At 40.7% G+C, this 72089-nt stretch overlaps 1 pseudogene; it reads right to left on the bottom strand.

Annotated features, from left to right (window-relative positions):
• Positions 1-46655: 46655 nt before the first annotated feature.
• LOC133779835 (uncharacterized) lies at positions 46656-53066 on the bottom strand (annotated as a pseudogene).
• Between the last annotated feature and the right edge of the window lie 19023 nt (positions 53067-72089).

Raw genomic sequence — 72089 nt, 5'->3', positions numbered from 1 at the left:
CTCTTAACTTTTGGAACTTCAGAATTCTAAGAGAAAAATATAGTGTTTTTATCCACCACAATTTTATTCATCCGAGAGCTTGTGAAACTCGTGAACCCTAGTTCATTGATTATAGTTCTTGGGATTTTATATCAATAAGAACACTATGTGGACGTAGATCATTACCATTTGATTGGGGTCGAACCACTATAAATATTTTGTGTCCTTTATCTTTTCGTCTTGATTTCATCTCATTTTCAATCGTTTTACTTGACTCCGTGCCGTTGACCGATTCGAGGGTCAACATTTTGGTGCTTTCGTTGAGAGTTGAACTTAAGACCTCCAAAGAGATTAAATGGTGAAAACATCTAGAATTACTGGACAAACCTCCGGTACTGCACCAACCCAGCCTCCTCCGCATAATGTGGCTGAGGATGAGCCACAAATAGATTTCGAAGAGGATGGAATTGATTCTGAGACCTTGAGGACAACACTGATTGTGTTGTAGGAAGAGTTAGCCAATTTGAGGGCTAATTAGGAAAATGTGGCTGAAACGATGGTGTTGTAGCAGAGAGAAATTGATAGGCAACGCCAAGAACTGAATGAGAGGCAAGCCGACATGGATCGCTGACAGAGGGATGCCACTGCCGCCCTGGAGGCAGCTATTCAGTTGGCTTGAGGACAGCCCACGCCAGCTTCTCAACCGGATCAGCCACCCAGTGTACTGCCACAACAAGATCCACATTTAAATTGTCCACAACATCACCACACTCCACCTCCACCTGCAAGCCCTCAGAGGCCAGAGCAGCAGAGGATATTCTGTTTCAACATCCTGAGCAGCAACCTCTTTCTCGCGGTGGTCAAGATAATCCCCAGCAGCAAAGGCAGAATAGGGCCGAGTAGCCTCCCCTAAGCCCTAGATGCCAGACTGCTGAAGAGCCAAATCCACCGAGCAGGGGACAACGTCCTTCTGCTGGCAGGAGACAAGTCGAGTCAGGCTCTGTGGTCAGGGGCCCCCCACGACATAATAATTCCTGGGGACCCACCGACCAATGCAGGCCCCCACCTGACAAACGAGACATGCCAGCGAGGGGAGGGGGAAATAACACGATAAGTAGGTGAAACCATAGTCGGTCACGTTTTAAGGATGGCCATGACTCTAATGAGGCAGATTCTGGTAGAGGAAATGCTGGTCAAGGGCAAGGAGATAGGGGTGGGGAACGTAATCCCCCACCAAGAGAGAATCGACCAACGAGCCAGAATGCTAGGGGGCAGCCTAGGCAACCTAACGTCTTTGACCGACTGGGCGCTAATGAGCAAATGCGTAGGGATGATGATTTGAGGGACGTACTCAATGACAAGCGGGAAAGGCACGATGAGTGTGCCCCTCCAGCACCGGTCGCCCCAATAGTACCAGATGTTGTACAGGCCCAACTTGATGCGCTGAATCAGGCCGTCCAAGAGTTGGTGGTGGGCCGAACATCCCACATTAAGTATGATCGAAGAAGAGGCACTCCGTTCATACAAAGAATAACAATGGCCGAATTTAAGATGCAGGTCTTACCCAACTTCAATGGATTTGGAGACCTAGTATCTCATGTGAATAAATTCGATATACAAATGGGCATCGAGAAGGTGTCGGATGACGCTCGATGCACAATCTTTCTGACCACCTTATCCGATACTGCTCAGGTGTGGTTTTTTAAATTCCCTCTTGCTAGCATAGGGTCTTGGGCAATGTTCGTGAAAGAGTTTTACGAGCAGTTTTATGCTAGTCAAGTACATCCGACCGAAGCCAACCAACTATACGCCAGAAGAAGGGTGAATCCTTGAAGGAGTATATGCAGCGTTTTATGCGAGCCGCTACTGGGGCTAAGACAGTTGGTGATGAGGGGGAGATGGTGGCACTTACTGCTGGAGTACGGCGCCATTCCTCCCTCTGGAACAGTCTAAGGAAGAATAGGGTAAAGAGCACCCAAGAGTTTCTAAACCGAGTGGATTGGTACATCAAACTCGAAGAGGCCATCGCCAATGAAGGGAAAATGCCTGCAGACGACCAGGGTCTAAAAGAAGATCCCACCAAACCTGCCAATGGGTCTGGGAAACCCAATGGAAACGGGAAAAATGGAGGGAAAAGGGCGAACCACAAGCCATAAACGTCTAAGAGAAAGTGCCCTAAAAGTAACAGATATGAGCCAAGGTTCACCAGCTCCAGTTGTGGGTACATTACTGACCATCTGTGGCGGCCCACACCTGGCAGGGGATAGTGGGAAGGCAAGGGAGCGATACGCCTGAACCTTACATCACGACCAGGACATTGAAATGTTGAACGTAGCGGAGAGAACTTCCAAAAAAGCTTGAACAAATAGGGTGTTGCCCAAAGTGAGGATAGAGATTTAGATCCTCGCTTTGGGGATTTTGAAGAAGACGTAGGACCAGTTGTGGACCTCGAGGAGGTCCAACTTGATGAGGCAGATCCGACCAGGGTTATGAAAGTCGATAAAAATTTAGAGACAACAATAAAGAAAAAACTGGTGGAATTTTTAAAGGAGAACCATGAGGTGTTTGCCTGGTCGCATAAGGATATGGTTGGGATTGACCCAGCAGTTATCAACCATGTCTTAAACATAGATAAAAGTTTTCCACCAGTACAACAAAAAAGGAGGCTGCTCGACAAGGATAGATCAAAAGCGTTAAAAGAAGAGGTTGAGAAGCTAAAGGAGAACGGATTCATAAGGATAGCATTTTATCCATCTTGGGTCTCTAATCCCGTGCTGGTTCCCAAGCCGAGTGGCAAGTGGAGGACGTGCGTGGATTTCACAAACCTTAATAAAACATGCCCAAAGGATTGTTTCCCACTCCCAAGGATCGATCAGCTGGTCGATGCCACTTTAGGGCATGGGATCCTATTATTCATGGATGCATACTCTGGATACAATCAAATCAATATGCACCCACCTGATGAGGATCACACTAGCTTTCGAACTGATATAGGGCTTTACTGTTACAATGTAATGCCCTTCGATTTGAAAAACTCTGGTGCGACTAGTCAATCACATGTTCAAAGAGCTGATCGGTGTTAATATGGAGGTAAATGTTGATGACGTGCTGGTTAAGTCAAAGAAGGCAGAAGAACACATTGGGGACATGCAAGAGTGCTTCAACGTCTTGAACAAATATCAGATGAAGTCACTACTACAAAAAGGGTCATTAATGACATTTTTTGTTGGTGATGAAATATTTTTAATGTCCCTACAATGTTAGTCATTATAGAAGGAGACATTAAATGTGCATTTTTAATGACCAACAAAATTGGACATGATAAATTAAGGAGAAAATGCGTTTTTTACTTTTTTTTTTCTTTTCAATTTGATGACGCCCTTTGGGCAACCTTAAATGTGTACCCCTTTTATTTTATCAGTTTTAACTATTATTATTATTTAAATAAAACTTAATGTCACCCACCAAGTGACCTTATATACATCCATTATTATTGTCTTTTTATTCTATATATATATTGAAACCAGGTTTTTTTTTGGTTATATATTCAAATCAGGTTTTTTTTAAACAAATATACTCAAATCATATTATATTAGAAACGTGCTTATATATTATTTATATATTTCATAATAATAATTAATTTTTTATTAATAAATAATATATATTTAATAATTACTTAAATTAAAATATTTCATTAAATAGAAAATATTTTTTAGCTAAATATTAATAGAAAAAATAGTAATTGCAAATATTTTCACATAATCAAAATAACAAATATTGCACTCTATGGCTAGATGTTGACACCTATAATAACAAAAAGAAAAAGTCTACAATTTTTTTCTTTTTTTTAAAAAAAAAAAAAGGTTGAAACTATAGTCTTCCACATATTCAATAAAATGGGAAAGCTGATCTATTCAACAACAAAAAAAAGCCTAAGGGCCTAAATTTGATGATTTTGGATGAACGGTGGCATATCTTTGGCCCATTCTTCTCGCATCTCATCAATTTTTGATTGTGAATATGGTCTTTTGTTATTGAGCTGCAAAAAAATAATAATATATATATATATTAATTAAAGTGACAAAATGTGTAAGTTTAATATTAATAATATTTGATACATAGTTTACATACCTTTTCATTCAAATAGGTAGACTGATTGTTAGATTGAACCAAGTCCTTCATCATTCTCATTATGTAATATCCACATTCCTTGTTACTTGGTTGTTGTGGACACTAATAATTAAAAATTTAAGTAATTATACTAATAACTTGATAAAATTTGAATATTCAAAGTATAAACTAAAATTAAAATTTGTAAAAACATACCAATGGATTTCAGTAATTCACTTCACTTGGGATTGATTGTTTGTTAGCCTTGAAGTATTTGGCATAAGCATCAAGGATTGTTTCTCCAATTTGTGGGAGATTGGACATTGGTGCGTTAACCGAATCCAAAAAACGAATGTGATATGCATCAAGAGCCAATAGTACCAACATCCAATGGTCGCTTCATACGAAACATAAGATCAGTTGTTTGAGTGGCCACGGCATTAGGATTGACAAATAGAAACATATGCTGCTTATGATGGTCTAAGAGCCATTTGTAGAGTGTCCTAACAAAAGTATATGGAAACATAATTAGCTAGACTTATTAGTCAAATAAATAAAGTTAAATAAACTAAATTTGTAAAATGATACCTAATGTAGGAGACTATAATAGTTTGGCCAATTTTTTCACCTCTGACGAACTCAAGTATGTCGCTCTTCAATATATACAAGCCTGACATATCCGTAGCAAATACATCATAGTCAATGCATGCATTTACACACTCACCGTCAGGCCACTTTGATACTATATTATAAATCTCTCTCAAGTAAGGTGGTAACTGAAGCTCTTGTTGAACCTCTTGTGTTAAAGGTTCTTGTGGATGTCTTAAACGTTCTCTTCATTGTTGGGCTTCAGTTACTAATGGTTGCTTTGATTTTCCTTTGGCTCTTAAAACATCTTGTAAACATATAAATAATCAATTAATGAACATATAAATAGTAAAATAAAAAATTGATTAATATAATATAAGCACAATATTACCTGTTCATCCCAATCAGAAAACATAACTAAATGTCTAGGCCACGCTATTGGGACATTAACAGCTTGAAAAACTGTAAAAATCTCAATGTCAGGAATGGGGTTTACATAGAGTGTACATGAGTTTCCTTTTTCATTTCACGTAGCCTAAAGTAAAGGACTTAAACATACATACATACATATACATATACATATATATATATATATATATTCTCTTTTAAAACACTTTATTTGATAATCCATACCAAGGTGAGAGTGAGAGTGAGTGCAGTGTCTTACCTTCAAACCACCAAATTGGCTGGGGTATGTGGTAGTGACGACTGATGAAGGAAAGGCAATGTTGGGAAGAAGGGATATTTTGGTGACGTTCAGAGGAACAATGAATTCGGCTAAGGGCCTTACTGATGTAGATTGCCTTCTTTTCCCTGCTGATAAAGTGTTAGATTATAGTCATTGTTTATTTTATTTCAACTGTCGTTGAAAATTTAAGCTAATTTACACAACCATTAAACATAAAAAGGAATAAATAGAAAGGGTGAACACACATGATTCAACTCCTAATAATTGCATGCAAAAAATAATTGGGTCAAATTATAAAATTTTCTATACTTTTTCTTATCATTGCAAATCTTTTACGGTACATATAACACAGTCATGTGGGCTATATTAGAAGCCTCTATAAAATATGTTTATGCAATAGAAAAGAATCACGTGGGCTATATCTTTTACGGTACAAACACTTTATAAGCCAGGTTTTGCCAATTAGAATGCCTACATTGAAGGACCATGGCATTTTATAAAGAGCCTTTTTGTATATAGACTCATCACTATAAGAAAAGGCAAAGTAAACTTTCCCTTCAACAGATAGAACTAGTTTTTGAACTAGTTTTGAGATCCAAAAATACAATTATTATTATTATTTGTTAATTAATATATAAATATATAGATGCATTGTATTAAACAAAAGAATATGGTCGATAGCGCTTTCACTGAGCAGAGACCGAAACAGATGTTTTTGCAACTAAAATTATTAGTTTGAGCAAAAAACACAAAAAAGAAACTCATGATGAAAATGATGATGTTATATGGATATGACTAAACCATTCAAGTTGTTGCATCATATGCACTAAAAATCATCAGTTTGCAACTAAAATCATCAGTTTGTTTTAGCAAAAAAAAAAACACAAAAGGAACTCATGATGAAAATGACGAGTTAAATAACCATTCAAGTTGCATCATATGCACATATTAATAGATATCAAATAGCTTGTTCATTCAAAATTCTCGAACCTTTATCAGCCACTAAATCATCAAATCAATAAATATGTAAAATATAAATTTAACATACATATATGTATATATGAATATGCAAATAGGGATTGAGCCATAACTAAAAGGTACGTGCATAAAGGCTTACCTAACAAAACAAATAATTTAAAATCAAGTTAACAAGTTTTTTGGAAGTTTCAGACCCAAAAATCAAAGCTTTATTATGCTTCATCTTCTCTAACTAGTCCACTCCACACTCCATCCACGTGGGCTACCACTGAGCTTCCCATAAAAACTATTATTTTATTTTCTTACATATTATTATAATTATATATATAAATAAAGAAGAGGGGTCGATTCGATCCAAAAAAAAACTGTGTGTCTGTGTCTGGTCACTTTTTCTTTCTTTTGGGTTGAAAGAAAGTTGAGAAGAAATGGAGAAGTATGAGGTGGTGAAGGACTTGGGAGCTGGGAACTTCAGAGTGGCTCGGCTGCTGAGGCACAAGGAGACTAAGGAACTGGTGGCCATGAAATACATCACTATAGGATCATGGCCCAGTTTTTGAACTAGTTTTGAGGAAACTACTGTTGTACTTTTTCCAGGATAGAACTCTCCCAACAATATTAAACTTGCTTAGATTAACAACCGCTTCATCATCAACTTCCTACATGTCATCTTCCACCATCGATGGATTATTTGTTTTGCATATAATATCATCAATATTTAAAGCAGTATTACCATTCAAGGCCATTATACACAGCACTAAGAGATCAGCAAAGGAAACAGTCAAAGGACAGATAAAAAGGGGTAACTCTACCAACTCAGAGAAAGGGACACTCGCACTCGCTCTCGCTCACACAAGGACCAACCTTTTTTACATGATTATATTGACTTGTACATTGACTGCTTTAAAATGAACATGGTTCCTAATTTACAAGTTGTTTAATAGTTTTTTATCACTCTTATATCAACAAATTTTTATTGTATTGTCTCAGTGGGTATTCACAATCTCTTTTATTTATTTTTTAAAACTTTTATGTCTTTGTTTGGTGGTTTGAAAATCCAAGTCAAACTCTGTTGTTTTCTTTTGTTTTTGTTTAGAAGTTTTAGTAGTTTCAACCTCCGTGTGATGCTATAAGCCCCTTATAATGTCTACAAAATATATATATAGCTTCATTATTAACTTGTTTATGCATCTGTGTTTTCTCCCTGATTAACACTCCGTTCCTTTGTTGCCAAATTCAATATTTTGCATAGAAAAGAAATGTTGATCAATATCACCAAAAATAGGAAAAGCTAGAATGAAAAAAATATATATATTATAAGTTTAATGGGCTATAAATTATTTCCCTCTGGTTGTTTTAAGAACCGTGATATGTAGTACTGTCTAAATTTTTCTTTTACATTGCTAGAAACAATGAAAACCCAAAAGAAAAGCAAGGTGAGAGTGAGAGTAAGAGTGAGTGCAGTGGCTTACCTTTAAACCAAGACAGAGAGAAAGAGCAATAGTGTGGCGTGGGGCTCGGGTTCGGGTTCAGTTGGGTAACGATCTAGCCCTGGCATGGGTAGATCTTTGCTAGGAATGCCTACCAGAATTTTGCTTCCGATGAAGGAAAGTTGTGCTCCGCGTGGGGAGACGAAGATGCCGTTGAATACGAAAACTGGAGGTCTTCGAATGGTGATCGTGGGGACTTCTATTGTAGAGGCGAAGAGGGTACAAAGATGAGGACAGGCAGAGGTATCTATGGAGATTTCAAAGCCAGAAAAAAAAAAAGGCTCTTTGCCATTTCAAAGATAGAGAGAAAGAGCAATATGGTGTAGCGGGAAAGAAGAACAAAAATTTCAGAAAATGGTAGGGGAAAGGGCGTGCGGGCACATGGATTATTTCATGTTGCTCCTTGGCCTTTTTTGTTTTTTTTTTAAAAAAAAAAGTACATAGAAATGTAAAATATAAAATATAAAATTTAAAAATTATATATAATGACCCACATTACATTATATCTCTTGTAAAGGGGGACATAATATATAATATTTCATGACCCTCATTAACGGACATGAAATATGCTCTACAAATTTTCATGACCTTCACCATAAGTGTAGGTCATTAAAAAGAGTCATTAAATAGTTAGATTGTTGTAGTGAGTTGAATCCCCTTAAGTGTTCCTTCAGAGTTGGATTAGGGAAAATTTTGGGATTCATAGTGAACTTGCGAGGTATCGAAGCTAATCCCGAAAAGATCAAGGACTTGATCAAGATGAAGTCACAAGCTAAAATTAAAGATGTTCAAAGTCTAACCAGGAGGATAGCCGCTTTGAGTAGATTCATTTCCAAATCAATGGACAAATGCGTTCCACTTTTTAATCTGCTTAGGGGCACTAAGAAATTCGAGTGGACGAAAGAGTGCGAGCTGGCTTTCCAGGCTCTACAGTCTCATATGTCGCAACCACCAATTTTTTCCAAACCGGTCAAGAGGGAAACTTTGTTCATCTATTTGGCGGTCACCGAGTATGCTACTAGCGCTGTCCTGATCAGAGAGGAGGAACATGTTCAAAAAGTTGTGTATTATATAAGCAAGAGGCTAATAGGAGCAGAACTGCAATATCCGCCCATTGAGAAATTAGCCTATTGCTTGATTTTAGCCTCCAGAAAGTTGCGACCATAATTTTAAGCTCACCCCATCGTAGTACTCACCGACCAGCCACTATGCCAAGTCCTGTAGAAACCAGAAGCCGCCAATCGATTGTTGAAATGGACAGTTTAACTTGGACAGTTTGATATTTCTTACTCGCCACGAGCAGTTGTGAAGGGACAGGCTCTAGCAGATTTCATCGCAGAATTTACTGGGCTCCAAGATACCGAGCCGATAGAAGAGCCTGAACTCCAAAGCCAAACTCTATCCTGGAAGTTGTTTGTAGATGGCTCTTCCAACGAGCACAATGCTGGAGCAAGTTTGATCTTAGTCACGCCCGAAGGACATCGATTCCACTGTGCACTCAGATTCGACTTCACAGCGTCCAATAACGAAGCCGAACATGAAGCTCTACTCGCAGGATTGAGATTAGCCAAGGACATGGATATAAAGTCATTTGAAATCTACAGTGACTCCCAATTGGTGGTTAACAAATTATGGGAGAATATCAAACCCGGGGTCTGAAGATGGTTGCTTATTTGAACAAAGCAAAGGACTTATTGTCACAATTCAAAAAATATACTCTCCAGCAAGTACCTCGCGACCAGAACTCAAATGCTGATGCTTTGGCTAAGTTAGCAAGTGCGAAGGATGCTGACACCTTGAATATAGTACCTGTTGAACATTTGCCCACACCGAGCATTCAAGCATAAGAGTATTCCCTGGTAATCCAAGAAACATACACATGGATGACGCCCTTCATTGAATTCTTAGAGCATGGAGTGCTGCCGGTGGACAAAAACAAAGCAAGAACCCTCCAAAGACAGTCGGCTCGATTCATTCGAGTCGATGGAGTTTTGTATAGGAGAGGGTACTCAATGCCACTTCTAAGGTGTGTTTCAAAGGAAAAGGCCAAAGAGTTAATGAGAGAAGTCCATGAAGGTTTCTGCGGAGATCATGCTGGGGGGCAGAGTTTATCAAAAAAGATCCTAAGGCAAGGATACTTCTGGCCAACAATGAATGAGGACTCTGTGGATTTTGTTCGGAAGTGTGACAAGTGCGAAAGGTTCTCCAAGATACGATGAGCAGCCCCTAATGAGCTAAAGCAGATGCAAAGCTCGTGGCCATTCCCAGTGTGGGGAATAGATTTGATTGGGTCTTTACCCACAGGAAAAGGCAACATCAAGTATGTTGTAGTTGCTGCTGACTAGTTTACAAAGTGGACCGAAGCTGAGCCATTTGCAACAATAACGACCAAGAAAGTGCTAGACTTTGTGGTCAAAAATATCGTGTGTCACTATGGGTTGCCAAGAAAGATTTTCTCAGATAATGGCACGCAATTTGACAGCGATTTGTTCACAGATTTTTGCGAAAGGCCCAGGATTATCAAGATTTTTTCTTCAGTAGCTCATCCGCAGGCAAACAGACAGGTTGAAGCTACCAACAAGACACTGAAGGATACCCTGAAGAAAAGGCTTGAAGAAGCGAAGGGGGCATGGCTAGAATAGTAACCTGAAGTCCTTTGCTCGTATAGAATGTGTAACGCCCTACTTCCTTAGAGCCATTACTAAGTGAGTTTAAAAACGTGCTTTTGTCTCGCTAATCAAGGTTTTAGATCAAACAGTGTATCTAAGCTATAAACAGAGGAAAAACCTTAGAAATATTAATTTTCCATAGAAAATCATAAAAGGTTTACACTTGGGATCCCAAAATACAGTTTAGAAATGTTTACAACATATTAGTTAAACCAAGTCGACTAGACGACAAAATCAAAGTTTATTTACAAGCATCTCCCAAATTCCTCTAGCCGTGGTGGCCAGGCTGGCCAAACATGTACACGCCGCCTCACGCCTACTGTACTCATGGTTGGTTGATCACCTCTGTACCCTTTACCTGCACCACAGAGCATCTGTGAGCCGAAGCCCAGCAAGAGAACCCACAAGCAGATAACATATGCAACACATAAATCAAACATATAGTCATGCCACCAATGGCTAAACACATATGGCCTAGCCGTCCCAGGCATTTACTAAGCCCTGGGTTCGCGGACCATGCCGTGAGGATATCCCAGGTATCCTTCTGGGGACTCGCCCTGGCAACTAGCACTCCACGTGCTCAGCGCTGCTCCCGGCCCCTTTGCCATTCTCAGCCTTGCACTCAACGTGCCTGACGCCGTTCCCGGCCCTTCGCCGTCCTCGGTCTACACCGTTCCCGGCTCTTGCCGACCACTCACATATTATCATACATGATATAACAGCAAGTACAGAATTATAGCATAAACAGATAAAGGGCTACGCCCCGCAATTCTAACATATTGGGCTCGGCCCTGCATACTAATCCATTTAATCACACTGGGCTCAGCCCTGCATATCAGTTCATTCAAACACATTGGGCTCAGCCCTGCACACAAGCTCTATGGAAACAAGGGTTCTCTTACCTGAGTTCCGAGCTTCCTGAGCACCGATGCCCCGAGCACAGTCCGCTAACGTGAGCCTCGCCGAAATCCTAGTCACAACACATAACAATATCTGACCATCAAATTCTAACCCAACAAATAACCTCAAACCATAACCTTAACCTCCGGGACCTTGAATTCTATCAATCAGAATGATAAAATCCATCCTGAGCCTTACCCTTTAAGTTCCCAAGTCGAAAATATCATTAAAATCCTTACTGACACTAAGGGCCGCGGCCCCACCCTCTAGAGCCGCGGCTAGCCTCAAAACAGAGGCTAGCTCTTCACTGACCCCCACACGGGCCGCGATGCGCTTGAATTTTCTAAGCCTCCCATGGCTGCGCGCGCACGCGGGCCGCGGCGCTCCTCACCGAACCCAGAATTCTTCATCAATTTCCCATCTTTTCTTCAAGCCAATCCTCACCAAAACTCACCTATCTAACCCAGGTATTAAACACATATATTCCAGCTGAATAATAACTCAATAACAACATCAAAATCCATCAAAGTCTACTACAAAAATCCAATTAGAACCCTAAGAACAAGTCAAACTTAACTAGCATGCAACTCTTTAAAACCAGCAGAAAACTAAAGTATAATCCTGTAATTAAAACTTACCCTCTTTCTAAACTCAATCCTTGAAGTTGATCTTCATTTCCCCAAGTCCTCAGCCCAAATCCTTGCTTAAACTAGCTTACACTAATTTCCCTTGAGTTGTTTCTTAGAGAGTGAAAGAGAGAGATGAAAATGGTAAGTGATGCTATCCTTAGCTGAAAATAGAGTTTTGAGTCGGTTTCCACAAGGTTCTGATTAATTCCCCTATTTTGTTTTATTTGACTTAAGTCTAAAGGGTTACCTCAAGGCTCGGGGTACCAAAACGTCCCCGAGGGCAAAATGGTAAATTTTCCCAATATTCCTGCCTAGACATTCTATCCTCAAATATATCTCCAAATATTTATTTTCATGCCCCATTAATCCCATAACACACCTAATACCCAAATTACCCCCCGACTCGCCCCGAGTCGGAATCTCAACCCCGTTGTGACCCTCTGGCTAACCGCTCCCCAGGACTGTCTCGGATCGTGCTGCACAGACATTTCACATATATACAACATATATCACATTCATGCCCCTAATATATAAACGGGCCCACATGCACATTTAACTCACTAAACATGCATCACTATCATATATCCACATTAATCCACCCATAACACATTAAAGCATAATAAATCACTTATTGCCCTCCAGGCACACTAATCAAGGCTTTAAGCCCGATTAGCAAATTCGGGTCGTTACAGAATGCCTCATCGAACAGCAACAGGCCATACTCCATTTTCCTTGGCCTATGGATATGAAGCTATGTTGCCTATTTAATTGGATCCACCATCGCATAAAAGGTTGGCGTACGATCAGAGTGTGAATAGTCAGTTATTAATGGAATCTTTGGAATTGGTCAATGAAAGGTGCGAGCAAGCTCAACTCCGAGTAGCAACTTACCAACAAAAGTTTGCTTGGTATTTCAACTCTAAAGTATGCGAAAGAAAATTTAATGTGGGAGATTTGGTACTTAGAAGAGTTTTTCTTAACACCCGCAATCAAGCTGCTAGAGTGCTTGGACCTAACTGGGAAAGTCCATTCAAATTGAAGAAGTCCTCCAACCAGGCACCTATAATCTTGCTCACTTAAATGGAGATCTCATTCCTCACTATGGGAATGGAGAACACCTGCGCAAGTATTATTAATAAATAGTTCTTTTTAAAGAATTGGCTTGTATTAATTTCACTTTTTACAAGTTTATAAACAAGAGTTAGTCAGTCATATGACTAATCGCTTATAAGTGTAAGATCAATTTTTTCATCACTCGTACAGACATGATTGTCCATTTATTACGAGAAATAAAAGGAATTATGCGCAACCAGCTATTCTTGCCAATTATTGTATTTATTACAAGTATTTGCGCATTACGTGTGTTGTTTTGCTATATAATTACTTTTTTATAAGTATTTTTATGAGCACTAATGTTCGAACAGGTCTTGGTCTTGGCAAGTGACCGAGGACCTTAAGCTCCTCAATCACTTGGGGGGCATATACGGTAATAAGAAAGCAATGCATATCAACAAGTATATGTAAACACACGAGCAAAATAAGGGAAAGCATACTACGGTACTTAGAGTATTTTTCAAAATTTGGTTTAAATTTTGTTAAATCAAAATAAAGCGCTATGCTAAGTTCGGTCATGCGAACAGATGTTATAATAAATTGCAAATATTATAATATCAAAGTAAAATGTTTTACACCGCGAGCAGTTGCTGCTCGGATGTAATTGCTAATAAAATTAAAAGATGCCTACGCAGCACAAAATTGTCTTGACATCACGAACCGTGATTCATGTATCCTAGTTACAAATTAAAATAAAATAGATAAAATTATGGAGCAGCTGGAGGATCTTGTTGGGGCTGCTGGTCGATGGAGGTCCCAGCATTCTCGCCGATGCTATAATACCCGTCGCCAAAGAGATCTCGGGAGATGCCTGAACTTTCTCCTCCTCTTCAAGGCAAGCAACGCATTTTGCCAGCTTAGCCTACTTCATACACCCTAGTAAATAATCAAAGTTTGCCTCGTGGTTGTTTTTTCTAGAACATATGAAAGCAGTTGAAGGTTGCTCCCTTGAACCGCTCCAGATCACTAGCGTTGGTTTCTTCGAGCAATTTAACTCACTCTTCTAGTTCAGCAGTTTCTTTCTTGCTGATCGCCAGTTCATCTTGATGTTTGGAGGCCTCTTTAAAATTAATCATTGAAGACTCCTTATACCTCTCTTTGGACTCTGTGACTTTGGCCAGGGCATCCTTAAATTGCTTCAACTCCTCCCCCAACTTGGTAATTTTCTCCTTAGCAGCTCTTAGTTGTGGGACATTTTTCTCCTCGGCCACCTTGAGCTGCTTGACGTGTTTGGCCTCGGCCACTTTAAGCTGCTCGCCAAGTCTCTCCTCAACAACCTTAGTCTCTTTAGCATATTCGGCAGCCATCGCCTCCGAGCGGCACCAACCAGTACTCAGGGTTAGAACTCCCTGCGATCAAAGAAAAGATAAAGCTATTAGTGGAAATAAAAGGACAAGGCAAACAATTAAAGCACAACAAAAATGGCAACTTACACTGAGTACTTCGTTTAGCCCGCAGCTGAAAATTTGGTCGACCTTCATGGAGCTAGTGTTGCAGATGGCTTCTCGGCTGCGCCGATTCCTTGATAGCTTCTTCAGCTTGTCGTGGCTGAGTTGAAGGCTATGTTCATGATAGCCTTTCCTTAAGTATTTCCTGACTGATCAGGAGGAGTCGGGTCGACGGGAGCTGGTGGAAGAGTTTGGTCGATGGGAGCTGGTGGAGGAGTAGTTTCTTTGGAAGGAACGACTGCAGGAGGGTCCTCAGTCCTGGCCGTTTTCTTTGAGGGATCGCTACTGCTTTCCCCAGGATGCCGCCTGCTTTCCTTCTTCCTGCTCGCAGGAGCAGTGGCTTTGGTAGGCTATACAGATCAAATGCGTTGTCGGAAGGCATGACTGCAGGATAGAAACAAATGACCAGGCAATATAAATTGAGATACTAAAGCAATGAAATAAGAGTAAGAAAAATTCTAAGTAATATACCCGAGCTATTATTACGGGTCAATACATTATTTATGGTACTACTGCTACACTCACTCTCTGATTCGAAGAAGTCTGAGTTTAAACTACTGATCGTATATTTAAAGTTGTCGTCCCCGTCGAATAAATGACAGGGAATGGGCAAAATGTCTAAGAGTGAGAAGTTAGTACCGTTCTCATCAGGCAACTCGAGTATGTGCTCAGGGTGTTCTGGAAGTTTCTACTTGCCCTTCCCTTGTTGAGTCGGAACAACAGCAGCTCGTTGACTATTGGAAGGTTCCCCGATGGTCACTCCCGTTGAATGCCTCCTTGGGGGTTGTGACACATCCTGGTGCTGCTCGGGGATCTCTCCTCCAGTAGCACTCCCTACTGTGGACTCCCTCACATCCTGGTGAGGTGCTAGAAGGCCGACCAACCTTAAGTTGCTCTCCGTGACCAGCTCTTTGACACTCTTTTCAATGTTCATCATGCTGGCTAAGGCTTGTCCCCTTATCTCTATCTCTGGAGTAGGGACTGGTCGGTACCATGGACCTAAACAACACCAAAGTTCTAAAGAATGTATAGGGAAGATAGAAGAAATTAAACGACCAGTAAGTAAAAGATTTACCTCCTCGGGTGAAGGCCAGGTTATCAGCGACCAGGTCTATTGTAAGAAAGTACTCCAGGAAGTACTTCCCTACATTGGACTTGTGAGTGATGTCGCTTAGGAAGATGCGAGTAGACTCCTGGTGGTAGAAGTGGAAGAACCTCGTGTTGTTATGGTTGGGGTTGGACTTAAGTTCAAACAGGTAGTTGATCTCATGTGGTGTTGGTATAGGCCACTTCTTATGGTTATAAAGGATATAGAGTGTAGATAGTACTCTATATCCATTGGGGGTAATTTGAAAGGGGGCGACCTCAAAATAATTGGCCACCCCTTGAAAGAATTCGTGTAGAGGCAAGATTGCCCCTGCCTCAATATGGTACCTCGACCAGGCGTTGAAGGCATCCCCAAGCACATTTTCCCGCTGGTCGGGTGAAGGTTTGATGAGGGATATCCCAGGAAGACCGTACTTCTTGAGATAGTTAGTTACCATCCTAGCTGAAATGATGCTAGGAAGCGCAATGTACCATTCGACCTCTCGCCTAAGGCCGTCGCGAGGTAGGGCTTTAGTTCGCATTTCAGGTGGTACAGTGTTTACAGGTTGGGGATTTATTAAAGGCTCTTCGGTGCGAGGGGCAGGCTGGTTAGAAGGAGGGTTGGTTGTTTACTTCCTTCTGGGAGAAGTATACTTCGCGCGACCCATGTTTAGTTGACTAGTCGGAGGTCTAGTCGCTGGGTTGTGTTGAGAAAAAGTAACTTCTGAAAATAGCAGTGACGACTGTTCTTGATCCTCGAAAAGTAGTGCGAGCAAGTCGTCATCAATCGACCTCTCACCTCCCCCAAGGATCGTGCATGAAAACCTGGGAACAGAAAAGGGGAGATGAGAATCTACGACCAAAAGATAGGAGAAGTGGAAACGTTGGGATAATGTTGCTCGTGTATAAAAGATAAGCTTTTATACGACCAGTAGCATTCTAATGTAAACCCTAAAAACATGCAAACAGTTTGGAAAAACAAATTAAAAAGTAGAAGTGAAATTTTTTTTCAGGGAAACTTTTCGACTTCGAAAACAGGCAGAAAAAACCCAGATTTTTCCGAGTGCATAAAAATTTAATTTTTATTTCAATTTTGCGTCCTAAATCAGTAATCCTACTTCCCAAGCCAATTCCTAAGCCTCATTTTGTGTTTTTTCAAATTTAAATTCCTGTCCTATCATGCTACTATCTACGAGCCCGATTACCCCAAAATAATTTTTTCTCAAGAACATTCAAAAACTCAAAGCACCGAATATGAAAAAACCAGAGAAGTGAACGTTACATGATATAGCAGAGATAAATTGATCAAGAGACTTACTTGGATGGAAGATAGAAGTGAAATCATGAGCATTGATGCGTGAGCTGAATGGACACACCTCGGATTAGCAAGTTTTTCTGAGTTTGTCTTGCTTTGATCTTCAGAGTTCTTGAGGAAGAGAAGAGTGGTCAAAAGTGAAAAGAATGGGTTATTTATATTGATCAAGGCACGGATAAAAAGGTAATGATGGGGGGTAAGTTTTTGAAACGTGGGGAAATGTGTTAGCCGTCAAAAGGCTTTTAGGAAACTACAACGACATGATTAGTTTTTTTTTTTTTAGAAAGGTGCTGACAAACGTGACAGGTCAGATGGAAGGTCGGTCGGTTAAGTTTACTTTTTGCTGGTCGCAGTAAAATAAACTTGGGGGGCAAATGTTTACCCAAAAAGGGACTACCTGATGACGTGGCTGGATTGGCATACACGTGGCAGTTTAAGTAAGTATGGTTTGTTCGACCATCGACCAGAAGAGAATTGGCTCATCAGGCAATATAATTACCGGTGACCAGTCTGGTCGCATATTTTCATTTATTTCCTTAAGATATGTAAACTTACAATTACGCATTAATTCTAATTTCCATTATTACTTAGATACGCCTGCATTAAATGTAATTATGCCTCATTGGCCCATGTAGAATTCCTTGAGTTTATAAATAAGAATCAAAGGGCTCAAGAGGGGGGACTTTTTGACTCTTAACTTTTGGAACTTCAGAATTCTAAGAGAAAAATATAGCGTTTTTATCCACCACAATTTTATTCATCTGAGAGCTTGTGAAACTCGTGAACCCTAGTTCATTGATTATAGTTCTTGGGATTTTATATCAATAAGAACACTAAGTGGACGTAGGTCATTACCATATGATTGGGGCCGAACCACTATAAATATTTTGTGTCGTTTATCTTTTCATCTTGATTTCATCTCATTTTCTATCATTTTACTTGACTCCGTGTCATTTACCAATTCGAGAGTCAACAAATCTAATTAAATAATCTTTATTTAATTAAAATATGGAATTATATGCTTATATGATATATTTGAGTATGATTATGTGAGTTATATGATAATATAACTAGTTATGCATGTTTAGGAGTATTAAATATGCATGTGGGCCTGTTTCTTATTAGAAGGAAAATTCTTGTAATTTGGCATGTTATGGGCATAATTGTATATATGTGCATATATGTGATATATGTGAGAGACCACATTATTATTTGGTTTTATTTGGGTTACTCATCACGAGACGATCCTAGGGAGCAAGTTAGTGGGAAAGTCACAATGGGACACAATACCCGACTCGGGGTGAGTCAAGGGGTATTTTAGGTATATAGCACAGTATCGAGTTATTCGGAAATGGAAATGAATAATTGAGGATATATTTGGAGTAAATGAGATTAAGAGGGAATACTGGAGATTTTGACCATTTTGCCCTCGGGGACGTTTTTGGTACTCCGAGCCTCGGGATTAGCTTAAGTAAGTTTAAGCCTTAAGAAAAAAACAAAACACTCCATCACCCAACCGACTCTCTCTCTCTCTCTCTCATTCTCTTTTAGCTTTTCTAAGTATGTTCTTGAGAAATTAAGGAGATTTTGGCTGAAAACTTTGGAATTGAAGGCTCGGGTTAGGATTCAAGATTGATTGTGGCTAGGAGAGCATCATTCATAGCAGAGGTAATAATTTGATTCCTGTTCCAGTTAAATTTCTGCCATGTTTTTCTTGAGTTTTGAGGTGTTCTTGATCTTGTGGCTCAAGTAAGAGATTTTGAATTTTGGAGGGTTTTTAATCAAGTTTTTGGGCGAGTTTTGCGGCTAATATTAAGTTGAATCTGTTCTGAGGATTGAATTATTGTTCTAGGATTGGTTTGGGTAAATTTGTGGTGGGCTTTTGGCTGGAGAAAATAGAGGAGTTCTGGGTTCATAGGGTCAGGTCGCGGCCCTATTCTGGGGGTGCCGCGACCCAACCGAACCCAGGGCCCTTGGGGGGCTTCTGTCTAGGAGGCGTGTCGCGACCCTCAAGGGTAGGTCGCGGCCCGTGTCCCATTTCCAGGAGGAAGGCCTTTGACTTGAGGGGTACGCCGCGACCCTTAAGGGCAGGTCGCGGCCCGCCTAGGTTGTTTTTGCCAATGTGAGTTTTTAGTGACGGGAATTTATTCCTAGGGGCTCGAGAACGATTCTACTACTCGATTTAGTAGAATTAGAGGTCTCTGAGGCTAGGACACAGTTCGGAAGCCTTTATTTGCTCATTGTTATAAATTCCCTATGTTTGAGGGATTTGATGTAATTTGTTATTCAATCCCACATTTTATGGGATATTACCGTGTACGTAGTAATTAATGCATTTAATGGCATTATATTATTTGATTTATAGAATATCTTTCCGAAATACGTGGGAAGAAATTCAGAAAACCCCTCTATAGATAGAGTAAGATAATTCATTTGTAAAGGATGAAAGTATTGAGATTTGGAGAGAAAACTCTAGGCAATTGCTTATTGAAAGCTCCAGGGAATTCCAAAAGAGTCAATAATATAGACTCGAGGACTAGGCAGATTTTAACTGCTGAACCATGTAAAAAGACCCTGTCTACATTCTTTTTATTTACTTCCTCTGATATATTTTTGTTTAATTGCTCTTCTTTCTTAAGTTGACAAAAAACGACGTCAACAATTTGGTGCTTTCATTGAGAGCTATTAAACAAGACATGAGCCTGTTTAGTTAGGGAGCCTCTCGGATCATCAATGGCCATTGCAAGCAATCCCAATATACTTGAGGAGGAAATTCCTCGTGATGAGGATTACCCACGGCAGCCTAGAAAGCAACCTATGGAGGATCCCGATCCTGAAGAAACGAGTGGCTCATCCAACTCTCGAGGACCGCTTGCCCCCAGACCTGACGAAGACATGTATTACAATCCTGAAAGGTATGTTCCAATTGTGGAACTTGAAAATCGCCAACTGTGTAAACAGTTGGCAGAAGAAACGAAACGCAATGAAGAATTAGCTAGACTGGCTACTGGCGCCCATGCCCCTCCTCAAAGGCCTAGGGGACGTCCTCGTAAGAACATGACTGCCAGAAGGGCAGAACAGGTGCCGCCACCAGCGTCCCAGCCTGTTCGACCAAGATCCTAGAGGAGTAACCAGACCGATGGTACCACTAACCCGGCTGTAGAAGCACAAACATGAACAGGGAATAACCGAGCACCCTCAGTGGCTCGGACCCCGAATGCTGGTGCTACACAGAACGTCCCGAAGCCTAATCGGGAAAATTCGGGACCGTCTAGGCCCAACAATGGGAGACATCCACCGTCTCCCATAAGACACCCACCATCACCAATAAGGCATCCCTCGCCAGTTCAGGAAGTTCCACGACCTGCCCCTCAAGATAGGAACCTACGAGCTAGGCATGAACAAGGGGAAGATGCCTGAAATCGTCGGGATCCTCAACCTACGAGAAGCCAAATGTCATGATCACAAATTGCTGGGACAAGGAGGCCAGCAGGAGAACCATCTTGTAATAACCAAGCAAAAAGCTATGTAAGTGAAAGCTCGGATTACACTAGGTCTGTGAGCATTTACGACACGGAACCAAGGAATGTCGGGAATTGAGGAGATCACCCTGATCTACGGGAACACTTAAACCATAATCGGGGACGTGATAATCCCCCGAACCCAAATCTATGAGATCATCTAAATGGCCACAAACGGCCAATTTACAATTCTACACCGAGACAGGGAGCTGGAGTTGTTATCAACGATAACCTGCCCCCTCAGGTCCAGGCTTGGTCTCCTGTAGATCTAGTCCATGAAAGGATTGAACGGTTGGAGAGAGCATTTAGGCTCTTACAAAATGAGTCTAGCCGGGAAAGGGATGAAGAGTTCAATGAGGAGCTCAAGCCATTTGCCCCACATATCTCCAACACCCCATTTCCTTAAAGGTTTAGAATTCCTCATGTCCCGCCATTCGACAGAAATTCAGATCCATATAGCCATCTGAGAACATTCAACACTATTATGCGAGCTAGCAATGTGGGCTACGAGCTCGGATGTATGCTGTTCCCAGCCACACTCACCGGACCAGCAAAAAACTCATTGAAAAATTCAAAAGGCATTCAATCGCGTCCTGGGATCAATTGTCAAGAGATTTCAAAAAACAATTTAAAGTTATGGTTGGCATTAGGCCCGAAGCCTCAGCCCTGACCAATGTCCAGCAACAACTAAATGAGTCACTAAAAGGTTACCTCATAAGGTTTAACTTAGAAGTGGCTTGAGCTCGAGATGTCGACGATAGTGGTTACTCAATGGTAGTTCAAACTGTTGTAATGCCAGGAAGTCCTCTCTGGGAAGACTTACAAAGAAACATGTCAGGTCGTTAACCGAATTCAATCGACGAGCCCAGAGGTTTGTCAATGTAGAAGAGGCGAGGTCAGCATTGAACATGACCTCCTAGCCCATAACTAAAATGACAAATGCGAACTCTGTGTCGACCTTGGCAGACTCGTCGAATTCAAACCCCCCCCCCCCCCCCCCCCCCCCCCAGGGACAACCCTTCCAAAACGAAGAAAAATGAAGGGAGTAACCTCGAAGCAGATGAGGAAAGAAAAAAAAAGGGAAAGATACTTCTCTGCATACAAAGTGTATACTGAGCTCAATGAGTCTCAGGAGAACATCTACCTGGCTAATGAAAACCAGGTCCCATTCAGACGACTTGACCCAATGAGGAATCAAAAAGCAAAGAGAGATTCTAGTAAGTACTGTAGATTTCACCGGGATATTGGACAAACAACCGATGAGTGCCGACAGTTAAAAGACAAGATCAAAGGATTGATCTCGAGGGGTTATTTCAGACAATACGTAAGAAACTGAAATCCCAACCAAGCTTCTACTAGCCAAAGGGCAGCAGCTACACCACCTGCCCAGAATAGTAACTCCCGAGCTTGGGAGGATGAGCGACCCCCTCCGATTGATGGAGAAGATGTAATAACCATCTCAGTGGGACCCCATATCGCAGGATCGGGCAAGAATGCCCAAAAAATATATGTAAATGAGCTCAAGATAAGTGATGGTTCTCCCTACGAACCCGAACTAAGAGCTCCAAAACAACAAAGGGTTAAAACTCAACCCATAACCTTCACTGAAGAAGACGCATCTCATGTCCAGTTTACCCATAACAACCCCCTGGTCATAACCCTCCAGCTTGCGAACAAGAGGGTACACCGGGTCCTGATTGATAACGGAAGCTCGGTGAATATCCTCTATAAAGCCACTCTAGAAAAGATGGGACTCGCGCTTCATGACCTAAAAGCCTGTGCAACCCCGCTGTACGATTTTTCAGGAGAAGAGATTGCCTATCCAAGGAAACTCCTGCCCCTAAGGCGTTCCTTAACCTTGGCAAATCTCCAACTGAGGGTACATCACAACACCATCGTCCAAGACGATCACAAATCCCATTCAAATAATCCTTTGAATGCTCTGTTCATCTGATTCATAAACACTTGGCATTTACCAAATTCTAAAAACATACTCAGCACTCCCAGTGCTCTTAACTAATATACAAACAATCTTGTGTTTATCCTTCTCCCTGATCCCTAGCTGATATTAACCAGATCAAAGATCCACCTTGGAGAATATGATCTTACCATATAACTAAGTCTTTTAATTCTTACAACCTTGCTGGGCCGTTTAAAACAGTGCCCTAAATCTGATTCCATTCCTAGCACCAATCAAATCACCATTTTATCTTTTTGTGTAAACGTAATTCTGGCAAATCCCTTGGAAATCCATCCAGAAACTCGCAGTGTGACGCCCCACATCACTATAGCTGCTTTCTGGAATGACGACTGGCCCTACAAACCAACACAAGTCTTTCCAGCGTGCTTTGTCCTCACTCGCACACTTCCTGGGAAAACTTCCCAGGAGGTCACCCATCCCTAGATTACTCCAGGCCAAGCACGCTTAACTTTGGAGTTCTCAAGTGATGGGCTACCGAAAATAAGATGCATCTTGTTGATATAGGTAGTACCCATCAATCCATTTAAGCCCTCTTCAACTGTGTAGTCCCACACCTACACAGTCTTAGAATCATCACACTTGACCGTCCCCAGGCGATGTGGGATTGCATAACTTTACCCGTTCTTTCCCTTTACGGATCATGGGATTCTGACTATCACAATCCCCCCCCCTTACGGGCCCGACGTCCCCGTCGGCCACACTTCCGACTGAGTCAAGGCTCTGATACCATTATGTGACGCCCCACATCACTATGGCTGCTTTCTGGAATGACGACTGGCCCTACAAACCAACACAAGTCTTTCCAGCGTGCTTTTTTCTCACTCGCACACTTCCTGGAAAAACATCCCAAGAGGTCACCCATCCCTAGATTACTCCAGGCCAAGCACACTTAACTTTGAAGTTCTCAAGTGATGGGCTACCAAAAAGAAGATGCATCTTGTTGATATAGGTAGTACCCATCAATCCATTTAAGCCATCTTCAACTGTGTAGTCTCATACCTACACAGTCTTAGAATCATCACACTTGACCTTCCCCAGGCGGTGTGGGATTGCACAACTTTACCCGGTCTTTCCCCTTACGGATCATGGGATTCTGACTGTCACACGCAGACTAATCCAGTCCATCCTAATCCCACTGGCGCAATCTAAGTGGTATCTACCACACTAGCCAAGAGTTCTATGCATCTCCTTGCAATAGATCTCCAACTCTAAGTACAGATGTCATTAGCATACAAAATCCATGCACATTGCCAACTGTCACAAGGCTTCCCACTCTCAAGCCCAAGAGTTACTATCCTTTCCTTGCAGTTTTAACAATGCCCCATACTCACTTAATCAATCCATGCCCTGAATCATACCAAAGCCAGTCATAACCAGCTTTATCAAAATCACTGATGAGTCCTTTTTATCATAACCCTACTCATTTCTTAAATCACTAATAATGTATTACTTTCCCATCACAACATAACCATGTAATCTGCATATCATATTTATGCTTCTCTATATGCAACAAACAAGGAAACAACATAGCACCAAAATGAGTCAACATAATACAAAACCAGAATTAGAAAGCTGACCTGCCACCCCTGAGGAACTAGTCTCAGTCTCAGTCTCAAATTCTGACTGCATCGGAATGAACACTTAAGTTGGAGTCGAGCTATCCATTCCTTTTTGCTCATCCTTTCTTAGCCTTGGGCAATTCTTTTAACGATGCCCAAACATTCTACATAAGAAACATGCCATTGCACGACATTTTCCCAGATGATGCCTCTTACACCGAGTGCATTCTGGGTAAATCTTCCAATTTTCATTCTTGCTTGCTCCAACAAATGGAGGCATCGCTGCTTGAACTCTGTGATCTCTAGCACTCTCCTTCTCAATCTGATTTCCTGTGCTCTCAATAGCAAGAGCCTCCCTAGCACCTGAGCGTAGGTAGAGATTTCATGCACTAGGGCAACTCTAATGCCCTGAGCTATCCTAGGATTCAATCCTTGGATAAACTTTTCCTTCTGAGCTACATTTGTGGGTATCATATCAAAAGCAAACTTGGCTAATCCATCAAATCTGTTAATATACTCGGTTACTATTACATTTCCCTGAACAATGTTCATAAACTCATTCATCTTAGCAGTCTGGACTGCATCATAGTAATACCTTTCGTTGAACAACTGCCTAAATTCTTTCCAATCCATCACAACTGTGTCTCGTGTCTGGGATACTACTTCCCACCATGTCCGGGCATCATCCCGCAATGCATAAGTAGCATAGATTACCCTATCGTTACCTACCAGCCCCATACTATCAAGAATGGAACTGATCATGCCCATCAATTGCTCAGCTTTGAATGAATCTAGGCCTCCCTCAAAGGCTGGAGGGTAATACTCCTGGAATCTTCCACAGAGAAATTCCCACATGCTCTCGACCCTAGGCTGAGCCAAAGCTGGTGCCACTCCTGGCATAACAAAGGAAGAGGTGCTCCCCAAACGATTCCGCTGTAGTTTTAAACACCTGATCTCTTCCTCTTGCCTCTGCAATCTGAATTGCACATCTGTAAACATCTGCTAAAAATTCGTAGGAGCAGATGAAGAACTAAAACCATGGCTGTAACTCCTAGCCTCTGTATAACCACCACCAGGCCTCATTATCTGCCTTGGATACATACCTGCTGATTGAATCTGCAGTCAATAACTTGACCCATTAATCATGATGAGCATATCAAGAGCTTTCCCTACGGGATCAATCATACCACACTACAATCACAACCCACTGTAGTGCTAAAAACATGCCCATGGCATTCATACATCAATCATAATTCCTACTCTTCCAACATTCACCTCATGTTTCCAACTTCAGCATGAAAATATCACAATTATATATTTATGGAGCAGGTAATCATGTAATCACATTTATATATGTTCACGGAGCATGTAATACTATAGTCAAGAGTCGGGCTCTATCAGAATCTCATGCTCATGAGCAGTAATAACATGTCGTCAAATCATAAAGTGCATGCCTAGCAATAAAAGCCTTAATCACGCATGCAAATAAGTTCAAATAATGATGGGGTATCCAGGATAAGGAATCCTCCCCCCCCCCCCCCTGAGTGGATGACTATCAAGACAATCCTAATCAGATGAGTGATTTAACAGTGGTGGTTCCGATAACCATGCTGGGCTTATAGCCGTAATCAAAGTCACTAACATGGGATCCGCACCCTTAGATGAGTGACTGATAAGCAAGTCACTAACATGGGATCTGTACCCTGAGATGAGTGACTGATGAGCAAGTCACTAACATGGGATCTGCACCCTTAGATGAGTGACTGATGAACAAGTCACTGGCATGGGTTCCGTACCCTGAGCCATGTGACGATACGGTCACTTGGGCCTTCTGGGCCTGGCTCTGAGTAACAAGTTATAGAATAGACAAGTGCTTATAGTTTTTCATCGAACTTGGGGTTGGTCTGACATTAATGCTCATAATGAGTCATTCAATGCAGATGTCGATTAGATCTAATCTTTTATTGGCTCTACGTTCATGACGCTTTTGTCGCTCTTGACTCATAGGTCAATAGTACACGATCAGTGCTCAGTACCGCTGTCGAACTTGACTAGTAAGTCACAGCTTCACAGCCAGTTCTGACACCATTGCCAATTCTGACTAGTAAGTCAGTGCCACGCACAAGTAAGCAATCCTACTAGGCATATATCATATGTCAAATATCCTAATGTAGGGCTTTCAGCATGCTTACTTAACAATTGCTAACATAATTAAGATCATGCACAAACACAGAGACTTAAACTCTGATCAATCTCATATTCAACATTCATGGCATGCCCTAATCACATGTTTCTCGTGCATCACATGCATCACATACTGGGTGCAGTTTTCTTACCTTTTGTCCAAGCACAGGTTACCAATAAACGAACCACAAGCACGATCCTGATTCCAAGCCTCTAGTGAAAACCTAGTCACAGCCATAATATAAAACCCCATCAAAATGAGTAAATAAATACTTCCAGACCCAAACCTAGCCTACGGGACGTTGAATCCTACTCAACTGGGTAGTAGAATCGATCGTAGGCCCTTAGAGTTAAGTTCCTATGACTAAAAACCAAATCTGGGCAAAACTGCCCTCTAGCGCCATGGCCCACCTCCAAACAGAGGCAGAACCCTTCTCTGCCTGAGCCTAGCACCGCGGCGCTCCACCTTGCGTCGCGACCCTAAGAGCCCATCAGCAACCTTCACCTTCTTCATTAAGCCTGAGCCGCGACCCAACCACAAACCGGTCAATTTTCCTCGTTTTCTCCATTTAAAAACCTTCCAAAAACCTATCCAAACATCTCCAAATTCCAAAATCAAAGTTCCCAAACATCCCCATGATCCAAAACAAACAAAACCCTAACTTCAATTCATTCAAAAACTCATCAAAACACAAAATCCAATTCAAGCTTAAAAACTTAAAACATAAAACTTGGATTACCTCCAATTGAGTTGTTTCCCAACTAAATTCTCCGGATAATAAGCTTCTAATCTTCCCTAGAATCACTATGCCTCGATCCTCACTTGAATCCGAGTCCTAGAACTCAAGTTTCCTTCGAAAATGCGATCGAGTGTCGAAATGGAACTTTTAGGAAGAGAGAACGTTCTTTTATGATTCTAATAGGTTACTTCAATCTTAAGTAGCCTCAAACAAATCCTAATGCTCGGGGTCCCAAAAATGTCCCCGGGGGCAAAATAGTCAAAATCTCCAGAATTTCCCCCTGATCTTACTAACTCCGAATTTATCATCAAATACTTATTCCACCCAATAACCCGGTAATGCTAAATACCTCTTGACTCACTCCGAGTCAAGTATAAATCACATTGTGACTTTCCCACTAGCTTACCTCCTAGGATCGTCTCGTGCTGAGTAACCCTAGCATAACCAAATAATAATGAAGCACCACACACATATCACATATATGCCAAATATGCCCGAAATGGCCAAAATATGAAAATCACCCAATTAATCAGAAATCAGTTCACATGCATATTTAATACACCTAAACATGCATATAATCATTTAATAGCATAATAAATCAATAATGTCCCTCCCAGCCTCCTAATCAAGGTCCTAAACCTTATTAGGGATTTTGGGGCATTAGCCAGGCTCCCCGAGAGCAAAATTCAAATGCGGACGCCTTAGCCAGGCTCGCTACGACAAGAGAGGCTGACACACTAAATGTGGTCCCAATATAATTTCTATTGACCCCCAGTATCAGCGAGCCTGATGAAGAAGATGTGTGCATGATTGACTCCCAACCGACCTGGATGACCCCAATAGTCGATTACCTCAAAACTGGCATTCTCCTAGCAGAGCAGAACGAGGCTCAGAAATTGATGTATCAGATGCTGAGATACATTATTTTTGAAGGAAGGTTGTATCGAAGAGGATATACTATGCCACTACTCCGATGTGTAACTCCACCCGAGGCAAAGAAAATTCTAGAAGAAATTCATGAAGGATTTTATGGAGATCACACTAGGGGGCCATAGTCTGTCCAAAAAAGTTATAAGACAAGGATATTTCTGGCCCATTGTCAAAGCAGATGCATTTGAGTATGTCAAGAAATGTGATAAATTCCAGTGATTCGCCACAATTCCATGAGCTCCACCAACCGAGCTAAACATGATGACATCCCCATGGCCATTTGCGGTATGGGGACTCAATTTCATAGGCTCATTACCAACTAGCAAAGGTGGATTAAAGTATGCAGTGGTCGCGGTCGATTATTTCACAAAATGGACCGAGGCTGAACCCCTGGCCACAATTACCTCGAAAAAAATTCTAGACTTTGTGGTAAAAAAACACCATCTGCCGATATGGAATGCCTAGAAAGATAGTGTCAAACAACAGTACCTAGTTCGACAGTGAGTTATTCACCCATTTTTGTGAAAAAAAATGAAATAATAAAAAACTTCTCCTCCGTAGCCCATCCCCAAGCAAATGGCCAGGGGTCAACAAAACCCTTAAGAGCTCCATAAAAAAGGCTGGAGGAGGCTAAAGGAAAATGGCCCGAGGAGTTACCTCAGGTTTTGTGGGCTTATCGAACCATAGCTCACACTTCCACAGGGCATTCCCCCTTTTCCCTGACATGTGGATGTGAAGCCATGTTACCAATTGAGGTTGAAATACCCACAATTCAGAGCCATGCTTACGATCAAGCCTCAAACCAATCCAAGTACGAAGAAAGTCTGGACCTTATTGAAGAAAGAGGAGATGAAGCTCAACTGAAGAATGTGGCATATCAGCAGCGAGCTGCCCGATATTTCAGTAGAAAGGTTCGAGATAGAAAAATCGGATTGGGAGACTTGGTATTAAGACGTGTATAACTAGCTACAAGGGATCCGTCTGCTGGAAAACTCAGACCTAACTGGGAAGGACCTTACCAGATCAAATCCATTATTCAACCTGAAGTATATAAATTGGTCAGATTAAATGGAGAATCGGTACCGCGAGCTTGGAATAGCAAACATCTTCGACCTTACTTCAGTAGTGTAGGAATGATGTTTTATTGTAACCAAGCTTGTTTATTTTTCAAAAAATTTATTAATAAAGTGTTCAACTTCGATCAAAAGTTATTTTCTTTATTAAATGTTGTATTTTTTGCAAACTCTCTTAATTCAATAATCTATGGTCACACTCATAGGATCTTAAGGGAGCATCAGTGGTATACAATTATACCATAAGTTTGAAAAAATAAATAACATAAAATAAAAATGTCTTGATGGTTAACCCGACATAAAAATGTTGTATACACGAAAACTAGCAAAAATGTCTGGATCACTAACCCGACATAGAGGTTATAAGTGTATACACATGCCAAAGCAGTCTGGATATAACCAAATGCGCCAGCTAAGACAATCTGAACATAACCAGATTATTAAAAAAATAAAAGTGTCTGGATATGACTAGATATGCAAGATAATATGATCTGGACATAACCAGATTACCAAAATTACAAGTGTATGGATTACAAACCAAACAAGACCTAAATAAGTTTGGAATAAACCAGCTAAAACTAATCGACAAAAGTTGGAATATAAATAAACCTACTTCGAGCTAAGTTGAGATTGAGGATGGAATATTTTGCAAAAAGATAGTTTCGACCTCACAACCTTGAGGAGCTACTTGAGGAAGAGGAAAAGGGACTACAAAAGCAGGATATAACTAAACTACCTATCTTACATGCCATATATGTACTTTTGAGTGCATGGTAAAAGTAAGGTCTGATCTTGACAAATAACAAGATTGGACATGGATACATTGAGTAAACTATGCACGAATGCATTGGAACTCGAGCTTAAATCCAACAGTGTTTGTATGAATAAACAAACATAAAGGCAAACATTTAATATAAGATGCTCAAAATATTTCGACCTAGAAATGTGAAGCAAAAATATTAAAGGCCGAATATAAAATTGAATACATCAAATGTAAAAGTTTGAACAAACAAAAAATAGCCCTTATACGAGCTGTAAATTGTCTTTGCCCCAAGGGCATAAAAGAAGAGGAAAAGTTACAAAAATAGTAATGGGACGCAGCTCATGGCCTCACTTCTATGAAGCAGAAGCACCCCCCCCCCCCCCCCCCAGCAATATCTGACTTATCCTCTGCCTTCTCAGCCTCCTCCTCGGCATCCTCCGCCTCCAAGCGAACTTTCCACCTCACCAGAAATTCATCCTCGAGAGTATCCAGGAAGCTTGTATCAAGGTTGGCATTGCTGGCCCAAATTTTGTACATGGCCATATCAACTGCGCGATCCTTCTTTTTCTTGAATTCTTCAAGGAGCCGAGCCTTTTCACCCTCGATTATGTCAAAGGTGGCCTTCTTCTCCTCCTCGAGCTTGGCATTTAGCTCTTCAAGCTCCTTGATTCTTGAGTCCTTCTCCTTAATCTCAGCCTCCAACTTTGACTTGGTAGCCTTGAGCTCGTCAGCGAGCTTGATTTGAAGATTCTTCGATTCTTTAGCATAGGACATGCTCGAATGGCCTTCATTGTTCAGCTTGTAGTTCAGCTAAGAAAATGCAGCGAAGGCCTATACACAAACAAATTGGGTTAGAACATATACCAAATAAACTCAAACAGACAACATGACAAAGTAAAAAGAGAAATTACCGAGGATATGAGCTCGCTACCCTTGTCGTAAAGAGTGTTGGTGTCCCGGCAGTTGTTTAGGAACTACCAAGGAGGAGCGCCGAGATTGCTGAAGTTTTGGCCCACCCGAGAGAAAACGTCTGAGCCAAGTGTTCTCCATGTTTCCCCGCGGCATCGTCAATCGCATACTCACTAGAGTGAGTCAAAATTGACAGCAGACACTCACGAGTTGGAATCGACTTTTTAGGAGCTAGCGCAGTTTTTTGGGAGGCTTGGATAGTAGGAGGCAGGGGGAGAGTGACCTCACAGGTACCCCGACCTCGGGGTCTGTGGCAATGAATTGGCTTGGGCCTTGGGTGCCCGGAGGAGGAGGGGTCGCCTCAGTCCTTTTTAGGACCTTAGAGGATCGTCCCGCTCTCTGTGACACCCTCGGGCATTTTCTCTGTTTCGCTCCTAAGCGACGATTGAGTACGTTGTTGAGATCGGACTCCATATCACCTGCATATACAAGTTGCACGTTAGTTAACGAGTTTTAAATACTATAAAGAAACAAAGATTCAAGTGACAAGAAAACTAACTGGAACTCTCCCCCGAGCTTGTGCTCGGCGACCATGTAATCCCCCTATCTTCAGAGGAGGCTAGGGGAGTCCCTTCCTTATATGTGGGAGATAGCCTCGAAAGGTCTCTATAGTAATTTGTCTCGTATTGAACGGCTACCCCATCCCAAACTTCATTTAAACTATACATAGTTTGGAATCTGCCTAACCAACTATCAAACCTATGGACCCTCTCGTCTTCCCAAGACCATACATGGAAATTATCCCTGGAATCCGGGAATAGGATCAGGGTGTTAGGTTTATGTTTTAGTAGGGAAGGAGACCACAAAGCTGAGCTGAGGATGACTTTACCTCTGTCACTCGAGTTCGACGCCTCATCGTTTGCTTCATTTCCCGAGCACAGGCGTTCGTGACAACGAGCCATGGGAGAGCGAACCCTTGATCTCGTTGACCTATGTCTCAGAGGAAGCTTCTCAGTAGGAAGTGGTACGTGCTCCCACATAGAATATTTGCGGTAGGCGGTGTCATCCATCGACTGATCATGCTCCAGGAGGCCACAGGCTTGAAGCTTATCTTCATGAAGAAGATACGACAGGGAACGCCTACCGTATGGCAGCTAGAGCAAAGCTTTCTTGTGCTCCACCATCGAGCCCATGGGTGTGGGGCGGTGACAGTTGGCTGAAGTAACAGATACATGTCATTAGTTTGAGCCTAATTATTGATCGAGCAAGAAAAAGAAAGGAGGATATATACTTACGAATTTGTTGGAACGAATAAAATTTTTAAGAAGCTAGGCCGTCTGTCAAAAAGAACACCAGCTTGAAGTTGGGGGGATGGTTGGGCATGTATTCAAAGATTTTCTTCTCCTTGGAATAACTCGACAGGTAATAGAAGCCATCTTCTCCCCGAGCTCGAGAGGGGTTGCTTTTCAGACAAAAGAGATGCAGGATCTCTTTTGGTGAAGGTCCTTAGCGACCTCGGGGCTGACAAGACCCTGTACGAATTGGTCTAAAGTTGGAAGGGTGTGAGCCCAACAAAATCCAGAAAATACTTAAAAAAGGATTTCAAGGGCAGTGGAGCCCCTACCTTCATATGCTTGTGACTCCAAGCCGCAAGCTTAAGTTTATTGTCGGGTCGACCATCACCCGGGGCGTAGCAGCTTCGCTCATTGGGAGTAGCAGCTCGGCACCTCAATGAGCTAGGTAGTCCCAAGCTGTGTCGAGCAAGGATGTCAGAAATCTATCCCGTTGAAGTCACCGAGCTCTAGTAATGCTCGGCTTCAAAGAATTCCTCCCTGGAGGCAAGAATGGTAGCAGCTTGTGAGGTAGATGGACGGTTTGAAGGGTCCTCCATCAAGGAAAAGGAAAGTACACCAGGCTCGAAAGCAACGATGACTTTAAGCTTGGGATCGAAGGGAATAGGTCTGAGCTCGGGGTCTAGATCTAGATAAATTGCGACCCAAAGTTTCCTCCTTTTTCTTTCTTCAACCTCGTAGATCTGACGTCAGAAAAAGGCTCGAATATATTCTTGCTTGCACCTCACTTTGTACTCGCGAATTAGACGTTGGTTTCGAGTGAAGGGAGATTATGGACTTAGAGTTGTTGGAGAGTAAGGGATTGCAAGCACTGACCCCACCGTTTCTCAAAATTCTATGACATCTAGCAAGAAAGAAAAGGGTGAGGGCCAGGCATACAAGAAATCAGAGTAAAGATTTTGAGTAACTCGAGCTCAAAGGCTTGAGATCACAGAGTAAGCCCGACCGAGACCGCGGTCTCGAAAGGACGGGTCGAATTCATGGAAGAACCCCAAACTATTGTAAGGTTTGGGGCTTCGAGCGTGTATTTGACTCGAGGGAAGGAAAGTGTGGGTTCATTTTAAGTATCCCGAATTTTCAGGGGAAAAGTTGACGGTTACTCAAAAATGTGATAATTGTGGGAAACGTGCAATTTAAAACCCTAATTCAATACCCAATTTCTTATTCTACACAATATATCATCCGTGGTCTAATAAAAAAAAATACATATTTATGCTTTCTGCACCAAAATATGGGTTTAAAACCCAAAATTTCAGAGATTTTTAGATCCAAAGTTTATGCAATATCATTTAAACTACATTGCTAAGGAAACAAGCTATTGAATACGTAAAATTTCATGGAAAATAAAAAACAAGAAACAAAACTTAAACACAAAAGCTACTTGCAGGTATAGCACGATCGATGATTGAAGGAGTAGTGTCAAGGAAGCTCTCACAGAATCGAGGATGCTAGGAATATTTTTCTCCTTAGTTTGGAAAACATGCAAGAGTATAGCACATTTTGAGTTCTGGATTTTTCTTTTTTTCATCTCTGAAAGTTCAAGATGCAAAAGTGAGAGAAAGAAGATGATACGGTCATATTTATAGGCCCTAGAGAATGTCAAATGTCGAATTGATCTGGCCCGTTAGCCGAATTCAGTATCTGATCAAATGGACAGGTACAGATGGGGCGATGGCGACATAAAGGTGGCACACTAATAGACATGGGCATGGTGCAAAAGTACTCAAGTAATCTGATTAAGCAACCCGTGGTTGACATGTGTCCACACTCGAGTATATTAAGAGACTCAGTTTCTGAAAGAGGCAATTCAAAAGTTCCCTTCTCATGGGATTTGAACTGATACTTTTGAGGGGGCAAAATGTTACACCCAGATTTTGAGAATAGGAATCTTGATCTCAAAATCCAAGCTTGTAAGGCGTAAGCTTGAAATAGGCTCGGTCATCATGTGATCCACAAGTCAGAGACAGTTTCGCTGTGACAGACCTCGTGGGCTCGAGTATAATGTAGCCTCAAAGGTGCTCCGAGCTTATAAGTTAGGCTCGCAACTCACAATAGCAAGGGTTCAACACTTGTATAAACTTCTCGATTCATCTCTTGCCCTCAAACAAGATGGTTCGAGCTCAAGAGCTATAAGCTCGAAGGGGACGGCTTCGACATCGGTTACTTGTTGGGAGTGTAGGCAAAATAAGATGACAAGCTCGTAATAGGTAAACGGACTCGAAGGCACGTGGATCTACTGTCTAAGCTCGTCGACTGTGTGTGAAGCGTATTTATTGTTATAAATTCCCTATGTTTGAGGGATCTAATGTAATTTGTTATTCAATCCCACATTTTATGGGATATTACTATGTACGTAGTAATTAATGCATTTAATGGCATTATATTATTTGATTTATAGAATATCTTTCCGAAATATGTGGGAAGCAATTCAGAAAACCCCTCTATAAATAGAGTGAGATAATTCATTTGTAAAGGACAAAAGTATTGAGATTTGGAGAGAAAACTCTGGGCAATTGCTTCTTGAAAGCTCCAGGGAATTCCAAAAGAGTCAATAATATAGACTCGTGGACTAGACAGATTTTAACTGCTGAACCATGTAAAAGACCCTGTCTACATTATTTTTATTTACTTCCTCTGGTATATTTTTGTTTAATTGCTCTTCTTTCTTATGTTGATGAAAAACGGTATCAACACCTTAACGAGTGAATCAAAAGATCCAATAAACATAAACAAGAGTTCATGAATACTCAGGATTTGGACTGATCTACAAATGACCGTCTATTATGACAAGAATTAAATCTTTACGTCAAACAACAAGTTTATAAAGATAATTAATTCTCATCGGTCCTGTCATATATAATCTCTATTATATACAACACATTTACTAAGATGTCTATGCACATCAGTAATCCGAATCTAGATTACTTGCATCTCGTATGCTTAGCAAACCGTACTAGTAACCATTCATTAACGATTCCTTACTTAAATATGTTACTGACTATTTTATTCATTATATATGATCTTAATTCTCTCGTACTAATACAAGAACATATTGTCATGAATGAATAGGGAATTTTCTTGATATTATTATATAATTAATTCAAATAATACTTATAACATTCAAATATAATAAAATTGTATTTTTATTTAAAACCAATAAAATGTATTTACATGATTTTAGGTCATTTGTAACGCCCCCAATTTCCCGAGACGGTACTTAGGGAGTCCGTTTAAAAATAATAAACAATAAATACTTTAAGACACTAAAAGAAAATATTTATTTAAAATTTAAATAGACAATGAGACCTCATTATTTAAAAATAAAAATGTTGGACGCTAGGTATAACAACAACAACATAAAGAAAATAACCGTTCAAGTATGAAAATTTAAAACATGACATTCATTTCTAAAAAAAAACATAAAATAACTAGAGCCCAACCTCTCACATGTCTTGTCCATGCCTCGAGCCCGCACCACTCATTGCTTTGCTTTACCTTTACCTGCACACAGAGTACCTGTGAGCTAACGCCCAGTAAGAAGAGCTATGTAGGACATAACTCCCCAAACCAGAAAACATAAACCTTCAATTAAACATAAATAAACATCATAAGCATAATAGTCACCGTGCGATATATAAGCACCATATCACACTAACATAATGTGTGTTACACTCATACACATAAATACTAACAAGTCATGTTGATCGGACATGAAATGTAATCTGCCTTGCCTGCGCTGTACTCACACTCGGCATTCCCACGGTGGCACCTAGTCCAGCCTACGCTGTACTGACACTCGGTTGTTCCCTCGAGACAGCGTTGCCCTGCCTGCGCTGTACTCACACTGGGCAGTTCCGTGGTGGCATCCTATTATCCTGCGTTATACACACCCAAGATAATTCCTGCAAGAGCTATACTCACACAAGTAGCTAGAATCTAGTTGCACGCCCACTCTATCATCAAGGCGTGTCTACTAACTAAAATCCCTAGCCCTATCCTCATGCTTGTCAACCTAATGCAATAATTCAGGTCACAACTATAATTACATAACTACCAAATAAGAAAACAAGGTTGTACGCATAACGTACACCCTGTGCACAAATGTCCACTCTTCTTACCTTAAAGAGTAAATTGTCCGCTGACGTGTCTCAAACCACTTGTTATGTCACATCAATGACCGCTAGCTCCTAGACGTCCAATTACACAGCGACAATTCAGGTAAAATAAAATAGGTGTTAGGGTTTTATTTTGAAACCCTAATTATCGAAATAATTTAATTATGTCACATGCATAAACAATGATATTTTTAACGTATCGCATGAATTCATATAAATACTTTTTATGTGAAAAATACCAAAATATCTTTTTATCATAATTACATAAAAGACTCAATAATTTCTAAAGATTATCATGTGACAAAAAAAATTCAACAAAGAACTTTTCCAAAACCCTAAATAATCAGCAAAGGCTCATATAAAACCAGAAAAATAATTTTTAACATTTATAAATTATTTTTCCTCAATTTCTCAAATAATTTAAATAATTCAAAATAATTATACTGCCAGGCCAAAATTTAAACTAATTATACAGAACTATTTAAAAAGCTAAAATAAACTTATAAAAATTATTTTAGAATTTTCTGGTCAAAATAACTATTTTTCTTAATTGATTTAATAGAAAAACCAATTAATTCAAGAAAAATACATAAACGATTTAAAAATAAAATCTAACTGCACAGAATGGTTTCTATACTCAACAGTAACACACAAAAATTACCTAGGGTTCAGAACAGAAACATTAATATTTTTCATATTTAAAATATAGAATAAGCCAAATAAATCATGGAAATTACATAAATAATATAAATTAGAAATAAAATTACAAAGAGCCTTAGAATCTCATTTTAAACATATACAAAAATTTCCAAAATTTTTAGAATACTTTAAATAATTTTTCAACATTTATTTTCTTAAATCGCATATTGAAAAGAAAATAATTGAAGAAAATTATCAAATACGATGAAAACTTAAATTTAAATATTCAAAACAATTCTAAATCATACAGAGATTATTCAAACATAAACTCATATTTTTCTGAACAATAAAAATATTTTCATAATTAATCTCTATTTAAACGTAAATAAATCATAGAAATTCAAAGAAAAATCAGAGAAATACCAAACAAGTTGGAAAATGCTCTAACATTAATGTAATAATTTTTAGGATTCAAAAAGCAAAGAAAAAACCTCCATAATTACCCAGATCGGGTTCGCCGGAGTCTTGCCGGAATCTTCTTCTTCTCCGTCGCGGCGATATTCTAACTCCTTATTCCACTTGTTTTTGACACTCCAAACTGATTGGAATTTGTTCCCAAAGATCCCAGCACCTCAAATAACCCTTGAAGCTCAAGAAAATCAACCCATGATGGTCGGATCATGGTTGTCTTCCCCGTCGCCGATGTACCGCCAAAAATGGTGGTCAAAATACAAAATTTTGTTTTAGAGCTTTTTGATCCGTTTCTTCACGTACAAAATACTTCTTAGGGTCCCTCTAAGCTTTCTAAACACTCCAAACAAATCTGGAACCTCTGATGCTCCCTTTGATCCGAAATTATTCAAGAACACCCACTTTAATGGTGAAAATTTGAAAATGATCTTTCAAGCCCATTTTTGTCATGTCAAAAACGCTCCTTAGATCATAGGAAATATATTTCAAACATTCAAAACTACCAAGAAATTTCCTAGAGCTCTCAAACCCGAAATCTTTCTTTCTCTCTCTAGAAAATTTAACGTCTTTTTTCTTCCATTAGTGCGACTCTCCCTCTCTTCCCACAATTTTGAAATGTTGAGAGGCCCTCTAAATCATGTTTAAACAAAAAGAAATAAATGCTTAATATCTTAGTTGTTGTTGATCGATTTTAAGCCTATAGTTAAGGAATTTCTTGTATTTCTTTTAAAATAAAATAAAAAAATTGTGAAATTATTATAACTGATTTAAATTTCGAATTTAATCAGTTAATTGAATTTGAAATCATATTCTAATGTCATTTAAATGCCCCTCAACTAAATTCAAACACAGGGACAATATGGTCATTTCATAATTACATGCAATTACCATTATTTAATCCATTTAAATAATAATGCAATAAACCGTATGATAAAATAAAATGAATTCATATCATGTTATTAATATTATTATGCTCATAATAATAATAACATTCACAACATAAATAAATAATTAAATTAACCCACGTAATTAATTATTTATTAGGCATTATGCACATGCTGAAATTTAAATCTCATTCCAGGTTCTCAAACATAAGAAATCAAGAATATTTGTTATCATTGGAATCCATACATATCTAAACCCATAAATATGTAAAATGACAAAATACTCTCAGTGGAAAAATTACAAAATGACCCTTTCGAGAAAATGGATATTACAACATTAATCCTAACAACTTGATGTGTCCGTACAGACACGTGTTTTAAGCTTCAAATGATGAGTTCTTTAGCTCTAATCCTATTGGTTAGTGTTGGGTTTTATGCCTTTATAAAACCATGACGGACATGTAACACGATTTTATATTGTCAATAAAAGAATTAAAAATTATTTAGTTTGACAACTGTATTACTTGCTTGTTTTATTACATGATCATTGGAATAATACAAACATTTATAAAATCTCAAACATATAAATAGTTACAATTATAGTGACCAGGTCACAATGAATTATAATTGTAGTTATATGTTCAAAAGAATGAGTCCTAAGATTAAGTCAGTACATTTGATTTTCACTGATCTAGTAATCTACGATATGGTCTACTTACACATTCGGGGTGTGATGTCTTATCCAAGGCATTGACCAAGTAGATAAAATTGGATGTATATGAGTACATTGGACTAGGACCGATATTGATTATTAATAGATAAATAAGTGTCGTTGTTATCGAATCTAATCAATACCACAACGTTGACCATATATCAAATTGATCTTAATTTTAAGTGATAATATTCTGCAAATTATATTATTTAAATCTTTTGACTTGTTCGTTACCAGCTTATCCTATGGTCCAGCCCATTCTTATATCTTGGAGATTTAGTAGTGTAATTGAGTGGGAGTATTAATCATATATATGAAATCTATAACTTCTGTATAAGAGGTGAAAAGATGACTTCCTTGATAGCTTAGTCTAAAAGGGTAAATGATTGAGTGCTCATATTTGTGATTAAGTTCACAGATTTATCATTTACAAGGGACTTAGTGGTAGGGGTGAACATTTGACCCGAAAAACCCGAAAATCCGCCCGACCCACAACTCAAATACCCTTTTTTTTTTTTTTTGCAAAACCCGTAAATTCAGATCAAATCCGATCCAAACCTGACCACTATTGGGTCGGGTTTTTAAATGTTAACTATACGGGTTTGGGTGTAACCCAAAACCCGACCCTTTTTTTTAGAAAAGAAAAAGAATACTAATCGTATGCCGTGTGTGAGTGAAACCATAAACCTAATAACCTCTCTTTCTCTTATCTTTCTCTATCCCTCTCTCTTTGTTCCTTTTCTCTCCCCGACGGTACAACCCCAAACCCAACCTCTTTCCTTCTCTCTCTCAGTCCAATGCTCGACCCCCCTCTCTAATCCAACATCGGCCCCCTCTCTGCTCTCTCTACTCTCTCACGTCGCCAGTCCCCAGCCGCAAGCTCCACTCGCCCAAGTCACCTTTGTCGAAGCTCTCTCACACTAAAGAACTGATTGAAGGTATTTCTTTATGTATTTTGTCTCTCTATCTCTATATATATATGTATGTGTTTGTGGTGCATATAACTAATTGTATATGTGTTAGAAATGGGAAGAAAAATAAGAAATAGATGTGTGTGTAGTTCTCTGTGTTTGTATATTTGTATATAATATATGTATGTACATATATATATATCTTTGTATTGTAAGGTTGAGAAAAATGGATTTGAATCAACAAAGATAAATATGAATGACTGATTGTAGAGTTAATAATGCCAATTTTTGTAGCCAAGTGTATGCTTTGTACGGTTTTTCAGTGACTGATAGATTAAAGATTGTATTTTTATTTAAGGGACTTTCTGGCTGCCTCTTTGCAATCTATGAGACTAGTGTTTAGTGTTGGATAAAGTTTGGACAAGTTCTGTGTTATTTCGTTTTTCTAAACCTTGAGATTTCTGCTGATTAAATTGTGGACAGATTTCAATGAGCAGGCTGGGCTTCTATTCTAGCAATGGATTTGGACATTCAAAATTTGCAAAGAGAGGAAAATAAGGACAAAGAAAAAGATAATGTGTTTACTTTGTATTTTGAAACTTTGGAGGCTTGTTTTGATGGTTGTATTTGGACTTTATGTTAGTATTCTGGACTTTTGGAGATTAGGGATTATATTAGTTTATTATATGAATTAAAATCAACAAGAAGTTTCTATAACTTTTGTTTTAAAATTAAGTTTTTAGAGATTTTAGTTTCATAATATTTGTATGAAAGAAAAAAATTGTCAAGTTTAACCAAACAGTTGAACAAATTAAGTTTATCTTAATTTATTATTGTAAAAAACATGTTAAAAGTAAAGAAATTTTATCAAAAAATTGTATTTTTGAATTTTTTTTGCCAAAGCCCACAAAAAGCCCAATTCCAAAAATAGGACCAACAAAATCCGAAACCCGCACATACCCGAACCGACCAAACCCAAAGCCCGAAAAATGTAGAAAATGTAAAAACTTTCAAGCGGGTTCAATTTCCATTTTCTACACCCGAAACCCGCAAAACCCGAACTCGATATGTCTGAAACCCGAAAATACGACCCATGTGCACCCCTACTTTGTGAGAGTTAATGATAAAATATAAATGAGGAGTAAAATATTAATTTGTTCCCGACTCATTAGTAAGTCATCGATAGAGGAGTGGCTGACTGTAACGGTTATAACAATGGATATCATATTTGTGGTTTGGTAAAATACGTTCAGCGAACTCAAGAGTCTAATTCCATGTCTATAGTGGAGTCACGAGGAATTAATAAGTTGTAAGATAATTTATTGTAATAAATAAACTCATGGGAACTTACTGTAGCTTGGGTATATGGATCCATTGTCCCCATGTCGTCTTTTATCAAATCAAATTTAATAGTCTCAAAAAATTGATTTAATTATCAATTAGAAATATCAAATTGACTAGGTCAATTTAGTGATATTTACATGTAATAAGAATTTGGGAATAAAAGAGAATATTTGGGTAGATTTATTAATATTGATAAATTGGTGTCAATATAAATAAATAATATTAAATCAAGTTTCAAATTATAATTAGTTAATTTGAATAAATATTTAATTAATATTTCATTAATTAATTGAAAGATAAATAAATAAAACATTTTGAATTTAGGTCCAATTGAGATTTAAATTCGAAACAAAGAGATTGAGCCAAAGGGTTTGATTTTTTTTATTATTTTAATTAATTTAAATTTAAATAAAATCTATTAAGTTGCCTATATAAGGAATGTGATATCTAGGGTTTTCATAAGTCAGTCTCAGTTGATTCATTGGGTAAGTGAAATCCTTTCTTGGCCACTCATTCTCTTGTTCTTCCCTCTCTAATTCTATCTCATGTGTTGAGAACTTGCTCACTCTTTGTTAGTCTTGATTTAGAGAAAGACTTGGTAGACTTTGGCTCAATCTAGCGGTTTAGATTCTTGGCAATACCTTGTTACCACCAGGAATCAAAGGTTAGAGAATCTAAAGGAATGAGTCATTGTTCCACTGCGTATTCGTACGTTTCTACATCTTTGTGTTTGTTTTAATTTACGAATGTGATGTTCATATATATGCCACTGTTGCAAAAATTATAGCAATTAAAATACGCAAGTATACATAGCCGCACAAGTAGTAAACTGTAAATGAGTATCGTCTCCACAGGGATTTTAAACTAAATAAATGTAAAAATCAACTAAAGAACAATTTAACAATAAGATAACAAAATTAAAAACATGATTGGAATATGAATCTAAAATTAAATGGGTGTACGTATTTTAATCTAAAATAAAATGAAGAACTCAGAAAAAATTAATTGAGAGAAGATCTATATGAACAATTAGATTCGGATGGCTAATTCCCCCTATGTTAATCTGCCCAGTTGTTATAGCAATCGTTCAGCAATTATGCACAGAGTTAACAGATTTCACACTAAGCCAGTAAGCTTTTTCCAAAACCTACTGATATAATTCCACAACTTAATTCAACACATTCCTATATCAAATCAGGTTGTAAAACATGCATTTATTCACCAAATCTCAGGTTATACAAGGTAGCAAAATATTCCTATTTCACTACTAAGAACTACCTAAACATGGCATTTCTCTTGCATCATTCAAGTTGATTCCACTAGATAGATTCATAGCAATCGTTCAGCAATTATGCACAGAGTTAACAGATTTCACACTAAGCCAGTAAGCTTTTTCCAAAACCTACTGATATAATTCCACAACTTAATTCAACACATTCCTATATCAAATCAGGTTGTAAAACATGCATTTATTCACCAAATCTCAGGTTATACAAGGTAGCAAAATATTCCTATTTCACTACTAAGAACTACCTAAACATGGCATTTCTCTTGCATCATTCAAGTTGATTCCACTAGATAGATTAATCAGATCTAGCTATTTTAATTGTTAGTTATGGCCAGCAATCAACAATCGTTAAACATTAATTTCACTTGAATGAACAAAGGCAAATTACTAAACTCATGCATTGCATTAATACTTCATCACATAAGGTTCATAGCCACCCAAATCTCAAGGTGATTAGTTCATGTCTAAACTGAAAATTACAATCCAAAACAGAAATTGTTCATCCATAACAAATATTCAGTTCACAAATTATAGAATCAAGATTATACACTACAGAAAAGGAAATATTGAAGAAAGAGAAGAGTAGAATCGGGTTCTAGAGTCCTCCTCCTTCCTTGGTCGTGATTCTCCTCTTGTAGGTAATGCCTTTTTCTGTGTGTATTTCTCTGGTTTGTTCTCTGTACTCTTCTTGCTGAAAGATTTTTTTTCTCTCCTCTTTCCTCTCTCTCTTTCTGGTGTATATTACGGCTGCCTCCTCTTTTGGGTACCATCCTTTACCCTAATTAGAAAACCCCACTTCATCTTTAGTCCATTTCCTCTTGCCACCTCAGCCAGCTAACTTCATTCACTAAAATGGGTGCCACATAGGCGCTGATGTCAGTAAATAAAATCAGCTGGCTTTTGTCCACGTCAGTCTTCACTTTCCCAGAATTGCTACAAGTCTGGCCTACAGCATCCGAGCAGCAATGCTCCCTTTTTTTGTCCCCTTTTGTCTCTTGATTCCTTTAATTTCCCTTGGCACTTTGAAGGTTTCTTTCCTAAATGACAAAACACAAAGATTTACATAAATAATTACAATTACTACCAACAAATCACAAGACTCTTGCATTAACACACTAACTAGAGAAGAAAGGTAAAAACTAAACAAACTTACAAATAACAACACACTCATTACTCTTTTCACCCAAAATTCAAGTTCAAAGTTAATAAAAATAACTCTAAATCATAGAGTTATCAACACCCCAAACTTGGCATATTGCTCGTCCTCGAGTAATGAGGAAAACAGAAATAAAAACAACACATAACACACACTCAACTCAAAAAGTAACACAGACACAGACTTGTACAAGAGAGATTCCTGAATAATCCAATACAGCTTAGTGAAAATATTTGCTCTCAGAAACGTGGAATGGAATGAAATGATGCTGGTAGTGCTTATGCCCTGACTTTATATGCCTCATTTCCCATTTTCAGTGCTAAAGAAATCACTAATGCCTCCCTAAAGTCACCCAGTCAATAGTGTGCACAAAAGTTTCCCACCAACACCTTGAATTCCTCTAATAACTACTCTTGATCCTCAAGTTTAACTATCTGCTCCCATAGGTTGAATTAGTACACTCCTCTCCACTAATGTAGTCTAGCTTTACGCCCTAGATCAAAAGGAATTTACTCGGCTTGTAATGTAAGGCTTAGGTTAGGGTAGGATAAAAGATAATATTACTAAAGGCTTACAACCTACCCACCTCAACTTATCAAGAACCTTTCTTATTATTATTATTATTTTTTTTCGCAAGCTCTCACCCAATATGTAATTTTAACCCACAATGAATAATTTGATTTAGCTCTAATTCTCTTGCTATATATATATATATATATATTTTTTTTTAAAACTGACTAGATCATGAGAAAGAAGACCAATGTATTTTCTTGCATAGGGGGTGGTACACCCCAAACTTAGGCTCAAAACTGCCTCTTTCTCTCTTTTTGTTTTTTTGTTTTTTTTTTTCTCCTTCTTTTTTTTTTTTTGTTTTTTTTAAACTCATGGAGATATATATATATAGCAAGAGAAATATGAATATTTTTATGTGAGCTCATTCCCATACACCCCAAACTTAAATCCCATCATTGTCCCCAATGTGGCTAACAAATGAAACTTGGAATAGCTCACCACATGGCTAAAAACTAACCCCACTCATCCCAAACTTAATGCAAATAATCTGTTCTTGATAAGTTTCAGCAGCTAGGTTTGGTTAATGAAAGTGAAAATTAACAATTTAAGCAGGGGGTATCATCAATGATAGGTATTAAGAAAAGAAAAAAAAATAGGCAAATTAGCTCAACTAAGGGTGACTAAGGGAAATTAATATACAATGGGAAAGCTTGAAAGGCCCAAACGTCCAAAGATGGCCTAAATCATTTCTAAAGGGTAAAGCTAGCTAGGATTTCGCCTCAAGGGGTGCACTAAACAATTCTAGAAGCGTAAAATTTCACAAGAAAGCAGTTATTCGAAAAATTCAAAATATGGTGGGAGAATAGAAGTACACACCTATTGACCAGGGACTAAAAGAAAGCATGACTGAGATCACTAGCACCTATACAAGCATATTTAACATATAAAATCCGGGCAACACACAAATGGACTGAAATGGAAAAGGTCATCATCGAGCAGGACACTAAGCCAGATTAAATCACAGTATCTCTCATGCACAAATACAACTAACACAGCAACGCCACGAAAACGATTAAAAGCTAAAACAGAAACTAAACAACCTAGACAAACAACAAACTAAGAACAGACACATAAACATAAAATAACAGAAAGTAACAAAATAAAAGGGAAAGGAAACCCCCTCTAATCGGAGTCCTCTTCAGGGAACTCCGCATTGTCGCCAACATTGTCAGTCCAGGTACTCAAAATTTGCTCAGGGAAAGCGGGGAATTGCGGACCAGTCTTAGGCATAGCCTTTTGCAGCACATTCTTCATTGCGGCATCCCTGTGCTGCTCATAAGTCCAAAAAGTCTGCAGACGCTCACAGATTCGCCCTTGCTGCTTGTGCATTTGCTCCTGGATTCGGCCAAGCTGGGTCAATCTCTCCAGGATGGGGTCACTGGAGGTGGATGAGGATGCTGCAGCAGCCTTAGGTGCTCGGGCAGGGCCAAAACTGATGAGCCCCTTTGTTGGAACTAGCCCCTCTTCTGGCCATACCGGGACACCGGCCTCGCGACATATAGCGGTAACCATAGAAGGCAGGAAGAGCTTGCCTTTTGATCTATGCGCACAGTCAAAAATTTCTCGTGCCAACACGGAACCTACATCAATCGGCATCCTTTTCATTATGCAATAGAGCATCCACATGCGCTCCCTGCTCACTGTGGAATCGTGGGAGGTTGGGAGCAAGGTAGACTGGACAAAGCTGTAGAGGCATTTCATCTCATGCTGCAGATCCGTTCTTCGGAAACGAAACCTTCCATTCTCATCAATGTCCCACTCGGCCTCTGGTTTGGCCAGCTCGGGCATAATATCTTGAATCAGTTCGTCAGACATCTGTTCACGTCCCTTGGTGAACTCACACTTGACTGGCTCCAACAAGAAAATCTCGTTAATGACCTTAGCCGAAAATGGCACTTCTACTCCTCTAACCATTACTGTTGTAGGCCATTGCTCGGCCAAGAAGTTGGAATAGAATTCTTTGACCAACTCGGGTACGGCTGGTTTCGGTGCTGAGCACAGGGTCTCCCAATTCCTCTCGGTGACAGTATCCATTAACCAGTCGGGCAGGTCGCTGAAGTTGGCATTCGCGGCTATCAGGCCTCGCTCCATGTAAAAATCCTTGTGGCAGATAGAGGCATGGTATTTCTCCTCAGCTGCCTGTGTGGCAAATTTTGGCACGGCAGAGGATGGTTTCTTCTTGGCTCTCTGAGCACACTGCTTGATCTTAGGCATTTTGGCTTGGACGCACAACAGTATTCAGCCACAGATTTACAGAGAGGAACTCAATAGTACACCAAAATACTAGGCAATACAACAGAATATCAGCAGCTCAAAATACCTTCTCCAGGAAAATTACAGAAATATGCTCTGCCAAGAAGAAGCTTACTGAAACTTGAATGGGCAAGCTAGAGGCCGTGAGTCTCGTTGAGACTTGAGTATGGTGTCGGGTCGTGGCTGTGATGGCGAAAGAAGGTGGAGGCGAGGGTTCGTGGCCGTGAGCTCGTGGTGGGGTCGAAAGGATTTCTGGGCCGTGGGACGGAGATTGAGAGTGGAGGCGTGGATCGACGGGTTGTGATGGAGTGGTGAGCCTTGGTCCGGTTTGGGTTGTGGGGGATGTATGGGTTGTGGGGGATGTATGGGCGGTGGCTGTTGAGGTGAGGTGGTTCGTGGTCTGGGTCGGGTTGAGGCGACGGAGCTGGTGCGGTGCGGAGTAGAGGTACAGGGAAATGGGAAGTGGTTCGTGCACTGGAGGCTTGGGCTAACGGCGGCTTAGATTAGGGAGGTGCGAAGCAAGGGACTGATGCAGCTGAGGCAGCTCGGAGTGAGAATGAGGAAGGGGTAGGGTTAACTTTGTGGGCCAATGGTGAGTCAATGGTGGCTTCTTGGGCCTACTGAGTGTAAGAGTCAACTAATTGTCATAGGGGCCCAGTTGACCAAACCCATCTGGTCTGGCCGAATATGAAGATGCATGGGGCCCATTTTGACTTGAATAATTAATCCCCAAAAACAAATTTGCAAATGGATCTCCTTTTGTTTTAATTCTTTAAGTGGTCCCACTAATTCTTTAAATAAGCCTAATGATTGAATACTTATCTCCCAATCATTGGCTCACTGAAAATGTTGCTTTCTTTTCGACCACGTGCCCATTAATTCTCACAGACCCAAGTACCCCAGCTTCAAGCCCGATACTTCTCGTTTTTGAACCCAGCTTTGACAAATTGCTGCCCAGCAATTGCTAACAGATGGCTATAGCAACTGGGCAATACTCCTACACCCCAAACTTAATGTCTTGCCCAGATTCCAAATTTTCCCAAATCCTGACTTTCTGCCATAATTTAACCTGCACCAAAAATACACCTTTCAGAATTACACAGAATAGTTATTGCTATCTATTATATATATATATATATTTTTCTTTTTATTTTCTCTCTCTTTTTTATTTATTTATTTATTTATTTGGGGTGCCATTGAATCTGTTGTTCCTCATTTTTTTTCTTTATTTTTTTTTTTTCTCTCTTTTCTTTTTTTTGTAGGCACCCCAAGTTACAATTGTCAAGCATCCTTTAAGGAGATCGAGGTCTTTTCTCGGTTGACCTCGCCTCCCCAATAATGTTTCAGTCGCTGTCCGTTAACTGTGAACTCCCTCCCAGACTGATCTTCTCGAATTAATACAGCTCCAAAAGGGTAGACTTTAGTCACTGTGAAGGGGCCCGGCCAACGGGACTTGAGCTTCCCAGGGAACAGCTTCAACCGTGAGTTAAACAGCAGTACTTTCTGGCCTTTCTCAAACACCCGCTCTTGAATTTTCTGATCATGCCACCGCTTAGTCTTCTCCTTGTACAGCTTGGCATTTTCATAAGCAAATAGCCGCATCTCGTCTAGTTCATTCAGCTGCAGTTTTCTTGCTTCTCCAGCGACTACAAGATCCAAATTTAACTTCTTCAATGCCCAAAATGCCTTATGTTCTAACTCCACCGAAAGATGACACGCCTTCCCGAAGACTAAGCGATAAGGTGACATGCCTAGAGGAGTTTTAAAAGCTGTCCTGTACGCCCAAAGCGCATCATCTAGCCGCTGTGACCAGTCCTTGCGGCTTGGGTTCACCACCTTTTCTAGAATCCCTTTTATCTCTCTATTCGAAATTTCTGCCTGCCCGTTAGTCTGGGGGTGATAGGCCGTGGCTATCTTGTGTTTGACGCTGTACTTGGATAGCAAGGCAGCCAATATTTTGTTTACGAAGTGGGTTCCCTCATCACTGATCAAAGCCCTCGGAGTCCCAAACCTTGTAAACACATGCTTATGCAGAAACTTCATCACTACTTTAGCGTCATTTGTGGGACTAGCCACTGCCTCTATCCATTTTGACACGTAGTCAACAGCCACCAGAATGTATAAGTTCCCAAAGGACTGTGGGAATGGCCCCATGAAATCGATTCCCCAGACGTCAAATAGTTCCACCTCCAAAATACAGTTCAACGACATCTCATTCCTTGCTGAAATGTTGCCTACACGCTGACAGCGGTCACACTTCTTAGCGAACTCATGAGCGTCTTTAAAAATGGATGGCCAATAATATCCGGATTGGAACACTTTAGCTGCTGTCCGCTGTCCACCAAAATGGCCACCATATGGGGCTGAATGACAGTGCTCTAAGATGCTGGACACTTCATTTTCAGGCACACAACGCCTCAGTATCTGGTCGGGGCACTACTTGTAAAGGTACGGTTCATCCCAGTAATAAAATCTGATGTCGTGGAAGAACTTTTTGAGTTGCTGTTTGCTGAAGTCAGGTGGCTGTACTCCACTTACTAAATAATTTACAACATCGGCGTACCATGGGACACTTTCCTGGTCTAAAACCAACAGCTGCTCATCTGGAAAAGAATCATGAATCTGGGGTGTTACCTCACTAGTAACGCTGCTATTAATGCTGGTTTCCAGCCGCGACAAGTGATCCGCCACTTGGTTTTCAGTACCCTTCCTGTCGCGTATTTCAAGATCAAATTCTTGCAGCAATAAGACCCAGCGGATGAGCCTTGGTTTGGACTCCCTCTTGGCAATTAAATATTTTATTGCTGAATGGTCGGTGTAGACTATAACCTTTGTGCCCACTAAGTAGGATCTGAATTTCTCAAAGGCGAATACCACAGCCAGCAGCTCCTTTTCAGTGGTGGAGTAGTTTATTTGAGCATCAATCAATGTCTTGCTCGCATAATAAATTGAATGGAAAATCTTTCCTCTTCGCTGCCCAAGGACTGCTCCAATAGCAAAATCGCTGGCGTCGCACATGAGTTCAAATGGTAAAGACCAATCAGGAGCTATAATCACTGGAGTCGTTATTAATGCCTTTTTCAACTTCAAAAATGCTTCCTGACACTCAGCAGTGAAATCAAAGGGGCGGTTCTGTTCCAGCAGCGTACACAAAGGCTTAGACACCTTGGAGAAGTCCTTGATAAAACGCCTATAGAAACCAGCGTGCCCCAGAAAACTCCTTATCCCTTTTACTGTAGTTGGGGCTGGTAACTTCTCAATCACTTCCAGCTTTGCCTTATCGACTTCAATCCCCTTTTTAGACACTTTGTGACCCAACACGATACCTTCCTGCACCATAAAATGGCACTTTTCCCAATTTAGGACTAAATTGGTTTCTTCACACCTTGCCAAAACCTTCTCCAAATTAGCTAGACAGCTCACAAAAGAATCGCCATAGACTGAAAAATCGTCCATAAAAATCTCCAAAATATTCTCTGCCATATCCGAAAAGATTGCCATCATGCACCTTTGAAAGGTGGCTGGTGCGTTACATAAACCAAATGGCATACGTCTAAAGGCGAATGTCCCGTAGGGGCATGTGAATGTGGTTTTCTCCTGGTCTTCCGGGGCTATGGAAATCTGGTTATAACCTGAATAACCATCGAGAAAACAGAAAAATTCTTTCTCAGCCAAGCGGTCTAACATTTGATCAATAAACGGCAGCGGAAAATGATCCTTCCGTGTGGCTTTGTTAAGTTTCCTGTAATCCATACACACTCTCCAACCGGTCACTGTTCGAGTAGGAATCAACTCGTTGTTATCATTTATCACCACTGTAACCCCTCCTTTTTTAGGCACGCACTGCACTGGGCTTACCCACGAGCTGTCTGAAATAGGGTAGATAATACCATAGTCCAGCCACTTGATCACTTCTTTTCGGACTACATCTTTCATCACTGGATTTAACCTCCTTTGCTGCTCCACAGAGTTGCTACAGCCAGATTCCAACAAGATTTTATGCATGCACAAAGCTGGGCTAATTCCTTGTATATCGGCCATAGTCCAGCCAATAGCCTTCTTATGTCTTCTTAATAACTCCAGCAAAGACCCCTCAGCATCAGCCTCTAAACAGGAAGAGATAATTACTGGAAGTGTGTCATTGTCCCCCAAATAAGCATATTTTAAGTGGCTGGGCAGCAGCTTTAATTCTAATTGAGGTGGTTCTTGAATGGACGGTTTTGGCGGCTTAAAATATCCTTCAGGCAGATTTAATGCTTCAAAATATTTATTGAATTTTCTGGCTGGTTTACATGAGTCTACCCAAGTAACTTGAGGTTCTTCTTCGCTGCTAGAATCTTCAGAATCTTCAAAAATCTGAACTCCCAATTCAGCCATATCAACCTTCGTATTAAACTTCTCAGCCACAAGCGTCTCAATCACATCCACACTTGAACATTCTTCGATTTCATCAGGAAATTTCATAGCCTTGAATACACTGAATGTAACTTGCTGATCATTGACTCTCATAGTGAGTTCCCCATTCTGTACATCAATTAATGTTCGCCCCGTAGCAAGGAACGGCCGCCCCAATATAATTGGCACTTCTCTGTCAGCTTCATAATCCAAGATAATAAAGTCGGCTGGGAAAATAAATTTGTCAACCTGCACTAAAACATCCTCAATTTTTCCTTCAGGATGGGCCATAGATCTATCCGCCAGCTGCAATGTAACAGTTGTAGGCCTCGCTTCACCAATACCAAGCTTCTTAAAAATCGACATCGGCATAAGATTAATGCTAGCGCCCAAATCACACAATGCCCTTCCAACATCCCGTCCCCCAATAGAACAAGGGATCGTAAAACTGCCAGGGTCCTTCAATTTTGGAGGGATTTTACTCTTCAACATAGCGCTGCAACCCTCTGTAAGAGCAACAGTTTTGAACTCCCCCAGCCTTCTCTTTTTCGTCAAAATGTCTTTTAAAAATTTGACGTAGTTTGGCATTTGTTCCAAGGCTTCCACCAAGGGAATGTTAATATGGAGCTGTTTTAACACATCCAGAAACTTCCTGAACTGCCCATCTTGCTGCTGTTTACGAAATCGCTGAGGAAATGGTGGGGGCGGCTTTGGTGCAGATTTCACTGGAACAGATTGCTGACCCGATGCTGTATCAACTGGGCCAGTTTCAGTAACTTCTTTCGCTGGTTTTTTACTAGATTCACCTTCAGTTTGGATTGAAGTGGGCTCCCCACTGCCCTTTATTTTCTCCTCAGAATTTTCCAGAATTTTTCCACTCCTTAGATTGATAGCCTTGCAATGTTCCTTCCCATCCCTCCTTGGATTCTCCGTGTCACTAGGCAAAGAACCTTGAGGCCTATTTTTCAGATCATTGGCTAATTGCCCCAGCTGCATTTCAAGATTACGAAGGGATGCTGCCTGACTTTGTATCACTGCATCATTCTTGGCCATATAGTCCCGCATTAGACTCTCCAAAGAATTGGATTGAGAGCCTTGAGGGTGTTGCGGTTGTGGAGCCCTTGGCTGCTGAGAAAAACCTGGTGGATAAGCTTGCTTCCCTTGTGCTGGTACACTGCTGGAACTTGCTCCTTGACCCCCCCCAAGATAGATTCGGATGTTGCCTCCAAGCTGGGTTGTACGAATTTGAGTATGGGCCACTGTTTCGGTTAAAATTCTGGTTCCCCACATAACAAATTGCTGCTGGGTTGGAAGGGCAATTCTCAAACATGTGCCCATCTCCACAATATACACAGGAAATGTCCCCACTTTGAATAGCAGCAGCTGGCTGAATGTTGTTCCCCAAACTCATATTTTTCAGAATATTAGTCATGGAAGCCATTTGGGCTGTCAAAGCAGTCAATGCATCTACTTCCAGAACCCCCGCCACTTTTCTACTTGTTGGAGCTCTTGTGTTGGACCATTGATAATTATTACTGGCAATTCTCTCCAAAATTTCGAATGCTTCATTATAAGACTTGGACAAGATAGCACCATTGGCCGAGGCATCTAACACCATTCTAGAAGCTGCATTGAGGCCATTATAGAAAGTCTCCATCTGTATACAGTGCGGGATGCCGTGGTGTGGACACTTCCGCAAAAGCTCCTTAAATCTCTCCCATGCATCACTGGTTGATTCATCTTCAAGCTGCTGGAATGACATGATTTCGCTCCGAAATTTTGCATTTCTGGTGGGAGGGAAATATTTGCGCAGAAACTTTTCAGCAAGATCATTCCAATTTGTGACAGAATCAGGAGGCAAAGTGTTGAGCCATGATCTAGCTCGGTCTCTTAATGAGAATGGAAATAGCTTCAGCCTTAATGCTTCTTCACTCACTCCTTGAAGCTTAAAGGAATCGCTCACCTCCAAGAATGAACGAAGGTGGAGATGAGGATCCTCCGTTGGTATCCCGCTGAACTGCCCCACAGTTTGGAGCATTTGAAACATCACTGGCTTGAGCTCGAATTGAGCTGCTTGTATTTCTGGCCTCACAATGCCTGGATTTAGCTCATTAAACATGGGGGCAGCGTATTCCCGTATTGCTCTGGCTCTGTCATCCGCCAAAACAATGGGATTAGTGACTTGCTGGCCATCCCCCTCATCATCAACACGTTCAGCCATAGTGCCTCGGCTTTTAGCCTTTTGATCCTTTCTCCTTTTTCTGAAAGTTCGTTCGATCTCGGGGTCAATAGGAGCAAGTTCACTGTCCTCTTGCTGGTTCATACACTGTAAGTACCTGAGATTGCACAACTCGAACCAACAAGGTTAAAAACAATGAAAATAAATTGTCAAATAGTTGATAAAACAGAATTTAATTTTAAAATCCCCGGCAACGGCGCCAAAAACTTGTTGCAAAAATTATAGCAATTAAAATACGCAAGTATACATAGCCGCACAAGTAGTAAACTGTAAATGAGTATCGTCTCCACAGGGATTTTAAACTAAATAAATGTAAAAATCAACTAAAGAACAATTTAACAATAAGATAACAAAATTAAAAACATGATTGGAATATGAATCTAAAATTAAATGGGTGTACGTATTTTAATCTAAAATAAAATGAAGAACTCAGAAAAAATTAATTGAGAGAAGATCTATGTGAACAATTAGATTCGGATGGCTAATTCCCCCTATGTTAATCTGCCCAGTTGTTATAGCAATCGTTCAGCAATTATGCACAGAGTTAACAGATTTCACACTAAGCCAGTAAGCTTTTTCCAAAACCTACTGATATAATTCCACAACTTAATTCAACACATTCCTATATCAAATCAGGTTGTAAAACATGCATTTATTCACCAAATCTCAGGTTATACAAGGTAGCAAAATATTCCTATTTCACTACTAAGAACTACCTAAACATGGCATTTCTCTTGCATCATTCAAGTTGATTCCACTAGATAGATTAATCAGATCTAGCTATTTTAATTGTTAGTTATGGCCAGCAATCAACAATCGTTAAACATTAATTTCACTTGAATGAACAAAGGCAAATTACTAAACTCATGCATTGCATTAATACTTCATCACATAAGGTTCATAGCCACCCAAATCTCAAGGTGATTAGTTCATGTCTAAACTGAAAATTACAATCCAAAACAGAAATTGTTCATCCATAACAAATATTCAGTTCACAAATTATAGAATCAAGATTATACACTACAGAAAAGGAAATATAGAAGAAAGAGAAGAGTAGAATCGGGTTCTAGAGTCCTCCTCCTTCCTTGGTCGTGATTCTCCTCTTGTAGGTAATGCCTTTTTCTGTGTGTATTTCTCTGGTTTGTTCTCTGTACTCTTCTTGCTGAAAGATTTTTTTTCTCTCCTCTTTCCTCTCTCTCTTTCTGGTGTATATTACGGCTGCCTCCTCTTTTGGGTACCATCCTTTACCCTAATTAGAAAACCCCACTTCATCTTTGGTCCATTTCCTCTTGCCACCTCAGCCAGCTAACTTCATTCACTAAAATGGGTGCCACATAGGCGCTGATGTCAGTAAATAAAATCAGCTGGCTTTTGTCCACGTCAGTCTTCACTTTCCCAGAATTGCTACAAGTCTGGCCTACAGCATCCGAGCAGCAATGCTCCCTTTTTTTGTCCCCTTTTGTCTCTTGATTCCGTTAATTTCCCTTGGCGCTTTGAAGGTTTCTTTCCTGAATGACAAAACACAAAGATTTACATAAATAATTACAATTACTACCAACAAATCACAAGACTCTTGCATTAACACACTAACTAGAGAAGAAAGGTAAAAACTAAACAAACTTACAAATAACAACACACTCATTACTCTTTTCACCCAAAATTCAAGTTCAAAGTTAATAAAAATAACTCTAAATCATAGAGTTATCAGCCACACTATTTTATGTTTCTATTATGTTTTTGAAAAAATAATAGGGAGCATGCATCTAGATTTAAATTCCAAGATCATACAGTTAGCCCTAATGACAGTGCCTACACTATAATAAGGTTCTCATAGAGTTTTGGAAGATATGATCACTCTCTCAAATCTCTCTCTAACATTTTTCTCTCTCTCTAGCTTTCAAGAATCTCAAGTTTTCTCCAAGAAACTCATAAAGAAAGTGCTTGACTTTGTGAATTTATGATTTTAAAGCTTGTTCAATCACAATTCTCATTTCCTCTTAATAAAAGCCTCAAGCATCAATGGTGGGCTAGGAAATAGAGAATTAGGACAGCGATAAAAATCGTGTATAAGCCTTTGGTTAAGTTTCTTTACAAAGAAGAAGACGAAGTTCAAAGTGGTGGATTCAAAAAGGGTTTTGACGCCTCATCAAGTTGAAGAAGTGTGTTCAACTACTAGGGTTTGCATCATCTTTCTCAATCTTTCTTTGGTCTCCGTCAAGCATAATTTTGTGTAGATTCTAAATATTGTGGTGGTGTAATCTCACTCTCCCCCAACAATTCTCTCAACACATAAGATAGGGATCGAGAAGAGAAGAAGAGAGAGTGTCTAGAAAAGTGTAATCTACGGTTTTCTTTAACTAAGCACTTACCAAAAATTTGTCTTATGAAAATCTTAGCTATAACTTTATATTTATAGACACAACCAGGGCTTCTTAATTAAATTAATTGAAAAATAAAATGTAAATAAAGTCCATCATGGCCAGCCACACCATGTAGATTGTGCTCATGATGCGTGCCTTCAATTTTAGGCTTAATGGACTCAAATTCAAGACCCATTTATTTATCTATAATATAATTAATCAATTGAATAATTAAATCCTTGTTGAAATTAACTATTTATAGTTTGAACCTTGATTTAATATTATCTATTAATATTAACACCAATTTATCATTATTAATAAATATGTCAATTATTTTACAATAACTCTATTCTTTTCTCTAATTCATAATTCATGTAAATATCACAAAATTGACCTAGTCAATTAGATATTCTAAATTGATAATTAAATCAGTGGTTTGAGACATTTAGACTTGATTTGATCAAAGACGACGTGGGGGCCATAGATCCATGAATACAAGCTACAATAAGTTCTCGTAAGTTATTTATAAAATAAATTATGTCACAACTTATTAATTCATCGCGACTCCACTATAGACTCAGAATATGAATCTTGAATTCATAAAACGTATTTCTACTAACATAAATACGTTATCCATTGTTATAACCATTACAGTTAGTCAATCCTCTAATGATGACCTACTAATGAGTCGGGTGAATTTTACCGTTTTACCCCTCATTTGTATTTTATCATTAACTCCCACTAAGTTCCTTATAAATGATAATTTCGTAAACTTAATTACAGAAATTAGTACTCATTCATTTCACAATTTGAACTAAGATATGATTTTCCCCTCGAACTATTACACTTTGCAAATCGTGCCCCCTAAATTTTTCGCGTTGTTAAAAATTCCTCTCGAACTATTCTTATTACTGAGTTGTGGGACTTCCGTTAGTTTCTGTCCTATGTAGCTAACAAAACGCTTATGTGACACTTTAATAGGTGATGTGGCATTGCTACAGGTATAATTTAAAATTTTAAAAAATCTCTTTTCATATTAAAAATTTATAAAATTTTAAACAAAATAAAAAAATGTCATTAATTTTTATTATTTATGTAAAAAAAACTTAAATCTTAAAAAATTAAATAATAGATGATATAATTAATTAAAATATGTATATGTTGACGCCGTTTTTTGTCAACTTAAAACGTAGAGCAATTAAACAACAAGAACTATGGCGCAGATCAATAATACAGAATAATAACTAGAATTTTACGTGGTTCAGCAGTTAACTCTGCCTAGTCCACGAGTCAATTTTATTAAGACTTTGGATATTTCAGGAAATTCTCCAGGGATGAATTCTCCATAAATTCTCTCAAGATATCAAAAATCCGTTCCCCACAAATGTTCATGACCTCTCTATTTATAGAGGATTCTCAGAGTTCATTCCCACATTTTTTGGGAAGGAACTCTTATTCATTAAATAAAATATTCATGTTAAATCCAGTAACTCCTATGTACAAGGAAACGTCTCTTGAAGACCAGGAGACGTGTAACGGAATTGTTAATATCCCTTTAATGTAGGGATGTTACAACAATAAATATCTTTAAATGTATTACATCAGATGACTTATCACATTCTCCGATATTGGCAACCACCATCAAGTCAGTCAAGGTTCGCAAATAAATCAGGAACTAGCCGCCTTACTCCAAGATTAGCTCGGAGCAGATAGATCGAGATTGTTACATTTCGAGCTTGTATTCTTAAGCTCGGGCTACTTGGTCTGAAGACACCCTATCAACGAATATATCTCGATGCTAGGTTCTTTCGAACTTAGAAAGAACTTTGAGGTTACCACCTTACTTTGAGGTTGTCGCCTTGCTTCGAGGGTTTGACATATGGACCACGATGTGCTTTAGATATCTCAAGATCACACTTGAGGAGTCCAGCTTTCGAGGTCACAATCTCAGATCTCAAAATCTGGGCGTAACATTTTGCCCCCTCAAAAGTATTGGTTCGAATCCTATGAGAAGGAAACTTTTGAACTACTTCCTTCGGGAACCGTTCCATCACACACTTGAGTATGGACACACGTCAGTTGGGTATTGCCCATTCAAGGTACTTAAGTTCCTTGAAACTCTGCACATGTCCATCCGCTTGCCCTTCTTTTGGGTATCATCACTTCACTGTTCCCGGACCGTCAGATTTGATACAGAATCTGGCCAATGGCCCAGATTAGTTCTCTTTTCATCCCCGTAGGCCTATAAATGAGTTTTCGGTTGTCTTCTCCATTTTTCCTTTACATTCAAACTTTTAGAGAGAGAAAAAAGAACCAGAATCACTCTTGTCCGATTCTTGCATGTTCTCCAAGCCGAGAAGACAAAACACGGTTGGAATTTTTGAATCAGTGAGATCGTACTTGCAACCGCTCGTTCAATCATCCATTTCTCTGTTTCCACCGATATCATTGTGTAAGTTTTCAGTTTATGGTTTCTTTGTGTTATATATATAAAAAAAATTGTATGTCAGGCTCTTGCTATCGATGCTCAACTTAATTATAGGCTGAACAACGAAGTCCACTCGAGCATGACTCTTGCTCAGGAGGCAAAAGACCTTCAGCTTAAACTGAGTGACGAGCTTAAGTCCACAAAAGCAAAGGTAGAGGCAGGAGCCGAGGAGCTTAAGGTCAAGGTATCCGAGCTTGAAAAGCAGAATGCCAGGCTTGCAGAGTTTAAGAAGGAGAATGCTCGGCTCATGGAGGTCAATGCCAAGCTTGAAGAAGAGAAGGCCGTCACTTTTGAGATCATTGAGAGTGAAAAGGCTCGTCTTCTTAAAGAGTTTAAGGAGAAGAAGGACCGACCAGTCGGCATGGCCATGTACAGAATCTGGGCCAAAAATGTCGACCTCGATACCAGCTTCTTAGACCATCTTGAAGTGGAACTCGTGGCCAAATGGCAGGCGAGACTTGATGATGAGCAGACTACTCGGGATGATGCAGAGGGAGCCGGGGAGGGCGCTGATGCTGAGAAGGCCAAGGAGATTGCTCCTTCTCTTTAGATGATACCTTGGGGCTGCATCCCTTTATTTTTTGTAATTGTTTTTCATTTAATTTATGCCTATGGGGTTGATACAATTTTCTGACTTCATTTTAATATATATGCTTTACATTTCTCTGGTTGAAATATTTTTCACTTTTTATATTAAAGTGTCATATATGCCTGTTTAATCACACAAACATAGTTTGGATTTAAGCTTGAGGTTCAATGCATTCATGCACAGTTTGCTCGAATTATCCACTTCCAATCTCGTTATTTGTTAAGGTCGGATATTACTTTTACCATACACCCGAAAGTACTTGTATGCTGTGTAATGCAAATGGTTTAGTTATATCTTACTTTTTAGTTACTTTTTTTCATCCTCGGTTAGATCTCCGAGGTTATGAGGTCGAAACTATTGTTTTGCAAGATACTCCAGCCTCGATCTCGGCTTAACACGAAGTGGGTTATGCTCCAACTTACTGCCGATTAGTTTTAGCTGGTTTGTTCAAAACCTATTAAGGTCGTGTTAGGTTTGTAATCCATACACTTATATTTTTAATCTAGTTTGCATATTTGGTTACATCCAAACATTTTTATCTTTTTGCCTGTTTGGTTATATCCAAACTTATCTCATTTCGCGCATTTGGTTATTTCCAAATACTTGTGTACTTTTGACAGTTTGGTTATATCCAAACAATTATATGCGCTTCGTATATGCTATTTTGTTTTTTCAAGCTAGTGGTATATGTGCCACTGATGCCCCCTTAATATCCTATGAGTGAGACCATAGGTTATTAAATTAAGAGAGATTGCAAAAAATACAACATATTAAAATAAATCAAACTTTATTTGAAAAAATCCAAAAATAAAAATAGTACAAATAAACAAGCATGGTTATAGGCAACACCCTTCCTATACTATTGATAGTAAGGTCGTAGGTGTTCACCGTTCCATGCTCGTGGTACTAGACTTCCATCCAATCTTGCCAACTTGTAAATGCCGGGTCGGATGACTGACTCTATCTGGTAAGGTCCTTCTCAATTTGGCCCGAGCACGCCAGCTGCTGGATCCCATGTCGCCAAGAATACACGCCTTAGCACCAAATCTCCCATACCGAATTTTCGATCCTGAACTCTCTTGTTGAAGTACCAGGTAGCTCGTTGTTGGTATGCATCATTTTTTAATTGAGCTTCGTTCCTTCTTTCTTTGATTAGGTCAAGAGTTTCTTCGAGCTGAGAGTGGTTCGAGGTTTGATCATAAGCGAGGGCTCGAATTGTGGGAATTTTGAACTCGATTGGCAACATAGCCTCGCAACCATACGCTAGAGAGAACGGGGTATGTCCTGTCGATGTACGGGTCGTGGTCCTATATCCCCATAAGACTTGGGGTAATTCTTCGGGCCATCATCCTTTAGCTTCTTCCAACTTTTTCTTCAACGAACTTTTTAGAGTCTTGTTTACAGCTTCGACCTGGCCATTCGCCCGGGGATGGGCCACCAACGAGAAGCTCTTTATTATTCCATTTTTTTTCGCAAAAGTTGGTAAACAGATCGCTATCAAACTAGGTTCTGTTATCGAACACAATCTTCCTTAGCATCCCATATCGACATATGATGTTTTTCACCACAAAGTCAAGGACTTTTTTGGAGGTTATTGTCGCCAAAGGTTTAGCTTCTGTCCACTTTGTGAAGTAATCTACGGCGACTACCGCATACTTTACTCCGCCCTTTCCAGTCGGAAGGGAGCCTATGAGGTCGATTTCCCATACCGCAAATGGCCATGGGGAAGCATCATAGTTAGCTCAGATGGTGGAGCTCGGGGAATTGTGGCGAATCGTTGGCACTTATCACACCTTTTTATGTAGTCGAATGAGTCTGATTTTATGGTAGGCCAGAAGTATCCTTGGCGTATGACTTTCTTGGACAGGCTATGGCCCCCGGTATGGTCTCCATAGAACCCATCATGAATTTATTCTAAGATTATTTTAGCTTCGGGGGTAGTCACACACCGGAGTAGTGGCATGGAATATCCTCTTCTATACCGCCTTCCATTGATAATGGTATAACGAGGGATTTGATACATCAATTTTCGAGCCTTGGTCCGTTCTTTCGGAAGGATACCGGTCTCGAGATATTCAACTATCGGAGTCATCTAGGTAGGCTTGGAATTGATCATACACACGTCCTCCTGCTCTGGCTCGTCAATACTAGGTGCCGAGAGATGTTCAATTGGCACGACATTCAGTTATTCATTCTCGGTAGAGTTAGCGAGCCTGGCTAAGGTGTCCGCATTCGAGTTCTGTTCTCGAGGGACCTATTCTATCACATAGAACTCGAAATGTTCCAATGCTTATTTTGCCTTTTCTAAGTATCCTACCATTCTTGTACCACGAGCCTGGTACTCTCCCAAAATTTGGTTAACCACTAGCTGGGAGTTGCTGTAGCAATGTATTGCTTTAGCTTTGAGCTCCTTGGCTATACGAAGTCCTGCCAGTAAAGCCTCGTACTAGGCCTCGTTATTTGACGCACTGAAGTCAAATCTCAAGGCAGAGTGAAATCTGCTCCCTACAGGAGTGATCAAAATTACTCCTGCCCCCGATCCATTTTCATTAGATGACCCATCAACATAAAGTTTCCACAGCTCGTGGTCCGGGGTTATAACTTCATCGTTGGTCATGCCAGTATACTCCACTATGAAGTCTGCCAAGGCTTGTCCCCTTATGGTCGTCCTTGGGTGATACGTGATCTCGAATTGTCTGAGTTCAACGGCCCATTTAAGCAGTCGACCTGAAACTTCTGGTTTGGACAACACTTGTCTTAGTGGTTGATCAGTTAGTACATGGATGGGGTGTGCTTGAAAATAGGGTCGAAGTTTTCGAGATGAGTGAATTAGGTTGAGAGCTAGCTTCTCCATCAAGGGATATCTAGATTCTGCCCCCAGTAACCTTTTACTGACGTAATACACAGGCCTTTGAACTTTTGCTTCCTCTCGTACGAGTACTGCACTTATGGCGTGCTTAGTCGTAGCAAGATACAAGTATAGAACTTCTCCCGTAATAGGTTTTGACAAGATAGGGGGTTCTGCAAGGTGTTTCTTGAGTTCTTGAAAAGCCAACTCGCATTCCTCTGTCCATTCAAATTTCTTGCCTCCCATCAACAGGTTGAAAAACGGAAGACAATGGTCTGTACATTTTGATATAAACCTACTTAGTGCCGCCATCCTGCACGTCAAACTCTGGACATCTGTGTGTTTTCGAGGTGAAGGCATATCGATCAGGGCCTAAATCTTGTCTGGATTAGCTTCTATTCCTCAAGCATTTACAATGAAACCTAGGAATTTTCTTGAAGATACTCCGAAAGAGCACTTCTGAGGGTTAAGCTTCATGTTATATTTCCGGAGCACGGCAAAGCATTCTTCGAGGTCATCAACATGGTTATTGTTAAGTTGAGATTTGAGTAACATATCGTCAACATAAACTTCCATGTTGTTCCATATTTGCTCGGAGAACATCATGTTCACGAGCCACTGGTAAGTGGCTCCAGCATTTTTGAGCCCGAATGGCATGACGTTATAACAATATAACCTGTTGACCCTGATTTTGGTCAACTGACACGGAGTCAAAATGCTTGATGTGGACAGATATGTTGAAATGAGAATGATGACAAAAACATTAAAACACACAGAAATTTATAGTGGTTCGGCCCCAGAATCTGGTAATAACCTACGTCCACTTGAGCTGTTATTGATATAAAATTCAAAGGAGTGATCAAAGAACTAGGTTTCAATGAGTTTCACAAACCTCTGAAGAACAAAAGGATATATCGAAGGTGATAGCTCTAATACACTTGTAAAACTCTAATCTCAGATAATCAGAAAGCAAAAGTCCTCTTCCTTGAGCTATCTTTCTCTATTTATAGGCTCAAGGAAGATTACATTAATTTGTTACAGATATTCTTTCCTAAATAATCGGATACTCAGGAAATCCTTGGAGATAATTTCGGATACGATTATAACTGCATAAGATTTTCTCCGTATATAGCAAGTATACAACCAGGCTGGTCGTATATAAAGATTGAACGTTGCACCATAGATATCTTTCTGGTCGATGGTCGAGCAAGAATTCTGCCAGATATCAGCCACGTGTATTAAATGTCTGCCATGTCATCCATGCCTGTTTTTTGGATAACATTTGCCCCCCAAGTTTGTTTAGTGCGACCAACAATAAAGAAACTTTAGGGGAACAACCATTCATATGCCCCACGAAATCTGTCAGGATCCTCGTGCGTTTTTGAAAACCGTGACATAATTATGTCTAATCAAGCCTTTTCAGTTTTCAAGAAAACAATTTGACGGCTTATACACTCCCCCACGTTTCGAAAATGGGAAAGTAATGATTGCCACTTTTTGCCATACCTCGGCCTCTATAAGTAACCTCTTTTTCTTCCTTGTAATTTTTTACTCACCATTCTTATCAAGAACTTCAAGAACTTTGCTTTCAGAACCCAGAGCTTCAAAACCATTCAGACGTCCAGCCGAAGGTCTTTCCGACTCGAAATTTCTACTTTTTTCTGAATCTCCACGCTTTTCCCAGGTATTCACTTCGTCTTTCAAACTTTTCATTATGCTTTGCATGCCGTTACTATATTCTGTGATTTTTTGCGTTCTTGAGTAGATATTATGAGGATTTTTGTATAAACCATCTGATGCTTGGTAAGAGAGTGTATTTCTACTTTATATAAGTTAGGAACTAGTTTGATAGTAAGGATCATAGGCTTAGGGTGTAAGATCGACGTAAAAATTCAATCTTTAAGCTAGTTGAAAAAACTGGGTTTTTTCCTGCCCTTAAGGAGTTGAAAAAGTTCCCTTTCAGAAAACATTTTATTTCCTTTTTGATTCGTTTTTCAAACTACTAGCACCAAACTTAGTTTAGGGGTAGGATGCTGCTGGTCAATAGACGCGAGCAACGTTATCCCAACCTCCGACGTTACTTCGCAGACTATGTGTCTTATCTCCTCCATTGTCTGTTTGCAGTTCATATGCAAGACCCTTGGGGAGGAGAAAGACCCATTGAAGACGACCTCTTGGCTCAACTGCTTGAAGATGAAGAAAACCCATCTACTCTAATACCAGATATCCCTTTTTCTCGCCCTAGCCCAAACCTTCCTCCAGTCCCAACCCAGAGAATGGCTCGAACAAAAACAAAAGCTCAAAAAAGGAAAACCCCTAACTCCTCAGGCTAGCCTACTGTTGATGCCCCCTCGACCAGTGGTCGAGGTGAATATGCTCCTGACACCAATGTTCAAAGGCGTGGCCGCCCTCGACATGCGGATCAGCCGGATGTTGAGTGGCACGTTGTTCCCCAGAGTAAGGTGACACTGCGGATGATGGCCAACTACTTAAATAAATACAACCTGATGGGGGTGACCTTAGTCAGACCTTTTATCGACCAGCGGGCCAACCTGCCAGGCGGAGCCTACAACGCCTGGTCGAGGTTTCACATTGAGGCAGGTGCCACCCTGCCTTTTCACTCGTTTTTCAGGGGGTTGCAAATTACTTCGGAGTAGCCCCCTTTCAAATCACCCCAAATGGATATAGAATGCTGGCCGCACTCTATATCCTTTATAAACTAAAAAAATGGCCAGTACCTACTCCCCACGAGGTCAACTTTCTTTTCGACCTTAAGTCCAACCCTAACCAAGAAGATACGGGGTTTTCCACCTTTGTCATCAAGAAACCGGGTGCACTTTCTTGTTTGACAAAAATCACATTTCCAATGCGGGGAGGTATCACCATGAATACTTCCTTACTCCTGACTTAGTCGCAGACAACCTGGCCTTCACCCGAGGAGGAAAAAATCTTTTTTTATCACTAGCTTCTTCACATAGTGCTTTTCTGTCACAATGTCTTGACATTCCGCTGTGTTCCAGGCCCATGGTTACGCCCAATCCCCACTCCAGGGATGGAGTCAAGGGCAGCACTCTTAGCCAGCATGCCAAATGCTGATAAGAGTGTCAAAAACTTAGTTACTGAGGCTAACCTTAGGCTGGTTGGCCTCTGGAGTTCCCAACCCGCGACGAGTGAACCTTCGGCGGGCGATGTCCAAGCCGAAGTGGAACCCGAGCAGCAACCCCAGGCGTCTCCTCCGCGGAGGAGACCAATTGGGGTTACGATCAGGGAACCTGCCGTCCCTCATCGAGCAGAGAAACCCTTGGTCCCCAAGGGCAAAGGAAAACAAAAGGCTGATGAGCCTACCGAACATTCTGACGATTCGTCGGACGAAAACGGTACAATAATCTTGCTTTTAAATCATTTGCCAATTCCCTCTCATCTATTTGATGGGGATGGCAACTTTAGGAATGCTCCCTCTATAAACTCAGATTTCTTCCAGGAACTAGGTAGTTCAGTAAATAATGCTACGACCAGTAGTTGTAGCCCGGGTACTTTACTTGTAATCCTTTTACTTTTATTCTTTTATCCTGCATGGACATTTAGTCTTACTGCTTGTGTTGCTTCCTTTGGTGCAGGTATGGACTCTGAGGACGTCTTTGAGCACTATCAGGCTGCCGCTGCCTCTTCTGTCCTGAAGAAGGACAGCAAGAGGGCTCGAGGGGAAAGCAGCAAGACCCCCTCAAAGAAGGCTCAAACAGAAGATGCTTCTGCCACCACCCCCTCCAAGGAGAACTCGCCACCTCCGCCCCCTCCCGAGTAGACGACTCCCACACCTATTAATCTGCAGCCTTCTCCTAAGGCTGCCGACAAGGAAATCTTGGACAACTTGCCCGAAGGCTCCCTGCCCAGCTTTGTGGTCGGCTCAGCCAGGGAGAGGATATACAAGCTCTCGAAGCATAGGCGCAGCCAGGCCACCATCACTGAAACTGCCTCAATGGAGGCTGATCAGGTCGTCAACAGAGGGTTGAACGAGATAGTTAGCGTAAGTCATCTCCTGCTACTTTATCATTTATGTCTGATTTCTTTTCCTTACTTTATCTCATTCTTTGTCTTCAGGGGCTGCTAACTCTAACTGCTAGTTGGCACTGTGTTGGGGTGTTGGTTTCTCGGGGAAAGAACTTCGACTCCAGGCTTGCCCAGGCTAAGCAAGTACTTGAGGCTGACAACAACAAAATGCTCGAGGACAAAAAGGAGCTTTCCAAACTGAACGAACAACTGTGCGAGGACCAAGCCACTCTCACCCAGGAACTTTTGGATGCTCAAGATGCCCTAAAGAAAGCCAACGAATCCAGAGAGAAATTCAGGGAGAGTGCCAAGATCGTCACTCAAGAATGTAAGCAGCTTGGGCTCGATCTGACCGCCAGCATGCAGGAGACGAGGGAACTTGAGAAGCGAGTGCGGGAGCTCGAGGAGGATGGGGCCAAGAATTTGAAGAAGTATAAGGAGGCCACTCACCTCTGCTTTTATGAATTCTGGAAGCACAACCGGGAGGCCAACTTCAACTACCTGTCCGAGCGGTTGAAAAGGACTCTGATGGCGCAGTGTGCCATTCGGCTAAAAGAAGAGGAAAAAGCCAAAGTGCCTGCTGCTGATCCCAAAGCTGGTCCTTCAGCTGACCAAGGCACTCCTCCCAATCCTCAAGACCCTCCTGCTTCTTGAAATATATATATTTTTTTCTTTTTTATTTCGTTTTCATGGCCCACGGGTCGTATTGTAAAAACAATTTGCTGTTATTGCTGCGAGGGCAGCTTTTTACTTTGCTGCAAGGGCAGCTTTACTTTTAATTAAACAATTACATCCGAGCAGTATTGCTCGCGGTGTAAAAGAATGCCTATTAATATTATAATAATTTTGTCTATTATAACATCTGTTCGTATGACCGAACTTAGCATAGTACTTTGGCATGATTTAACAAAATATAAATTTTGAAAAATACTCTTAAGTACCGTAGCATGCTTTCACTCATTTTGTTCAAGTGTTTACATACTTATTGGTATGCTTTGCTATCGATGTACCTTATATGCCCCCCAAGTGATCGAGGAGCTTTAGGTCCTTGGTCACTTGCCTTGACCACGACCTGTGCGAACATTACTGCTCAGTAGGAAATGTAATACTTATAATACAGCAAAACAACACACGTAATGATCAAATACTTGTAAAAATAAATTTACAAAGGTTGGCAAGAATGACTGGCTGCGCACAGTCCCTTATAATCTCATATTAAAAATGGACTAAACATGTCTTTACGAGTGATCTTAAAAAGATCTTACACTTATAAGTGATTAGCCATACAACGTGGCTAACCCTTTTTCGAAACTTGTAAAAAATAAAAATTGATACAAGCCAGTCCTCTAAAAAGGACTGTTTATTGATAATACTTGCGCAGGTGTTCTCCGTTCCAATAGCGTGGAACGAGATCTCCATTTAAGCGTGCAAGCTTGTAGGTGCCTGGATGAAGGACTTCCTCAATCTGGTAAGGTCCTTCCCAGTTTGGACCGAGCACTCCAGCAGTTGGGTCGCGGGTGTTTAAGAAAACTCGTTGTAGTACTAGATCTCCGACGTTGAATTTTCTTTCTTTCACTTTCGAGTTAAAATACCGGGCGACCTTTTGCTGGTACGCAGCTACTCGGAGTTGGGCTCTTTCCCGTTTCTCTTCGAGTGAGTCTAGGGACTCCATCATTATTTGGCTACTCTGGTCCTGGTCGTATGTAATTCGTCGGTGTGAAGGGGGATCTAACTCGACAGGCAACATAGCTTCATACCCGTATGCTAAGGAAAACGGGGTATGACCTGTCGCTGTTCGATGAGAAGTTCTATACAACCAAAGGACTTCGGGCAACTGTTCTGGCCATGCTTCTTTAGCATCTTCGAGCCTTTTCTTCAGGGTGTCCTTAAGCGTTTTATTCACTGCTTCAACTTGCCCATTTTCTTATGGATGTGCAACTGAAGAAAAGCTTTTGACGATCCCGTGCCTCTCGCAGAAGTCTGTGAACAAGTCGCTGTCAAACTGGGTGCCATTGTCTGAGACAATTTTTCGAGGCAAACCATATCGGTAAACAATGTTCTTGATGACGAAGTCAAGAACTTTCTTGGTCGTTATGGTAGCGAGCGGCTCAGCTTCGGTCCATTTGGTGAAGTAGTCGACTGCCACGACTGCGTACTTCACTCCGCCTTTTCCCATTGGTAGGGATCCAATCAAGTCTATACCCCATACTGCAAAAGGCCAAGGACTCTGCATTTGCTTTAACTCGTTGGGAGCTGCGCGTGGGATCTTGGAAAATCTTTGACACTTATCGCATTTTCGCACAAACTCCATTGAGTCTTCGTTCATAGTCGGCCAGAAATAGCCCTGCCTTAGAATCTTCTTTGCCAAACTTTTTCCCCCAGCGTGATCCCCGCAGAAGCCTTCATGTACTTTCTTCATCAGCTCTTTAGCTTTCTCTGGTGTAATACATCTGAGCAGTGGCATGGAATATCCTCTTCGGTAAAGAACACCATTGACCAGTATGTACCTAGCAACCTGTCGCTGAAGAGTTCTGGCTTTATTTCTATCGGTTGGCAGTACACCATTTGTAAGATACTCCAAGTAAGGTGCCATCCATGTATCCTCCATCCGGATTTCCACATTAGTTTCAACCGCTCGTATGCTCGGCTCACATAATCTTTCTACTGGCACAATATTCAAAGTGTCAGCGTCTTTCGCGCTTGGAAGTTTGGCTAAGGCATCTGCGTTCGAATTCTGATCCCGAGGTATTTGCTGGAGGGTATACTTCTTGAACTGAGCCAACAGATCTCTAGCTTTGTTCAAGTAGGCCACCATTTCAAGGCCTCGTGCTTGATATTCCCCTAGAACCTGATTCACTACTAGCTGTGAATCACTATAAATATCCAGCACCTTTATACTCATGTCTTTCGCCAATCTTAATCCAGCAAGGAGTGCCTCGTATTCGGCTTCATTATTTGACGCTGTGAATTCGAACCTAATGGCACAATGAAATCGATGCCCTTCTGGCGTTATCAAAATCACTCCCGCTCCTGCGTGAGATTCGTTGGACAATCCATCCGTGAATAACTTCCACGAAAGAGCTTCATCTTGGGGCTCAGGCGCACTTGGCTTTTTGCATTGCTCGTTTTCTGGGAGCTCAATGAACTCTGCAATAAGATCAGCCAAGACTTGTCCTTTTACTGCTGCTCACGGTGAATATGTAATATCGAACTGCCCTAGTTCGACTACCCATTTTAATAAACGCCCAGCCATCTCTGGTTTTTGGAGGACTTGCAGAAGGGGCTAGTCAGTTAAGACTGTAATGGGAGAAGCTTGGAAGTAAGGACGTAGCTTCCTTGAGGCCATGATTAAGCAATAGGCTAGTCTTTCAATGGGAGGATACCTCAGCTCAGCTTCGATTAGCCTCTTGCTTACATAATAAACTGCCTTTTGTACGCCTTCTTCCTCTCGTACTAGTACCGCACTGGCAGCAACTTCGGTAATCGCCAGGTAGATGAACAAAGTTTCTCCTTCGATAGGCTTTGATAAAATAGGAGGCTGTGCCATATGGGCTTTTAAGGCCTGAAAAGCCTACTCGCAGTCTCCTGTCCATTCGAACTTCTTGTTGCCTCTAATTAGATTGAAGAAAGGGACGCATTTATCCGTCGACTTGGAAATGAATCTACTTAGGGCGGCAATTCTTCTAGTTAAACTTTGTACATCCTTGATCAGGGCTTTTATCTTGTCGGGGTTGGCCTCGATTCCTCTCGAATTAACGATGAACCTCAAAAATTTCCCTAATCCAACTCCGAAGGAACATTTGAGAGGATTTAGTTTCATCTGGTACTTGTTCAACACATCGAAACACTCTTGTAAATCCTTCACATGTCCTTCTGCTTTTTTTCGACTTTACCAGCATGTCATCCACGTACACCTCCATGTTTACTCCGATCAACTCCTTAAACATGTGGTTAACCAATCGCTGGTAAGTCGCACCTGCGTTTTTCAGTCCGAAGGGCATTACTTTATAACAGTATAATCCCGTATCGGTCCGAAAGCTGGTGTGATCCTCGTCAGGGGGATGCATACTAATCTGATTGTACCCTGAGTATGCATCCATGAAGGAGAGGATCTCATGTCCTGCAGTTGCATCGACCAGCTGGTCGATCCTTGGGAGTGGGAAGCAATCTTTTGGGCAGGCTTTATTGAAGTCTGTGAAATCCACATAGGTTCGCCATTTTCCATTAGGCATGGGAACCAGTAATGGATTAAAGACCCACAATGGATAGAACGCCACCCTGATGAACCCATTCTCCTTTAATCTTGCAACTTCTTCTTTTAAGGCTTTCGATCTATCCCTATCGAGTAGCCTTCTATTCTGTTGCACGGGTGGAAAACTCTTGTCAATGTTCAGGACATGGCTGATAACTGCAGGATCTATCCCAGCCATGTCTTTGTGTGACCAAGCAAAAACTTCCTGGTTTTTTCTTAGAAATTCCACTAGTGCATGCTTCCTGGTTGCTTCTAAATTCTTCTCGACCTTCACAACTCTGGTCGGGTCTTCTTCGTCAAGTTGGACCTCTTCCAGGTCCTCGACGGGTCCAACATTTTCCTTAAAATCCCTAAAGCGAGGATCTAAATCCCTATCCTCACTTTGGGCAACACCCTATTTGGTGACTCCATCACCGGATTGGGCTTGTGTATCAATAGCCATCTGCAACCTATCTGGGGGAGTGCTCTTTGTCATTCCCTTCTTCGCCTTTGTAACTGAGGCATTGTAGCACTCCCTGGATTCCCTCTGATTTCCCAACACGCATCCTACCCCTGTGCCTGTCGGGAATTTCATGGCCAAGTGCCATACTGAGGTGACGGCCCGAAGATCAACCAGTATGGGCCTTCCAATGACTGCATTGTACGCCGAAGGACAATTTGACTACTATAAAAGTAGCGAGTAATGTCCTGGTAGCAAGCGCTGTACCTATTATCACTGGAAGTCTGATTGACCCTGCTGGGGCGAGTCCCTCGCCAGAGAAGCCGTAAATCATCTGGTTGCAGGGCTCCAAGTCCTTAACAGACAACTTCATGCTTTCTAGCAAAGATTTGTACAGGATGTTCACTGAACTTCCTGTATCACCTAGTACCCTTTTCACCATCATGTTGGCGATTTGAACGTCTACGACCAGCGGATTGGAATGTGGGAACCGGACATGCTGGGCGTCGCCATCAGAGGAGGTTATCTCACCCTCCTCTGATCGAGTCTTCTTCGATGCCCTGTCCTCCACAGTCATCATCTCAATGTCCTGGTCGTGACGTAGGGTCCGAGCATATCGTTCCCTCGCCTTTCCACTGCTTCCCGCGAGGTGCGGACCTCCACAGATGGTGAGTAAAGTGCCAGCTACGAGGTCAGGCTGCAAAGGTGGCGAGCGTTGCCGTGTGGGTGCGTGCTCGTTGCCACCTGGAGCTTCTCGTTGGGAATTTCCCGAGGCCAGTATATACCTTCTCAAGTGTCCTTGTCTAATAAGGAACTCAATTTCATCCTTCAGCTGGTTGCATTCATTGGTATCATGTTCGTAGTCGTTATGATAACGACATAACTTGGTAGTGTCTCTTCTCGAAATATCCTTTCGAATAGGGGCAGGTTTCTTATAAGGCACACTGGAACTCGTGGCCTGATAAACCTCTCCCCGAGACTCAATAAGGGCAGTGTAGTTAGTGAACCGAGGTTCATAACGATTACCCTTGGCTCGTTTATTGTCAGAGGTAAAAGGCTCATTGTGCGAACGTTTCCCCCCATTCTTGCCATTGCTGTTGTCATTCCTGTTGCCTTTGCTGTTGCCGTTGGATTTGGTCCCATTGGCGGCCTTGGCAGGCTCGAAAGTCCCCTTATCTTTGCCTGGGGGCTTTCCTTCATTGGCGATGGCATCCTCGACCTTGATATATCAATCAGCTCGATCCAAAAATTCCTGGGTAGTCCTGACCTCATGCTTTCTGAGGCTGTCCTAGAGGGGCGTGCGGCACTTAACTCCTGCAGTTATGGCCATCATCTTGCCTTCATCTCCCACTATTTTTACTCCAGTAGCTGCTCGCATGAAACACTGGACGTAGTCTTTTAGTGGTTCTCCGTCTTGTTGGCGTATTTCGGCCAGCTGATTTGCCTCAGTCGGGTGCACACGGGCCGCATAAAACTGTCTGTAAAATTCCTTCACGAACATCTCGCAGGAAACTATACTTGCAGGAAGGAATTTAAAAAACCACTCATGAGCAGCATCAGAAAGTGTTGCAGGGAAGATCTTGCACCGAGCGTCTTTGGACACTTTCTGAATGTCCATTTGTATCTCGAATTAATTGACGTGAGATACCGGGTCACCATACCCATCAAAGTTCAGAAGCGTAGGCATCTTGAACTTAGTAGGAGTTTCTGCCATAGCTATCCTCTGGACGAAAGGAGTGCCCTTTCTCCTATCGTGATCGATATAAGATGTTCTTCCCCTGACCAGCTGTTGCACTGCTTGGTTGAGGGCATCTATCTGAGCCTGCACGACGCCAGGAATCACCGGGGTTTCTGGTGCTGGGAGAACGTACTCGTCATGTTGTTCCCGGCGATCGTTGAGTACGTCTCTTAAATCTTCGTCCTTTCTCCGCTGCTCGCTAGCTCCAAGCTGGTTAAAGACATTATTTTGCCTGGGCTGCCCCTTAGCGTCATGTCTTTCGGGTTGGTCATCCCTAGGGGGTAGGCTTCTGCCCCCACCTCTTTCTTCGTTTCTCCGACCGGCGTTCCCTCTGCCTGAGTCAGCC

Source organism: Humulus lupulus, chromosome 5 (assembly GCF_963169125.1).
Source record: "Humulus lupulus chromosome 5, drHumLupu1.1, whole genome shotgun sequence".
NCBI lineage: Eukaryota > Viridiplantae > Streptophyta > Magnoliopsida > Rosales > Cannabaceae > Humulus > Humulus lupulus.
This window is presented reverse-complemented; position numbering and strand designations above follow the sequence as displayed.